The 72,089-nt window shown below is 41.1% G+C and overlaps 4 protein-coding genes and 1 pseudogene across 4 annotated transcripts; 3 read left to right on the forward strand and 2 right to left on the reverse strand.

The window, feature by feature from the left end:
• Positions 1 to 3,541: 3,541 nt before the first annotated feature.
• On the reverse strand, positions 3,542 to 12,378 carry LOC139477415 (sulfotransferase 1B1-like). The gene is made up of 5 exons (XM_071259980.1): positions 12,204 to 12,378; positions 10,093 to 10,413; positions 7,596 to 7,699; positions 4,944 to 5,106; positions 3,542 to 3,657 (listed from the first exon to the last, which is right to left on the reverse strand). Exons 1-5 carry the CDS (start codon positions 12,376 to 12,378, stop codon positions 3,542 to 3,544), a joined length of 879 nt encoding a protein of 292 aa, XP_071116081.1.
• A 6,842-nt stretch (positions 12,379 to 19,220) lies between these two features.
• On the reverse strand, positions 19,221 to 25,538 carry LOC139477315 (sulfotransferase 1C2-like; annotated as a pseudogene).
• Positions 25,539 to 39,735: 14,197 nt separating this feature from the next.
• On the forward strand, positions 39,736 to 40,959 carry LOC139477405 (frizzled-5-like). Its single transcript, XM_071259969.1, has one exon. The coding sequence runs from the start codon at positions 40,037 to 40,039 to the stop codon at positions 40,934 to 40,936; it is 900 nt and encodes a 299-aa protein (XP_071116070.1). The 5' UTR covers positions 39,736 to 40,036; the 3' UTR covers positions 40,937 to 40,959.
• A 3,883-nt stretch (positions 40,960 to 44,842) lies between these two features.
• Positions 44,843 to 45,850, forward strand: LOC139477412 (protein mom-5-like). Its single transcript, XM_071259977.1, has one exon. It carries the CDS (start codon positions 44,954 to 44,956, stop codon positions 45,848 to 45,850), a length of 897 nt encoding a protein of 298 aa, XP_071116078.1. The 5' UTR covers positions 44,843 to 44,953.
• Positions 45,851 to 49,881: 4,031 nt separating this feature from the next.
• LOC139477316 (uncharacterized) lies at positions 49,882 to 50,797 on the forward strand. The gene has a single exon (XM_071259868.1). The coding sequence runs from the start codon at positions 49,889 to 49,891 to the stop codon at positions 50,795 to 50,797; it is 909 nt and encodes a 302-aa protein (XP_071115969.1). The 5' UTR covers positions 49,882 to 49,888.
• Positions 50,798 to 72,089: the final 21,292 nt, after the last annotated feature.

Raw genomic sequence — 72,089 nt, forward strand, 5'->3', positions numbered from 1 at the left:
CACAAAGGTTTATTGCCTATGACAAAATTAATGGGAAATAAAGTGTCGAAACTTGGATTTGACCACAACATTAAAAGAACGTTGAAATCAGTGGCCGAAACACCGCAAACGTAAGGTACAAAACACATCTTTCATACCTATGATCACCATCCAATAACCATCCGTAGCCACCATCAAACATGGATGTATACTTTCTGTTGCCCTGCAGATAATATATCAGTCTTTATTTAAACAGAAGATATTTGATTGAGAAACAACTTTTGAAAATGTGAATGAAATTCTATTATCCAACCGGTTGTTTCTTTATTGCATATTTCAAAATTAATAACAATCACTTAAAAACAAGTATGAATTTGAAAATTGGATTTGACCAAAATGAATACAAACATTATCAAAAGGCTGAAAACGTTCGTCGAAACAATGCAAACTTTAGATCCTAATGACACCCATAATCACCACCCAATAACTCTTTCTTGTTTGATTCAATTTTAGCCACCATCAAACATGGATGTAGTCTTTCTTTGGCCCTGCAGGTAATACATCAGTCTTTATTTAAACAGAGGATGTTTGATTGAGAAACAGGCAAAATAATAACTTGAACGGGAATTGTGAAGTTCATTTCAATTTACTTATTAATACCATATCGTTTTCGAAAAAGAAACAAGAATAACCCTTGATCTGGTTTGTCTGGTTGAATGTCCGCAGAAGTGATATTTGAAAGAGCCGTCCTTCCCATATGACATCTTCTACACGATTAGTTTTTATTATGAACTTTATCATCTGAGAAGTATACAGCTGCGTCGTAGCATTTTAAGTGTGGGATGCCATTCCTGCTATTCCATTATTCCATTCTAAATCTGGCATTGGAATATCGAGCCGCCATTCAATGAGAACAAGCATGGTGCGGTTGGTGTGATGCATTCTGTTCATTGTGTGTGCATGCATCTTCCGTTACTGAAATAATATTGTCACAACACGAAAGTAAGGCTTTGAAAATTTACTATATTTACAATGTCATTCTGTCAAAAGCATAATGGTTAAAGGAATAATAACGGTCACGTGACAAGTACCATGACCAAGCATCTTGTCAACATGACGTTTAAAACAAGCAATGGGGGTTATTAAAATATTATTCAAAATCTAAATATACAGAGGCAGTTGACGTAAACACATCGATTAGCACCTTGAACAATGTTTCACTGTCCATGACTCTCTGCATCTTCCCGAGGCAAGAGAGTTAAGTGACTGTAAAAGTCCAGTTTCCACCCTTGCCGAACTAGGCTGGTATTATGGAGTTACATTTTGGCTGGACTAACGAGTCTATGCATAGTCCAATCAAAATCGCGCACTGATATCGAAATCCGGTTCGTAAAGTGTCATGCAGATTTCTGTCGACTGCAGGATTTGCAAAGCATGTGCACCGTCAACTCGTTGTCAACAGATATTTTCTAAATCTTTTCATGCTTTTAATCAAGGTGCTCACGTGATTTGATGTTTTTCGCGATGTAAGACCCGTTTTATCACAATATATATCTTGATTATCAATCAGATCGTCTTGACTGGGCGCCACCGTTTTGTTTGAAGCAAATGCAAGTGATACGAGAGGTTGAATCTGATTGGTCAGTAGGAGAGGCATAGAAAGGACATAACTCGTAATAGCCACTGGTGGCGCTACGATCGAGCCCAGTAATTCCAGCCTAGTTCGGGAAGGGTGTAAACTGGACTTTTAAAGTCAGTTAACTGCCTTGCCTCGGGAAGATGGACTCTCTGATAAATATGATGGAAATACGCGACATTTAACATGTCAGTCATGAGTGAGTGAATATGCTTTTACGCCGCTTTTTTGCAATATTCCAGCAACATCACGGCGGGAGAGACCAGCACTGGGCTTCACGCATTGTACCCACTTGGGGAATCGAACCCGTGTCTCCGGCGTGACGAGCGAACGCTTTAACCACTAAGCTACCCCACCCGCCCACATGTCGGTCATGACTTCATAAGTGAGTGAGGCAATGATATTTAACTCCGAAGCCTGCTTTATCGCGACGGCCTGTATATAATCGAGTCTCGCCCTGGCAAACAATGGTTGACAGCATGAGCAACAGTGAAACAGTCTGTCGATCCTAGTCACATAATCCTCATTTTGGACGACAATTGCGACAAGCATGTAATGACGGGTACCTCTTGTGGGGACCGCCTCAGTGGTCTAGTGGTAGAGCGTCCGCCCGTAGAGCGGAAGGTCCGGGGTCTGATCCCCAGCCGCGTCATATTAAAAGACGTTAAAAGATGGTACTTGTTGTTACCCTGTCTGGCGCTCGGCACTAAGGGGCTGAAACACAGACTGGTCGTCTCGGAGTCAGTATACTGTGTCTGGATGGGTTATTCATGTTAAACTGCGACATGGTATCTCAGTGAGCTGGCACTATAAATCGGCATCAGTCCGGACTAGTACAAGCAGCCACACAAACACACACACGTACATGCACGTCACTATATAAGTGCAATAAACCCCATTTCACCTCACCTCTTGTGGGACAGGATATATGCTCACCGAAACAGGAACACCTTGATCACAATTTGATAGTGACACATAGACACATATGCTCATCATGTTGTTTAAATCATACAATAGACTGCTTTAAGGAGAGGTGTCCTGCAATTTGGGAAACTGATTGGTCTCTTTCATTTACAAATTAACGCTGCTATGATAGTGCTCAGCAGTATGGAAACACACTAGAATGTTGTATATTTCCTACCACCGATCTTCAAGATATTAAATATTTCGGGCCAAGTGATGTGAGTGTGACGATTTTCAAGAAAACCATAGTAAAACGGACATGACCATATTGGGGAGGTACGTAATATCTTTCATAACTTTTTCAACCAGGGTCATGTATGTGGACATGGAATCAGCCAATATATGAATGTTGTTTTGCGTCACAGTCTTTTTATATGAATATGAGAGCATACCCATTGTATACACACAAGCACCAGATATTCTCACGAACCTAATAATTGGCACAAATCGTAAATTTTGTATTCGAAATAATGTCAAATTGAATCGTAAACAAGATTCAGTCAGTATTCCAATTAAAAAGTATTCCTTCACTTACTAAACTAAAAATCGGTGCTGAAGTAAAGTCAAGTCTCGATAATCCGACAGTCGGCTTTATCCGACACAAATGATGGGAACCGATTAAATCAATGCTATTTAGACCCGTTAATCCGACAGTCTCGCACTCCGACTCCGACACACCTAATTTGCAACGAATTACCGAAATCACTCATTAATCAGTCTCGTTAATCCGACACAGTGATCAGCGTACTCCGTGGTCATCTGCCCGCGAGTACAGAGCCAGTGTTGTGATGCAAGACGAGCCGGCTGGTAGCTGCATATTACAACGGCTGCAGAGATAAACTTGCTTAACAATTAACAACTAAAGTTTAAATAAAGAAAACAGGATTAATCACATGCTCTGTAGTAATTTGTTTCTTGTGCTCGTGAAGATAAATGGGCATTGGACACCTTCGTCTTCGATTCTTACTGCAGCGTGTATCTAAAGTCTATTTCACAATCAGCCATGTTTTCCTTGTATCTTCTGTCAAATATCTCATTCTGAGCCACGGTGAAATAATTTTTCCAGTCGCCAACTTCACCTGAAAGACGCAGAATCGCATTGAATAATAATATGTTTGTATATGAGGGGGGAATAATATATCCCACATATTTGTGCATTTATTTAACTTACTCTTGAGCTGTCCTGTTGCAAAATGCAAACAAAATACGAAACTGAAAACATTTTGCTAATCAAACCGCAGAGTTGCACGTCATCACAGTCTGGCAATTTCCTGATGGCATGTAGCCCATCAGCTACAACCAGCCACGAAAATGGTAAGTTGGTTCTTAAACTCCCTAAAAAACAAACACACATGCATGTTGATGGATTCATGTAATGCATTAAAGCAGAAAAGCAGCTGAATGTTCACATATGACCCACGATACCACAGTTGACACTAGTCCCTGATGTAGACATGCCATGCCCATTGTCAAAGATCAAGGCCATGTACAGAAAGTACCGTATGTGCCCTCACTGGGAGTCAAGATCTCCTGCTCATGAAAGCAATTAGGGAACAATTCAGACCTTAGGGAATCATGACCCACTCGGCCTGAGGTACCAGTGGCATCCAACTCATCCCATAAATGTTCAAATCTAGGGCGGGACTTGTATGTAGTTAGGTATGCTGTAGTGGATTTTGTTCTGTGTGGTGTGGAATTATCGTGCTGGAATGCGGCGTTGGCGTTCTGCATAATTGGAGTGACGTGTGGCCGGGCGACTTTGAGCTTCTTAGTTGCCCCGAACGGGCAAGTTGATCCTGCCTTTGTGCGAGATTATTGCCCGCACCACCACGCTATGATCGAGCCCAGGAATTCCAGCCTAGTTCAGTTAACTCCCTTGCCTCGAGAAGATGTTCGATATGTGGAGTATTTTATCTGTCTTAGACCACTCTCATAGTGCATGACCAAGTTAGTTGGGGTATTCTTAGTGGTTAAGGGGGGCACGGGTGGCCTAGTCGTCTAAGGCGCCGCGAATTCGCTGTGCAGAGTTGCGTCCCTAAGGCACGCCAGAAACCTATGATTGTGGGTTCGAACCCGCTTCGCCCCAATTATGTTTCTAGTTTTGTCAGCACCATACCCGTGCTCGTGGGTTTCACCGAAGTGGTAAACGTCTGAGACTTGCATCGCTTCGGGCTTTCCTCCCACATTAAGCTGACAGGCCGTGATATAACTGGAATACTGTTAAAAGCGTTGTTAAAACCAATTCACTCACTCACTTACTTCCCTTGACAACCAGCTGATAAATGGTAGACACACCTCAGTGCTGTTTTTATCAATAAATACCATTACAGTATTTAGATGTATAAGTGCTGGCAAGTGTACCTACCTTTTCTGTACATCACAGCTGTTCCATCAGGTGCTTGAATGAATTTGCCTTTCGATTCCTTCATTTTGTTGAAACTCGTCAACTCTTTTACTTTAAGGTAGAATTCCTCTGATTTCTCAGCATTCAGAAACTTTGCTAACTTTCTTATACCGGAAAGTGGATCCTGAAATAGATGCAATATTGACTGATAACACAGGCTTCCACCGACCAACTCCCCGCACAAGGGGGCATTGCAGACACCACACCACACCAAAATCCGCAATGCATCGTTGCGTCCCTTCATATATTGGCTGACATTATCATAAGTGTAAAGATATATAGGGGATACCCATAACGCGCTCGGCATTGTTGTCTCGCTTCCACTGGCTCCGTCTCTCTATATTTCAAATTCTACAGAATATAATTCACGAAACATGCGTCTCAAGCGGCAGGGTTAACCAGTCGTCTAAGGTGCCGAAATCCGCATTGCAGAGTTGCTTACCTTTGGTCGTGCCAGGAACCTGTTATCGTGGTGAAGCCTATTTCTGGTGTCCCCGCGGTGATATTGCTGGAATATTGCTAAAAGCGGGGCGAAAAACCATACTCACTTCCAGGTTTGTCAGCACCTAGTGGTATTCACTGGTAAACGCCCCCCCCCCTCCTCACACACACACACACATACACACATCAAGCTGTAAGTGCTGATATATCAGAAATATTGTTCATAGAAGCGTTGAACCAAACTCTCACTCACTCTCACCTCAAATAAATTTTGGGATTAAATGTTATATTTTGGTTACGTCAAATGTCTTGAGGATGGCACTAATAAGGGTTCCTCTTGCAGGTATTTTTTTAATTTAAAAAATACTATATCGTTTGAAGGACAAAGAGGAGAATTGATAATGAGAGAGCATATATGTGCATGTTAGGACAACAAAATTAATAAGATAACAAAAGGTGGAAACAAACAAAAGGTGGAAACAAACAAAAGATGGAAACAAACAAAAGGTGGAAACAAACAAAAGGTGGAAACAAACAAAAGGTGGAAACAAACGAGGGAAGCCAACAGCTAATTGGCGCTGATAGATTCATTTTGTTGTCCTTACATGTACATATATATGCTCTCTGCCTCATGGCATTCATTCACCTGATGAAGGAGTAAGCATATATTCCGAAACGTTGTGTTCCTTAAAATAAAGAAGTTGACATCCATAAATTCTCTTCCTTATGTGTATCACTTCTAAATGCCTTTCAAAGACCCATTTGAAAGACAGTTCCTCTTTTGAATGCAATGAACTATCAACGCTGACGACATGGAGAGAAGACTAAGTTGTCGTGACCATTAAGTTGTGGGTCGCCTTCAAGAGAATAGAGTTAAACATTGCGAGAAATCACGTCGTGTTACCTACTTTAACACATTTAGTCAACAACATAATGTGTTTTCCAGTGTTTGGACACACCATGAGTTGTCATTATAATAAGCCATGTGGGATTAACATGAAGTGCTGATCAGTTATTTCACGGGACATCGTATTTATGTACAGTAAACATAATACTAGTATTCAGCTAACTTTGACATTCGCAATTGTCCGAATATAATAAGGTTCTTAAGGACCGTATCATTGCCGCCGACGCTGACTCTTGGTGGATGGATCTATGGAATGGCAGGGGATTAGCCAATGGGAACAAACTGCGGACCTACAGGCTATTCGAGGCATCCGCGCACGTCGAGTCTTATGTCCGGAATATTCTGAACAGACAACAGCGTAGTGTTCCTGCAAAATTGAGATGTGCGACCTTAAGAAATTGAGCTCGGCAGTAACGGCGACCGATTACCCCAAGACCGTATATGTCAGTTCTGTGATGAACATCAAGTTGAAGACGAGACCCATTTCCTGATCAACTGTACCCTCTTCTCTGATATCCGCTTCGACTTATGGAGGAAAACCTGCATTGCCAATTCACAGTTTCTGAGTTTCCACCCTTGTGATCAACTTAGCTTCCTTATGCAGTGTGTCAGCTTGTGTAAACCTCAGGCCGCAACAGAGACGTCAATGTTTCTCCGGCGACAACGTTCCGGGCAGTGATGCATATATTGTGTATGTTTTTGTGATTGATGGATGCGTATGTGGGCAGTGTTTGTATGTGATGTATGTGCACGTGATATTGAATGGATGTGGTGAACTTCCACGTGTGATTGAAAATGAAATGTGTGTAATATTTATGTGTGTGTGGGTGTGTGTACTTTCGATTATGGTCGTGTATTATTCTTGCCAATTTATATTATTGATAATTTAATGATTTTAAGTGCCTCATAGATCCTTCATGGGTCGGCTGATGTTTTTATATATCATACGTATGTATACTTGTAATGTTTTTTATTGTCTTTAAACATCAGGTGGCACTGTAATAAAATATAAACAAATAATTTCTTCTTCTTCTTCTTCTTCTATAATAACGCCCGACATATCGCCTGCCTACGAATCAAGTGCAACCATATTAAATGCCTCCCTCTCATTAGTGTAGCGAAACGCTGGAATTCTAAAGGTCTTAAACATCTCCTTCATTTGTATAGACAAAATGCATTTCCCATTCACCACCAGATAAGCCCCAATAGACATTTCACAATGCGATTACAAACAGAGCAAGTGGTGCCGTGCAGTTAACTGTTACCTCTTTTAGATCTTCATACACCAAGGTCAAGGTCGGCAAGTCGGGATGGGTTGTCCCAATCGCAGCCCAGTCCTTGAGGTATGTGAAAAACGACCCGAAGTCAACTGAAAAGGGGAAATTGTAGTATTAGAGATTTGTGAAACTTATCTTCTATTGTTGGTTGTATTTTATCTTCATTCTATTTTGAGAAATACCCTGGACCCATTCTCTAACATAGCATCGCATGGCTTAGGTGATACATTTACGTCCTGTTACGATCCCTCCCAAAACATATATACTCAACGACTTTATTGTCGCAACGTTCTGGTTTCTTACATATAGTGAAAATGTTATCCCACTGCTCTCATTAAAGATTATATTTACCGGCTACTAACAGACATAGAATCCTTGCTCGACTCCAATCAAATAACAAACGGTCATAAAAAAACCATTAAAGTAAACGTGACCAAAGGAAGCGATACCAACTATTTTTTTAAAATATTTTTGTTGAAAGTGACTTGTTTCATATGAAAATACTTAAACATATCCCACGTACCAAGCCAAATGTAATCGGTGTGGAAAAGCGGGAAAATTTGACAATTTGTGTAAAAAACGTGCACTTTGCAAAAAAAACGATGTCAGGTGCCGTAGCACGGAATGCACGTGCAGATCTACTGTATAGACTGCTGACCATACATCTTAGTAAACACAACACCTAAAAGCACACCAAAGAAATGGCACATTTAACTGCGATAGAGATGGAGAGAGACGTTGGAATGGTCCAACAGGGAGCAACGAACGCCATCATTGCGAGAACGTTTCGATTCGCCCGTATGACCGTTACAAGGTTGATGTGGGATCTGCTGCGCTGACTTGAAAACGAGGCTCGTGATTATTCATGGTAACATGAATGCACAGCGATTTCGAGATGAAGTTTTGCGAACAATTGTGGAGCCTTTTATCCAGCAACAACCCCTTTGGAATCACTTTCTAGCACGACAATAGGCGCCGCATACGGCATGGTTGACACGGAACTTCCTTAACATTGCGAACATTCAGGTTTTAACATGGCCGTCATGCTCGCCGGACATGAACCCCATTGAACATCTATGGGACAGGCTCGATAGCCACATCAGAAATCGCCCAGAGGCTCCGGTCAACCGCCACCAATTGGAGCAATGCATCCTTGCCGAATGGCAACGCACCACCCCAACGTCATCCGACGTTTGACGTCATTGGCCCGTCGACGTTTTCTGGCGTGAATTAATGCTCAAGGTGGACATACCCGATACATTGACACTGTGATGACTATTCTGACATTTCACACAATTGTGTCATGTGTTATGACTGGGACTTTCATTGTTGACCCATCGCGTCTTTTATGGGACTGCCCGTCTACATCCCAACGTTTGGTTGCAATTGATTTTTGTCCACATTATGTTAAATGATTGTTCTAATGAAATATACCCATATGTATTTGCTATGTGTTTTTTTATTTTGTCCATAAGCTTTCAAACACTTGGTATCGTTTCTTTTGGACTTAAGTGTAGCATTAAAAAAGCAAAATCTGAGAAACCCATTTTATAAATAACCTTCCTGAAAATACACTTACTTTTTAAACTTATGGTTAACTTCTAAAATGAAGCGTACATGTGTCCATTCCCTGAATGTAATGAGACACAGTTGTAATGCATTTATCCAAAAAAACCAAACCTACATGGTGTCATAACGACCATTATAATACAGCCATTTGGATAAATCGTATCACATTGAAATTATACACTGGATATTCGAGGATGTCTTCGACTCAATCTGGTACCGAAATCTCTGGCGAAATCGATCGGTGAAACTATTATTAATTTATATTCCTCAAAGAACATATGGAGATCATTCTCTTACAGATTTCGGGACAGAAAAGGTTCAAAGCCCCTATGCTTGACGTGAGGGCCGATTAATAACGAAGTTAACTGGCAAGTAAAGTGAACATAATAAGTTTGAAGATTTTAAAACTTTCGGTCATCACAAATCCTTGACCAAAATTTAAATAAAAAAATGAAAAAAGCTTAAAACAGAGGACACAAAAAAACGACAGGCAAAGTCGTCCTCCAAACGAAAAGTGTGAGCACTTTCACGTGTACATTTAAATACTTTGTACGAATATTATGAATTTTTATCTCTCGGAAATTGACTAATTTATAAATGTATCTAGGAGAACCGCAACAAAATCCAATCACTTTTTTTCACTTTACTTGTCCGTTAATATTGTATGTCTGGTTGATTGTGTATTATTGTGACCAGGGTCTAGATGTTCGAAACGACTTAAGAATAATCTTAACAACTTACGTTACAATCTACAATTTCCTTACGATAGTTTTAAGACAGTCTTTGGGCTAAGATCGTTTCCAAAATCTAGGCCCAGACAGCGTGTTTGTACTATCAGTCAGCAGTTTGTCTGGAAATTAGCTGACTGCGGCAAAAAACAACATTCGCCCCCTCACTAACTCTAAATAGTTCTAACCTTTCCCATCCAGCAGTAAAGGGAAATAATTTTCCCATTTCCCATGATAGTCATAAACATGGGAAAGTTTCTTGTGGTGGTGGAAGTACGACACTGCCATGTCCTTGGGGTTTCGGAGAATGTAGATGATTTTGCACTTCTTCTCAAACACACCACGCGGCAACTGCTCGACAAGGCAATGTGTGTTTAAAATTCGCGGGGACGGGAACTTCTCTAGGACGTCATTTTCGGTGAATTCTAGCATCAATTTCTCCTTGTTTATAACAGTCTCTGTGTCGCCTGACAGAAGAAGGCGGACCATTTCCCACACCCAGTGAGTACCTGAAATATCACAACAGAGAGAGGGGGATCAGTTCATATTTCGCAGCGATATGGAGTAGCCTTGTGCTTATGGGGCCTTTACACAGGATGGCGACCTTTGGGCCTCCCGTGTGCGACCATAAAATTTGCCAGGTCGTCGCTGGAGGCTCAACGTAGGCAGAATGGCTGCCTAGGTTCCAAGGTGGTACACGGGAGGTTCAGATATCGCGATGGACGCCATGGTCACCGTGAATTTTGTTAACATGTTCAAAACAGTCGCACAAAGGTCGCCGAGGAGGTTGGTTGCTCAAAGGTGGCTCAAAGGAGGCAGAAGGGAGGCACAAGCATTGCCATTGTTGCAGAATGAAGGCACTGTGGTCGCCCAATGGTCGCCAGGTAGAAGATGCGTTCTGCTGCAAATGTATTCCGTTAATCTGGGCGATGCTTCTTCCTCCCTTGTGCCTCCTTTGGGCGGCCAACAGCGTGCATTGAACGATGACTGATGCGACCACGGCGACCCTTGAGACACCATGGTAAGGCTTCTGCCTCTTTTCTGCCTCCTTTGCGCTACCTGTACTGCCTCCCCAGCCTGGCTTTAAATGGAGGGCTTGTACCTGCACTGTTTCATTGTGGTTGCAGACGCTGAACAACTCGAGCAGTTACTGCTGGCTGGATGATTGTCAATCACTACCCTTGTGTATACATAACAGGCTTCTCTACTTCAGTATAACAATATCTACTCTACTGTATAAACATTGCCTCCTACATTGCCTCCTACATTGCCTCCTACTTGTATATATACTTGTCAACCACACTCTGTATATCACTTGCTTGATAACGGTGTCGCTCTTGTAATAAAGAAGTTGTTCATCCATAAATTCTTATACTTATTTATTTCTACGCCACCGTGATATTGATGGAACATTGCGGAAAACAATGTAAAATCACTCACGCACTCACTCTGAATGTTTATATTTGTGGAATAAAAAGTGGAACAGAGGTCGGCTCAGCTTTCGGAATCGGAGAGGAGTGTGTGAGTATACGTCGCTTTTAGCAATATTCCAGCAATATCACAGCGGGGGAAAACCATAACATGGGCGTCAAACATTGTACCCATGAGGGAATCGAACCAGGAACTTCGGAGTGACGAGCGAACGCTTTAACCACTAAACTATCCCATCGCCCCTTGCGGGGGAGGGACAATGTCACAAAGAAGAAGCCTGGTGTGAGATATGCGACCCGGGATCCACAGGTCGGTGGTTCTGACCAAACCTTCTGGAGTCAGCTCCACTTCCCAATGCCTTGGTTTCTCTGGTGGTAAAATGACTTTGACGTGTATTACATCATTATCACATCAAGCCGCTGCAAATAAACTGAAATACTGAAATAGAACCCACTTTCACTAGTGAATACAATTGTTAAGTTCATTACTTAACACTACTGTTGTTTTTTTTCTGTTTGCTTAGTCAAAAGGCTGTAAATCGTTGTGCGAGTCAGTCACGTCATGACTGTAAGACCTATATACCAGCAGTCATACAAGTTAAACAATCATCCAGGTTTCACACACACACACACAGAGAGAGAGAGAGAGAGAGAGAGAGAAAAGAGAGAGAGAGAGAGAGAGAGAGAGAGAGAGAGAGAGAGAGAGAGAGAGAGAGAGAGAGAGAGAGAGAGAGAAAGATGCTCAGAAAGAAGACATTTCAACACTCCCAATTGATTGGCGTTTCCTATCAGAGCAGACAATTGTTTGTGTTGAAGGACTGAAACCATATTCTGCCTCTTAAAGAAAAACTTTAAATGAGACTGCTCACCACATTTAGGATATGCGCAGACAAAGACGTCATCCTCTCTGATGGGGAGGTCGCGGATGCCTTTGATGACGTCAGCGGGGAATTCAAGGTATGCGGACTTGGGGTACAGATGACCATCCACTTCCAGGAAAGTGATGTTGTCTCCGCCAGCATCCTGGATCTTTACGGCTGCCATCCTCAACTGTCACAAGAGAGGGGGTTATTAATGCATGGTAGTGTAGTTTGTCAGAAGTCTAACGATGTCTTATGAAACACTTCATGAAACGTCTCATGAAGAACTGTTTGAGGGCGTATTAGTTATAATCTGGAAAAGAAGCCTGCTCAACGGATTTGTACCAGGCAAACCAGTGAGTGGATGTGTCAGCAACATGTCAAGCCACGCCATCGGTTATTATTTTGGTTTGTTTGTTTGTTGTTCAACGCCGCACCCAGCAATATTCCAGCTGTATGACGGCGGTCTGTAAATAATCGAGTCTGGAACAGACGTTCCTGTGATTAATATCATGAGCATCGATCCACGCAATTGGGATCGCTTACATGCATCAACCAAGTCAGCGAGTCTGACCACCTGATCCCGTTAGTCACCTCTCACGACAAGCATAGTCGCCTTTTACGGCAAGCATGGGTTGCTGAAGACTTACTCTACCCCGGATCTTCACGGCTCACACTCGGCCAAGACACAGGGTCACTTGATCCATTAAGACTACTCAAGCTGAGTAAGACCAGCAATGGGAATTGGTGAATTGTTATATTTCGGGTGACACGTGTCTTTAACTTAAAGTTTGACATAAAGTTTAACCACAAATATCCAACCGTTTATTGACAATTGTTTCACAATACAATTGATTATTGTTGTTTCGAACTCAAAAGGACCTGAGGAGAAATTCGATTTATTGATTGTTCGATACATCCGTTTGTTTGATTTCTGCACTAAGCAATATTACAGCCATAATGCCCAAACAGTGAAATAGAGGTTGCTCAGTATTCAGTATCGGAAGGGGTGAGTGAGTGAGTGAGTGAGTGTAGGCCACTTTTAGAAATATTCCAGCAATATCACGGCGAAGGACACCATAACATTAGCAACATAAATAAACGATATTGTACAAAGGATTACAGTACAAAATAGTTAGGGTTAAACATGCAATACAGCGTAAGGTTAGCTATTAATAATAGGATAAAACAATCCCAATATCTACAGTTTGACATATCAGGGTAATTTTGTACTTGTACTTGTCATGACTACGGAATAAATAACAGCCGATTCAATGCGTCAAAGATTAAATAACTATTGAAGTGAGAACCTGCTGTCTCGCGGTATTTTTTTCGTAAAATAAAATAGAAGAATTAGAATTGAGAATAAAATTAAGTATGACATCAGAGTTGCTAGCGTTCGAGGATTTATTCAGGTGCAGTGTGTTCAATAAACATTTCAATTCAATTAATCATATAAACATATCTAATAATCATAAATTATATCACTACAAATGAATGTCATAACGTTGTGGTTTCTTATGACATAACTACTCACGATTAGCAGAATATAAATCAATAAACATTTCGCTTCAATCTTGTAAACATATCTAATAATCATAAATTATATCACTACAAATGAATGTCATAACGTTGTGGTTTCTAATGACATAACTACTCACGATTAGCAGAATATAGATCAATAAACATTTCGCTTCAATCTTGTAAACATATCTAATAATCATAAATTATATCACTACAAATGAATGTCATAACGTTGTGGTTTCTTATGACATAACTACTCACGATTAGCAGAATATAAATCAATAAACATTTCGCTTCAATCTTAAACATATCAAATAATCACACATTACATTATCAGGATGGAACTTTAAATAACGGTACAATAAATAAGACAACACATATAATTCACAAGGCCAATTTCAGCTTGAAATAATGCAACATTAATGATAGACGTATTTGTAGATGTAGTACGGTAATGCAGTTTCGCGCATTACCGTAGTTCTAGTGTTAGATTTCTTATTTATCAAACGGTTACCAAGATGTTGATCAGGAATAATTAATTTCATATTTTGGTGATCGAAATTACTACAACCTACACAAGTGACACCTATAGTTGGAATAGTGCGCATAACTGAGTGTTGAAAACATTTCTAAAACGTTATAGAAGATTCAAAATACATTAATACATAATACATAATAACTTAACAATGAACCAACGCATTTAGTTGAAAATATACAATGTTCAAGAAATCTAAGACAATAATCATGAAATACATTCAACATATTTGAAAACAACCAATGAAACAATCTGAAGCAATAATCATAACACACATTCAACATATATGAAAACAACCATTGAAACAACGCATGAAAATGTCTTACCTTAAGATAGAATGGAAGAAGTGAGAATAAATGATGAAATCAGAGCTGCTAGCGTTCCAAGATATATTCAGGTGCAGTGTGACTTGGTAGTCAAAGTGCACCTACTTGGTGGAGGGATGCATAGCAATCCCTGATTGGTTAAGTTTTGAAAACATCATTTTAATTTATTGACACCATTACTTCCTTTGTTATTTCATGTGTTGATACAACAATCCCATAGGTTACCTAACTAATGTCTACTTTATTGGTCAGCGTGTCAATCTGTAATTGACACGCAGCCGGGAGCTGTAATGCGAACAGGCATCTATTGTCTAAATTATGTCTCGTGGCATGTTTTTATAACCTATGTGGGTTATTGCCAAATATGAGATGTCCGACGTTTGACTGTAAGGATACGTTAGTGTATTTTATAAATTTTGAATATTATTTTTATATTTTGAAATGAATTATTAAGCATGTTTCCGCACTATGACAGAAGGAACTGACCATCAGTTCGGTACATCTGAGCTGTCGTAACAGTGATGTTTTATCAGAACAACTATTTAGGTTTTGATAAAACTCGTACTGGATAAAATATATCCTTTAATGAAAAGAAATAATCTAGTACTGCCTTAAAAAGATGCAAATGAATACAGCAAATATATACCAATGGAAATGAATAAGGGGAGGCGGGGGGTGGGGGTGGGGTGGGTTTGGGTGGGGTGTTAGAATCCTAACTGGCTCAACGTTACACGGACCAATATGCACCACAAAGAAAGATTTCTACATGCAATGTTGCACAGATATCTAGTGCAGGTGATATCTCTAGCCTAACGTATGATTGGGTTTTATGCCTTCCTCTTCCCACTGACTTGCGAAATTTCGATCGTGATAATGAGGTCGAATATGTGTTGGATATGTCAAACGATGGGACACGTACATAGTTGCCTTTTACCTGAGATCAGTGTAAGATTACATGCCCGGCCCTGCCTGTGAGTTTGTTAAAAAGGATGGTATAGACAGAAGCAGATAGTTATAAAACTTCGTACAGGGGTACCGGTGATCTGACGTTTCGTTCCCTGTGAAAAAACGACAACTCGGTAAACGTGTCCCGCTGATAAATCTGGCAAGGAACACGATCTGATATTGATGGTTGATTTGCTGAATGGAGACAACGTTGACAACGTTGATGTCTGCGTTATGGGGACCACGGGGCCCTGTCGTCAAAGGCGTCGCAATTTGCTGTGCAGCGTTGTGTCCCGTGGGGACACCATAAACCCATCATCGTGGGTGTCCCTGTTGTGTTTCCAGACTAGTCCTTACCAAAGTCCATGCCAAAGTGGTACACATCTGAGACCTGCATCACATGGGGCTTTCCTCACACATGAACCTGACACAATCTCATTAAAATCAGATCTTAGTTCTCGCTACCGCTAAACAAAGATCTGAGGACATCCCATTACGGGTCACGTCAGACCGACCTTTAGCGAACTTTGATCGACCAATGGAATGACTAATCAGAAGGCAGCTTTCTCGTGCTTTACGGGACAAATTTCAAACAGGCGACTACGCTTCGAAACATATTTTGACAAATTCTCGATTAAGAATTTGAAACCTGAACAAAAACATTCTGGAATGGCTAATAGATGGTCTAGATTGTAAGGATTCAGTCGTTAAACCCGTAACTATCGTTCGGAATACCCCATGTTAAAGTTTTCGAGATTTCATGATTAGAAATCACGTTCCGACTCTCACTTTCATAATCCAGAAAGCGATGCACTGATTGGTCGGATGAAAGGTCGTTCTGACGTGACCCCTAATGGGATGTCTTCAGATCTTTGTTTAGCGGTAGCGAGAACTAAGGTCTGATTTTAATGAGATTGGAACCTGACACAGCGACACATTTTGAGGTAACCTCTGTATGTATTCCTATTCTATTCCTAAATAACTACAAGAAACTGCCACAAAGAGATTTAGATTGTATGAAACGCGTCATTTAATGATTTCTCACCTGCAAAACAATTTGGACCAATAAGGTTTGAAAAATCTATTCATATTACCCATATGGGTAGCAATGGTTTGTATTTTAGCGATTATCAATGCTGATTGGTCTGCTGAAGCGACATGACGTCACATTGCTTAATGTTTAAGAAATACAGGTTATGACATTATTTATTGTTACAAATTAATTATAAAACGTCACCTTGAGAATAGTTTGGTGTCAGTGAAAGTTCTCTGTGAAGTTAGCATTTCGTACATTTTCTTTCTTCAAATTATAATGAATAATATAAAAGACAACCTACTCGAAACCCAAATTACTTAATCCCTCGTGAATGAATGCTGTAAGTCCCCTCCAGTGAACCATTAACTCGTTCATTTGTCACGTACATTCCATTCCGTGCAGTTTTTGTTGTTTACGACACAGTCAGCAATATTCAAGCTGTATGACGCTGACCTGTAAACAATAGCGCCTGAACCTGATAAATTAGGGATTGATATGATGAGCCTGACCACCCGATCCATTTAGTTATTGAAAACACAAGCAGAAGCTGCTTGGGACCTCACACAGGGGAATAGTTGTTGTCTAACGCCGCGCTCAGCAATATTCCAGCTATACTGGGGTCTGTAAATAATCGAGTCTGGACCAGACAATCCAGTGATTGATATCATGAGCAACTGGGATCGATGACATGCATCAACCAAGTCAGCGAGCCTGACCACCCGATTCCGTTAGTCGCCTTTTACGACAAGCTTGATCACCTTTTACGGCAAGTATGGGTTGCTGAAGACCTATTCTACCCCGGATCTTCACGGGTCCACAGGGGAAAAGGGGCAGAGGGGTAGCATTGTGGATAAAGCGTTGGCAGCTCGGTTTTGATTCCCTACATTGGTACAAACATCTTCACGAGGGCGTTAACTGACTATAAAAGGTCCAGTTTGCACCCTTGCCGAACTTGGCTGGAATTTCCAGACTCTATCGTAGCGCCACCAGTTGCTATCCAATTGACCAATCAGATTCAATCCCTCAAATCACTTGCATTGCGTCAAACAAAATGGCGGCCCCAAGTCAAGACGATCTGATCGATTTTCAAGATATTTTTTTATTAAACGGGTCTTGTCCTGCGAAGAGCATCAAATTACATGAGCACCTTCATTAAAAACATGAACAGATTTGCAACTATCTGTCTGTCTACGCCTTGTTGGTTGTTTCAGTGGTCGGTCAAAGTTCGCGAAAGGCCGTTCTGACGTGACCCGTAATGGGATGTCCTCAGATCTTTGTTTAGCGGCAGCGAGAACTTAGATTTGATTTTAATGAGATTGATGTGAAAATCTGATGTTCTTCAACTTCTTTTGAGTAATATAAATTCACAACTGAAAATACAACGTGAGGCAACATCAGTTTAACCGCTTGCTTAATGAAATGTCAAAATTAATGTGACCCAATTGATAATCGTGTACTGCTTCCGGTTTGCCAAAGCAATGAGGTGAATGAGTGAGTTGGGTTTAACGCCGCTTTTAGCAATATTCAAGTTATCACGGCGTGTCAGCTTAAGGTGGGAGGAAAGCACGAAGTGAATCAGGTCTCGTTTAGCACTTCGGTGAAACCCATGAGCACGGGTATGGTGCTCACAAACCTAGAAACATAATCGGGGCGAACCGGCATTCCAACCCACAATCATAGGTTTCTGGCGTGCAAAAGGGACGCAACTCCGCACAGCGAATCGCGGCACCTTAGACGAGGCCACCCATGCCCCCTCAAAGCAATGGAACGTTCTTCTGTCACACGCGAGGATCTTACTCTGTAACGAGCTTAAGGCCGTAAGTTTGTTTCACGCTTAACACCGCAGTCAGCAATATTGTAGCTATATGACATGGCTGGCTGTAAAAAATATCGTGTCAGTGATTGATATTTTTAGCAAAGATTCGCGCCGTCACGCCAAGTCACCGAGTCTGACCACCGACCCACTACCTCCATGAAGTCGCCTCCAAAGACAAGTATGGGATGCTGGAGGCCAAGTCCAACAGGGAATCCCCACGGGGACAAGACGCATATACATAAATGCCCCGTACACACGTATGTAGAGCGATGTACATTAAACACTCATCCTTTCTATTGACACTAGCTGTACCATCATCTTCTGATGTGCCGTCAGGATCATGTGGGTTTCACTTGTATATATAAGTATAAAAGCGGGGAACGGATTGTGGGTTCGAATCCCTGTTCGCCCCGATTATGTTTCTAGGTTTGTCAGCACCATACCCGTGCTCGTGGGTTTCACCGAAGTGGTAAACGTCTGAGACCTGCATCACTTCGGGACTTTCCTCCCACATTAAGCTGACACGCCGTGATATAACTGGAATACTGTTAAAAGCGGCGTTACACCCAACTCACTCACTCACTAAGTATGAAAGTATATCCATTGTATACACACAAGCACCAACAACAAAGCATCAGATATTTTCATGAACGTCATAATTGGCACAAATCGAAAATTTTGAAATCGAAAAAATGTAAAACAGAATTGCAAACAAAATTCAGTAAATATTCAAATTTAAATATTCCCTCGCAAAAAAAGGTGAATTATCAGTTCGGTGTAATTTGTTTCTTGTTCTCATGTCGATATATGGGCATTACCCATCTGACACCTTCGTCTTCGTTTCTTACTGCAGCGTGTATCTAAAGTTTATTTCACAATCAGCCATGTTTTCCTTGTATCTTCTGTCAAATATCTCATTCTGGGCCACGGTGAAATAATTTTTCCAGTCGCCAACTTCACCTGAAATAACGGACAAAAGGAACGATAATCTCATTGAATAAATATGTGTTTGTAAATAAGTATATAAATAAGTCGTAGTGTCCTAGCAATTTCAAGATGCCATCAGCAATAACCAGCCACGAAAATGGTTAGTTGGTTTTTACACTCCCTTAAAAAACTAACGCAAATGCACATGTATGGATTCATGTCACGCATCAACGGAAAGCAGCTGAATCTTCACATATGACACACTATACCACAGTTGACACTAGTCGCTTATGTAGACATGTCAAAAATCAAAGGTCAAGACATCTCCTGCTCATGAAAGTTATGAGGGTACGATTCGGACCTTAGGGAATGAAGGCCCACTCGTGCTGAAGTATCCGCTGTGACAGAGTCAGTGGATGACGTTGTCGAACCCGTCTGTCCAACTCATCCCATAAATGTTCGATGATGTTAAAATTTTGTGTTCGAGAGGCCCAGGGCCCACTCGTGCTGAAGTATCCGCTGTGACAGAGTCAGTGGATGACGCTGTCGAACCCGTCTATCCAACTCATCCTATAAATGTTCGATGATGTTAAAATCTGGAGTTCGAGAGGTCCAGGGCAGGACTTGAATGTTGTTAGGTAGGTCGATGTCGGTTGTGCTGTGTGTGTTCTGGCATCGTGCTGGAAGACGGCGTTGGCTTTCTGTATAAATAGAGTAACGTGTGGCTGTAGACTTTCGCCTCCGCGCTGTTGTGCAGCTAAGTTGCCTTGAACGGGAACCAGATTGTCTTGCCATTGTGCGAGACCGCCGCCCACACCACCACGCTACCTCGATCGATCCTGTATGCAGTTAGGTGCCAAAGCTTCAGCTTGAGTCTATACACCCGACATATTCCATCTGCAAAACGGAGGCGACAACATGACAACACTCAACTACACCTTTGCCTTCGTAGTCGACGATGTTGGTTCGTCAGAATAACACCTCGAATGAACCTTGGCACGAAGACCTGTCTCACGGTTCGTAAATGTCTGGGCTGATATGCAACGCAGTGTAGTTGAGGTTGCCGAAGGTGTCGAACGTAGATGTAGCAGTCCTTGGCTATGAAGGTCACACGTGGTCTACCGGAACTGGAAAAGTCATGCGTTGTCTCTTGCTGGTAACGTTTCCAAAGTCTCGTATTTTGGGGGTGGGGAGACATGACACACCCTGGCTTGGCCGACCTGGAACCACCCGTTCTGCCTCACCCCGTCGCGGTTTGTGATTGCTGCTGTGTAATCGTCCAGATAAATAGGACAGGTAAACAAAAACACGGCACTATATATTAATTTATAGACCTTTTCTTCATATTCTTATGCAGATTGGGCAAGTGGCAATGACGAATTTGCACGTTTGTCAACTGCATTTTTCCTTAGCTGCGTTTAGGCCAATGTATCAATGATGATATGATTTGGACCTAAAATTACATGATATTCCTGTATCGTTTTGCATTTCTCGTTTTTGTTGAGTATTATATCTCTCTAAGGACAGTGCGAACACACGGGCATCGTCAAATATCTAAGAAAGCATTTGTGGAAGAGGGACCAGGTCAGAAAAGGCTCCCGAAAGGATCTTAGCGTTATCGTTGTCATAAGTATTAGAACAGGAAAAGTACGAATCTCTATCAGTGGGTACTCCACTTCCCTTGACAACCACCTCATCAGTTAAAGTCATTACATTAACGATCCAAGTGGACCATTAATGGTTCAAGTGCTGGCAAATGTACTCACCTTTTCTGTACATCAGAGCTGAACCGTCAGATGCTTTAAAGAATTTGCCTTTCGATTCCTTCATTTTGTTGAAACTCGTCAACTCTTTTACTTTAAGGTAGAATTCCTCTGATTTCTCAGCATTCAGAAACTTTGCTAACTTTCTAATACCGGGAAGTGGATCCTGGAAAAAGATGAAATATAGGATGACATTAAGACAATAATGAATAGATATATTCATCCCCACCAAACACTCTCGTTGTATATTTCGGGACAGTTATTGCACGGGAGATTATATAAATAAAGGGCAAAAATGGTTTAAGCGTTGGATCGTCACGTCGAAGACTCGGGTTCGACTCCCAACATGCGTACATTGTGTGAAGCCCATTTCTGGGGTCCGCCCGTCCATTGCTGGAATAATGCTAAAAGCGGCGTAAAACCAGACTCACTCACTCACTTGAGTATTTCGGACAGACAAGGGCGATTCAGGACGATGTTGATGTTACAATGTATGCTTGGCTGTCTGAGTTATTGTTGTCTGTGTGATCCTACAAAGGTACAATACCTGTCAAATAACTCTGAAAAAGCTCATTTATGCTGGAGATTGAAAAAGAAGGGTTTTTTTCAAATGACGTCACGGGGATTTTTACGATATCTTAGGGCTACGATAGTTTCGAAAATATGCTTCAGCAGTCTACGATTTCCTTACGTTAGCTTTAGCATAATGTTAGGCTGAAGTCGTTTCGAAAATCTGGCCCCGTACCATCAGTCAGTAATTTGTCTGTCTGGAGAGGAGCTGACTGCGGCATAAAACAACATTCACGTACTCACTCACTCTAAATAGTTCTAACCTTTCTCATTCAGAAGTAAAGGGAAATAATTTTCCCATTTCCCATGATAGTCATAAACATTGGAAAGTTTCTTGTGGTGGTGGAAGAACGACACTGCCATGTCCTTGGGGTTTCGGAGAATGTAGATGATTTTGCACTTCTTCTCAAACACACCACGTGGCAGCTGCTCGGCAAGGCAATGTGTGTTTAAAATTCGCGGGGACGGGAACTTCTCTAGGGCGTCATTTTCGGTGAATTCTCAATTCAATTTCTCCTTGTTTATAACAGTCTCTGTGTCGCCTGACAGAAGAAGGCGGACCATTTCCCACACCCAGTGAGTGCCTGGAATATCACAACAGAGAGAGATCAGTTGATATTTTGAAGGGAGGAGTAGTAGCCAAGTGGTTAAAGCGTTCGCCGAAGCGTTCGTCAAGCCGGAGACCCGGGTTCCATTCCACACTGGGTACAATGAGTGACGTCGCAATATCACGGTGGGAAAGGGGGCACCAAAACCGGCTTCACACATTGAACCTATGTGGGAATCGAACCTGGGCATTCGGTGAGAGGAGCGAACCATTTAACCTCTCATCTTCCCGAGGCAAGTGAGTTTACTGACTATAAAAGTCCAGTTTCCACCCTTGCCGAACTAGGCTGGTATTATGGAGTTACATTTTGGCTGGACTAACGAGTCTATGCATAGTCCAATAAAAATCGTGCACTGAAATTGAAATCCGGTTCGTAAAGTGTCATGCAGATTTCTGTCGACTGCAGGATTTGCAAAGCATGTGCACCGCTAACTCGTTGTAAACAGATATTTTCTAAAAATTGTCATGTTTTTAATCAAGGTGCTCACGTGATTTGATGCACTTCGCGATATAAGACTCGTTTTATCACAATATAGATCTTGATTCTCACAGTCAGATTGTCTTGACTGGGCGCCACCGTTTTGTTTGAAGCAAATGCAAGTGATACGAGAGGTTGAATCTGATTGGTCAATAGGAGAGGCATAGAAAGGACATAACTCGTAATAGCCATTGGTGGCGCTACGATCGAGCCCAGAAATTCCAGCCTAGTTCGGCAAGGGTGGAAACTGGACTTTTAAAGTCAGTTAACTCCCTTGCCTCAAGTCAGTTAACTCCCTTGCCTCGGGAAGATGTTAACCTCTAGGCTACCCCACTGCCCCGTGTACATAGAAGAGAGAAAGGTGTAAGGGTATGTCGGGATCTGCTGCATCGACAGTGGTTTTAGTCCAACCTTCAGCGGTCAGCACCACTGCCCAATGCTAGAATGTTTCGCCAAAGTGGTAAAATACCTTTGTAATGCTTGACGACCGCCTCCGTGGTCTAGTGGTAGAGCGTCCGCCCGGAGACCGGAAGGTCCGGGGTTCGATCTCAGGCCGCATCATACCAAAAGACGTTAAAAGGTGGTACTTGTTGTTACCCTGTCTGGCGATCGGCATTAAGGGGCTAAAACAAGGACTGGTCGGCTCGGAGTCAGTATACTGTGTCTGAGTGGGGTATTCATGTTAAACTGCGGCATGATATCTCAGTGGGCTAGCACTATAAATCGGCATCAGTCCGGACAAGTACAAGCAGCCGCACACACACACACACGTGCATGCACGTCGCTATGGGTCTTGGACGCGACGTTAAACCCAATTTCACCTTCACCTTGTAATGCTTTACCTTCTTATCACATAAAGCCCCTGTAATTGAACTGAAATCCTGAAACATAACCCACCCACTCACCTTTGTGAATATTATCCTACAAATGTTAAGCATATTGGTCAAATACTTTATAATATTTGTTTCTGTTTGAGCGCTCAGGCAAATGGCTGTAAAATCACTATGCGACTTCATTACCGAAAGAATTATATTGTCACATACGTTACAAAATCCTCAAGGTTTCACTCACACACGAGGAACTTGATGGATGTCCTTAAAACCGAAATTTTCACACACAAAATAATTAGATACACCTGTCCTATTTTTCATGAAGAATTCAAACAACCCTGCCTATTCTGCATCTGATAGAAATCATAGCAAAGGAAAATAGAAGTTATTTCTCGAATACTCACCACATTTAGGATACGCGCTGACAAAGATGTCATCCTCTCTGATGGGGAGGTCGCGCATGCCTTTGACAGCAACTTCAACGGGGTGATCAGCGTCATCTTTTTGGTACAGATGACCATCTACTTCCGGGAGAGTGATGTTGTCTCCGCCACCAAAATGCAACGATCTGCATCGGGCTTTGGTGACACGCCATCATCCATTAAACTAACTACCTTCTTACGACCAACTCGCATATTAGACCAATTCAAAAACAGCAATTCACAGAATAATTGAACGATATTGTACAGTACATTATAGTAGAGACAGTTAAGGTTAATCAAGCATTACAATGTTAGGTTAGCTTTTAATAACAGGCGTCCAGGCGCCCGTTCCTCAAAGCGGTGGTAGCGCTAAGGTGATCGTAACTTCGACCAAATTGTGGAACGAGGTCCTGATGTAAGTAAACATTTAGTTCTTAATTTCATAAACTTTCCTCCATGTCACCGTAGCATAAGACAACATTTGCCCCTGCAGTGTTTTATTGTACGATACATGGGATAAGGCAAGCTTCATTAGTCTTCTAATATGCCGAATTTAAGACTAACCTCCGCCCACTGGCGCGTACGATTGTAATGAAAGGAGTATCGGTTGGTCCGCGACATAATTGGTCTATTATGTTTTTAAACCCTTTTGAACGTCTTATTAGTAAATCTTTTAAATAATGAACAGATTTTTCAGTCAGTTTGTAAAATGACTGAAATATTTAGACATGTGAATCACATTTTACACATTGGCAGAAACATATAATAATATAGCTTTTAATGATAGTTTTGGGCGTTATTTTTGTGTTTTTGTTTTTCATGGCCTGGAGCCCACTTAATGAGTCTGAAAGATCGCTTTGGGTTTTTGGCGTTTATTTATTTGATCGCTGTGCAGGGCGGTTACTATCCCCATTAATACGGCTGTGAAAATTGATTGATTATTTGGGAGCCTATAGGATTGTGTTTCTTTTTGGGGTTTGTTGATATGGATGCCGAATCCTGTGCGTTTTGTGCCCGGGTCAAAGGGCCCGTCTGTGTAAATGTGACACCAATTTGGCCATTTTCGTGAATGTATGCTATTGTGGTGGATTTAGCGGTATTCGGATCAGTTTCTTTATTTAGTCTGGTGGAGAGAGATATGTCGATTTGTGGGGGGGGGGGGGGGGAGGGTGGAGTTTGGGTGTGAAGGTGTTACTTGGTGCTGCATGTGTTTAATTGTAAATTATTTAGGTTGTGTGTATTTAGGTAATTCATCATGCATTGAGAGATTGGTGTTAATTGAGGGTTTTTGCGAGCTAGAGCTTGGAGCCTGGGGCTTATGTTAGTTTTAAGGATCTGTTGGATTTGTTGGTTTTGTTGAGTTGAGGCCCAGTAACCTATTGTTGCGGATATGTAGATAATACCTCAAAGTTTATATTCACGCTGTCCTTAAAGGACCAGCTGGTCTCTTAATTGTCACACTCAAGTAGTTGCGTTAGCGAACAAATCGACTCACGGCAGCTAGTGAGGCCTGGGAAGAAGCCAGAGATTAGTGCCACTTTAATAGCCTGTGGTATTGGTGTCATCACTGCACCAAAGTGTGGCCCAAGCCGTAATGTTTACGTTTGAAAGCACGCAGTCGCAGTCTATACAAAACGCCGGCGTGTATTCTTCTCATCCAATCAAGATAGAGCTTTCTTAGCAGCTTCGGCACGTCTGTAATCAACTTCCTGTTTGTAGCTTCAGCTGTTTACGGATTGACTGGACCATCACTTCGTGTGTCACGTTTGCTGATAGTGTGCGGGAGTTTTGCATGTTATTTCTCAAATTAAGTTCCACTCGCCAAACATTATGCCATATCTTGGCGGAAGGAGACCGAAGAAGCGAAAGTTCAGCTCAAATTTGTGTGACGAGGGGCTAGAGAACGAAAGCGCCGACCCGCCGGCCGATGATATGGTCAGCGAAAACAAGTCTGCGAATGTCACACGCGATTATGCCAATGAGAGAGAGGTCCAACCTGGTGTAAACTGCCTGACAGATTCACGTGATAACAACATACCGACAGATTGTGACAACAGTGCACCGACCATTGCGGGTTCCCAGTCTACTGGCGACGGTCTGCACAAGAAAAATGGGCAGAAAAGTGTAACTAGCCGGGACGAAATCAGCGGATTTCGTTACGTGGATGTCAATTTGCTGGTGTCGTTTATAGCCAAGTTTCCATGCCCCTCGTGCGGTAAAGCACACCTAGGATATTCTGACCCCAGACAGATCGGTGTCAAGGAGGAGACTGTTGGACAGGCGACAACACTGCAGTTCACATGTGGAACTTGTGAGTCCAATATGTTATTCACCAACTCAGCCAAAGCAGGGCCTAATTTTGAGGTGAACTCGCGGTTTCCAGCTGCTATGTTTTCTATTGGGAATGATTACGATAAAGCCAAACAATTATGTGCCAAGATGAAGATGCCCAAGCCGCTTCAGTTTAAATCATGGATGAACAAGCCTCACTCTCCACGTCCTCGCTCAATGTCTGACGTCACACAACAAAGTGTTACTAAACATTAAACAGTATCCACACACTCTATAAATAAATTATTTGAAGTACAGTAAACTACTTTTATAACGAACTGACAGATAGTACAAGCTAAATTTTTGGTCCCGGCCATTTGCTGTATAGACGTTGTATATATGCATATAACAAACTATGGTTATAACAAACTAAAACTAGCGGTCCCTTTGAGTTCATTATAACTGTAGTTTACTGTACTATAATTAGAGCCTGTTTAATAAATTACCTTCCAAACTGACTTTGATTTTTGGACCAAAAATCTGTTCAAAGGAATGAAAAAATCTAGCTTAAGACATGTAAGAGAGAGGATACGTGCCTTGAGGATATGGGCCACATTAAGCATGTCAAATGTTATTTATAAGCTATGTCTTAACTAGGGCCAGGCAAGAACACACATGAATATGTTCGTTGCTATCTGAAAGGTCAGTTTACAGAGAAATAGCATGTGTTATGCTGCATACTGCACCTTATCACTGCATTCCTCATTTCCCCTGTAATATAATCAGTTCACGTTCGTTGTTCATGGCGCAGAATTGTAATATTATCTAAGTGTGAGAGATCTTTCTGTTCACAGATATGGCAACCAAACTATTTATTACTGATGTCTTAAAAAATCGAAGATAAGATGTGTATCGCCATGACTCAAGCGAAATAAGATACTCATTATAAACTTCTCTTTCAGTGATTGAGAGAACATATTCACTTGAAAGTATGTGTATAACTATGAAAGTGGGTATGGACAATGCTTGGACGTGAAAGTAGTTTCTGATCAGACTCTGAACATGATTGGTCATTTTCTCTGAAAATATACCTCGGAGGTGACGCACAGCCATTGTAAGCTGGGACTGTATTTGACCCGTTCACCTCGCTTGCACATGACTGTCACGATTTAATAATCCTAGCTTGCAGTTGACGGCAATGAATACCACATCGGATGGAAAAACTGCAGAAAACTGCTTCAATCTGTTTGGATTTGAGTTCAAAGTTCACTCTTTTTTATGGCAAATTCGGGGGCAGGGGGCCCAGTGGTCTAAGGTATTTTGATTTGCTGTGCAGAGTTGTGTCCCTTAGGCATGCCAGAAACCTATGATTTGGGGTTCAAATCTCGGTTCGCCCCGATTATGTTTCTAGGTTTGTCAGCACCATACCCGTGCTCGTGGGTTTCACTGAAGTGGTAAACGTCTGAGACCTGCATCACTTGGGGCTTTCCTCCCACATTAAGCTGACATGCCGTGATATGACTGGAATACTGTTAAAAGCGGCGTAAAACCCAACTCACTCACTCACTATTGCAAATTCAATGACTGTAGTTACTCAGTTGCAGGTACTCACATGGTTTTGTTTACAGCAGCGACAGAAACTGAGATTTTTTTGTCCACTAGTCCTTATAAATGATAACATGTGTAGCATAACCCTTTAAATGGCAAATTTCAACTATGTTAACTATCAGACAGTTTTGTAAGAACTATAGGACTGGTGCCAATTTCTATCGCTGTTACAGTCACCATGCTGGAACTATATTTTTATGAAGTTGTTGTATACATGTATCTTTTGAATATGTTCAGGTAAAAAACTTTTAAATAATTGACTACATATACCGGTATATAAGACTAATGACAATTAAACACAGATGAACAGTTAGTGCCAACAATATGTACATCTGCAAGCATGTTTAGGCAGCAACCTGTTTACTGTATAGAGACAAATTACCCCATTTCCTACACTCACAGCCAAGTCTTCTTTTTTGGTTATGGAAGGGCGAGGTTGGTCATTTGATCTATTCTTTCTCCACATCTCAGATTATCTCCCTTGTTTCAGATCTTGGTGGATCTGTTTTATGTGTGGATGTCTGTCTGTTTGGTTTTGTGTTCAGTGGGCAATTCTCTGTTGTGAATCGGGAGTGATTTATGACATATTTTATGTCAATCAGTCTGGTCCTCCGAAAGTTTTTACCATCTCCAACATCATGTTTATCATTCACTGAAGCAGTGCATCCCAAAATAAACAAAAATATATATATAAGTGCAATAATCTCTGACGTGACGTTAAACCCCATTTCACCTCACTACTGTTTCGTTTCATTTGTTGATAATTTTTATGCGTACCTCAAGTTTGACAGAACTCTCAACAGACAATCTCCAGGCTGTAGTCCGAGATGTTTCAACTCTTTCTGTGTCACAAACTGTGACATGTTAAGCATGTAAAACTGCTGAGGAATCTTTGTTAGAGTACTACATGACTAGACTCACGTTTGTTGACGATACCTGCAGATTCACTGTTGTCTCAGTGCTCCAGATAATTTTTTGAGTCGTTGGGTACTTACTCACACGTTATAATTCACATTGGGTATTATAAATTGTAAATTGTTATTATAGTTTTCTTTATATTCAATATACCATATTCGACGTAATGAGTGCCCTGGGCGCTCTCAAAATTAGAAATAAATATTAGAATATTATTTGGTGAAAAAACCCAGTTGAAAGATAAATTTCGTGGTTTATGCTGAGAGCCTGAAATGTTTATGTACGACAGATATATTTTTCCAGAAGTTCCACATAATTATCAGTGCATATAACACACAAGTGCGTATTACAAATGTATATGCAAATAACTAAGTCTTGTGTACATTGATCAATCGGAAGGGGTGCTAATTGGGATTGTTCACTTGCCAATATATTAGCAAATATTGCAGTGGGCGCTTATTAGAGCTGGGCGCTTATTACGTCAAATACGGTATACCGGGTATGTTAAAGAAGTCATGTGTGTTGCAGTAAAAACAGCCATGACATCTTTAGTCATGTGAACAAATCAGGTGTTCCTTTACTTCTTTTTAGTAGTATTTTTTACTCCCTTAGGTCCAGTTCTTTTGGCGTTTTGAAACCAATTGAGTGATAAGTTATATATAAGTATCTGCTTTAGGCTCTAGTGTTTCTTTGCATCTGTCCATGTGCATTCATGTGTATGTCACATACATGTTTCACACAACCTCACTTCAGTGATTCCTAAGCTAAAAGGCCAGACCTTTTTTAGAACTTGGTTCATGAATCCGCTGACTGAATTCTTTTTGAAAAGTAGTGTGTTTTATTTCACTGACCATAAAAAATCATTTACTGTCATTATAGTCGATATAAACATATTGTTCATAATGATATGATTAATACTTGTAAAAGCTCCCCCCAAAAGTCTGGCTGAAGTGCGACATAGAACTTTTTATATTATTTACTGCAGTTGAATTCTGTAATGAAAGATTTGAAAGGCATACAGGTATGCAAGCTGAAAAGACTACATTGGGTAAATCTGTTGGTTTATTTCAAATGAAATTAAATTGTCGTGAATATACTTAACTATTTGTCTTTGTCTTTGTCGAGTTTGAACGCAGAGCTCGAGATAACTTTTTGAGCAATTTAGTGTTTGCACGAAGGTATTTATTTTAATTGGGTTATTATTATTCATTGGATAACTAGTATTTTTTCACTTATCTATTCATTACTTTATTTTTTACCCAAATGAGTAAGCATTTTGAGATTTAAAAAAAAATGAAATTATGATTTTAGATGTATATAACGGTTCTTTACATGCTTATTTAGGCTTGACTCGGAAAGTAAGTTAGCTTGTAATTGTGTTTTGGAAATTTATAATATCATTGTGTTGCATTTTAATCATTGGATTGTCTGATTGTCTGGCCCAGACTCAATTATTTACAGAATGCCGTATATAGCTTGAATATTGCTGAGTGTTGCGTTAAACAAGAAACAAACAAAACAAATCTAATCAAGTTATCAATGCAACTGAAGCAATCAGAGGGAATATTTGTGTTCTGAGTGGTTTTTCTTTTGTTAAGACAGAAATTTCCAAATCGAGGAATCTTTCACTTACATTGAGTGGAAAGAACAATGAGGACACGATGCTCAAAGTCAATGTTTGCTCAGGGTTTATAATACCTCCCATGGAGAGTTTCAGATTTTCATGCAGCGAGGCACCGTACCACTATCTGAGTAAAAGACTTTGGTTATTTTTGTCCGGGGTCCCAGGGACTCTTAGCCAGTAATTTAAGGAGACCCGGGTTAGAAAATGGGGGTCTCAGAAAAATGTCATAATATATATTTCAAATAAAACAGCAAGTGCTAGCACGTGAAGATTGTAAAACTTTTGACTCTATTGAATTTTTTGAATGATGATGCATAGAAACTTGTTTTTAAAGCGGCATCATATAATGAAGTGGCAGCATTCATTGCTGAACATGTGCTTAAAATGTTTCTGCATTCCAATGGATGCATCACAGCATTTTGAAATCACTGCCTGGTAAATATACTTTTTCACATCTATCAAAATCAACAGATATTACCGTTATTAGCCGTTCTTATCTGATTCAAGTTCTCTGAGTTTGGGAACTGCCTTGTCATCAAACATATTTTTTTTGTAGTATCATTTTTTTTGGTAGCTGATAAACATTACAAAAATTACATTTTTTTGTTAAACTTTTGAATGTATTATCATGGATTGAGAAAAATAGTCATGATCAGATCATGATAGAGAAATTGATTCTTTTAGAATGGCTTGAAGATACAAAACATGAGTATTGTGATTATGATCTGACAATGATTAGTTTTTTGTAGCAAAAACGTGAAGATTATTGAATATTGACATTGTATTAATTAATTCATGGTACATTAAATGATGTATTCAGTGTTTTTGTTTTGACTCTGCTGGTAAGAAATCATAGATTCTGTTTTGTTTTGCTAAGGTCATGTATAATGAGATTATTAGATGAGTCTGTCCATTTCTTGAATGTAATACATATTTGTTCCTAATATTTGATATTTATGATATGGAAACATGAGCATGATGAGGGTAATATTCTCTTTATCATATACTCACCACCAAAAGAAACGCAAATACCATATGAGACTTAGTCATATTCAAGAGACATTAGATTGGTCGATGCACCAACAGACATACTGGTATGTTGTGTGAACTGATGCTCGCGAATGCATCACATGTGATGTCATAGATCCATGACTTGAGATGCACCATTTGTCTCGTGCAGGATTAACGTGCAAAGTTTGGAAATCATGTGCAGCGTATCATGAAAATAATAAAGACACTCTGTGGTAACACTTGACTGATTGTTAGTCTTGTCATAAAGTGGTACTCATTGGAAACATCTCTTCTTGACGTACATACGTCTCTCTATGATTAAGTTTCTTTTGGAGGGTTGGGTAGGCTAGTGGCTAAAGTGTTTGCTTGTCTCATGGGAGACCCGGGTTTGATTCCCGAAATGGGTACAATGTGTGAAGCCCATTTGTGGTGTCTCCTGTCGTGATATTGCTGGAATATTGCTAAAAGCGGCGTAAAACCTCCCTCACTCACTCACTCACAGACATTGGGGGTGAATATATGATGTCATGCTTTAAATAATCGATCTTTAATTTGTAATTTCTCTCAGTGAAGTTACTTTATTAACCGTGTATGAATACAGTGTTTGAGTGTACCGTCCTATTTAATATCATATAGTGTCAGACTTGCAGATGCTTGTCTACAGAATCCACTTCAGCTGATGCCTATCTGAACCTTTTGGGAACGATGGTCAATAGTTAATTGAGCAAGCAGACATTTACTCAATGTATGGAGATTGAAAATTATAAGTTCCTGTTAGGTGCCCATATTTGCATATTTATTGTTTTGGTTTATTGCTTTGACAATTAACATTGTCCATTTATAAATCATATATCAACTTATCCTGATATTTATGATATTGATAAAATCCTGGGTCATTTTTCATGTTCTATGTGTTATTTCAGTTTACGGGGCGGTCGGGTAGCCTAGTGGTTAAAGCGTTCGCTCGTCACGCCGAAGACCCGGGTTCGATTCCCGACATGGGTACAATGTGTGAAGCCCATTTCTGGTGTCCCCAGCCGTGATATTGCTGGAATGTTGCTAAAAGCGGCGTAAAACCATACTCACTCACTCACTATTTCAGTTTACCATGGCTTACACATTGGTTGTCCTTGAGAGAGTTCAGATTTAAAGTCACATTGGCAGGATTTCAGACATGATGTGACTAGAGTGTTGTCCTTGAGGATATCTAGCATTGACTTGCATTGTCTATTATTGGCTTGCATTGTCTAATTTTGTCAAGCATTCCTCCAATAATATTTTGCATTGTCTAGTAACTGCATCGTCTTGGTTTGTCTAGCATTGTCTTGGTTTATCTAGCATTGTCTTGGTTTGTCTAGCATTGTCTTGGTTTGTCTAGAATTGTCTTGGTTTGCTAGCATTCTCTTGGTTTGCCTAGCATCGTCTTGGTTTGTCTAGCATCGTCTTGATTTGCCTAGCATTGTCTTGGTTTGTCTAGCATTGCCTTGGTTTGTCTAGCATTGTCTTGGCTTGCCTAGCATGGTCTTGGTTTGTCTAGCATTGTCTTGATTTGCCTAGCATTGTCTTGGTTTGTCTAGCATTGCCTTGGTTTGTCTAGCATTGTCTTGGTTTGTCTAGCATTGTCTTGGTTTGTCTAGCATTGTCTTGGTTTATCTAGCATTGTCTTGGTTTGCCTAGTATTTTCTTGGTTTGTCTAGCATTGTCTTGGTTTGTCTAGCATCGTCTTGGTTTATCTAGCATTGTCTTGGTTTGCCTAGCATTGTCTTGGTTTGCCTAGCATTGTCTTGGTTTGTCTAGCATTGTCTTGGTTTGTCTAGCATTGTCTTGGTTTATCTAGCATTGTCTTGAAATGTCTAGCATTGTCTTGGTTTTTCTAGCATTGTCTTGGTTTGCCTAGCATTGTCTTGAAATGTCTAGCATTGTCTTGGTTTGTCTAGCATTGTCTTGGTTTGTCTAGCATTGTCTTGGCTTGCCTAGCATTGTCTTGGTTTATCTAGCATTATCTTTGTTTGCCTAGCATTGTCAAACATTGGATGATAGTGTTCAACAGTCTTGTGTCATCTAACAATGTTAAATGTAGTCTAGCAATGTCAGTCAGCATTACCGAGTTTTGTCTTGTATTTTCTGGCATTGTCTTGTAGTATACTCTAGTATGGCCTGGCCTTATCTAGTTATCAGCATGTGTGTAATATATGCAAATGATGCTCATGACAGCCATGGTTAGAGTATTCAGGTTATATTATGTCAGGTTATATGTTCAGTGTTTTGTTTTCTAATAGTGCTATGTTTTTAGCATTTGTTGTGTTTATGTGTTGGGCAGATCTCCATCTGTGCGTCAAGGGTATGGGAGATCAGTTTCTGTAACATCGCTCAGAATCGGTTGTATGTCATGTATATGTTCATCATAAATCAATGTGCATGATTTATACTACTCAAAAGAAGTTTAAGAACATCCACAATTGGAAAGCTGTGTGTTGCAATACCCACCAGCCATGACAGATTAAATAAAGTTATGTGAATGTGAAAAATGTGTGTTCTTTTTCCTCTTGGGTAGTATACAATGGTATATGTTGTATTTGTCTATTTTGATGTTGTACCTTCTGCAATATCATTCAATTTTGCTTTTTGTTTCAAAGTTTTGTTGTTGTTTTTTTATTTTTGTTGCTTTTCCATTTTCTTGTATTACAGTTTTCTTGATAGCTCTGTCAAAGAGACAACATGTGTTCTCAGGTAAAAGACTTCATGAAATACAAGCTTTAGCAAAAATACCCACAAAAAAATGTTTTAAGAGACCTTTTCCGTATTTTTTTCTTTTAAGATCTGTCCACTTGTCACAAAAATAATTTATAAGTAGCCCTTGGGGTTTTGAAATTTTAACTTTTTTCTTGTGTTCCTGTGACCAATTATGACTTAATTTATTTGTAATCAGTACAAAATACTATTTTATTATTTTCAAAACAACTCTTTGCCATCAACCTTGTGGTGAATTGGTACATCTTACTGATGTAACTTAGAATATTTTGCCTTTCATCCTAAAACAACCCCAAAAATTGAAATTGGAATTTCTATTCAATGAAAAGTTAATTTAATCAGAAATCTTAAGACAATACCATGTTTATCCCAGAAACTTTGCTTGAGGATCCTTGTATTCTCCTGTGACTCCTGCAGTGTTGTGAGAATGTGATCAGTTCATTTTGTTGTTACAATCAGAATCATCCTCAGTTATCCAGGGTATGTTCATTCTTATCTTAGGTACCCTGGACCCATCGTTATACCTTTGTTTTGTTTTCAGTCAAATTATACTGTTCTTTCATTGTTGAGTAAGTGAGGTTGGTAGGGAGGAAAATCAAAATATTTATTTATTATGGCCTTAATAGCAGTGTCCTGGATGAGATCACTTCATCTTCCTGAGGCAAGGGAGTTAACTGAAAGTCCAGTTTCCACCCCTGCTGTACTAGGCTGGAATTATGGAGTTATATTTTGACTAACTAGTATTTGAATCAAAATCGCATAATGAAATTGTGCAGATTATGGCCGATTACATGATTTGTAGAGCACGTGCACTGTCATCTAGGCATCGACAGATATTTATTTAAATCTTTTCATGACATTCATCAATGTGCTCAAGTAATATGATGCACTTCCTTATGTTACAATAAAGATCTTGATTATCGATCCGCAATTTTGTTTGATGCAAATGCAAGTGATGTGATGTGGAGTCTGATTGGACAGTAGGAGGGACAGAGAAGGGACATAACTCATAACAGCCACTGGTGTTGCTACGGTCAAGCCGCGAAATTCCAGCCTAGTTCGGCAAGCGTGGAAGCTTGACTTTTACCGTGAGTTTACTCCCTTGTCTCAGGAAGATTGATGTCACATGTGTTGTTAATATATTGTAGCCTTAGGATTAGGAAATGGCTTTGGTGATGACTGATCACAATGTTCACATAAACTGTGATTAGCATGTCATCAACTTATTGAGACTATAATTCAAAGCATGTAATTTAATCCAGGGTTTGATTTAAAGAACTTGATTTTACATGAAAAGCTAGTTGCACGAGACAAAACCTTGTTGCACCCTGGTCCCACATGGTACAGACTCCATTTTTTACAGGCTGTGGTCATATGGTTGAGGGGTGGTCGGGTAGCCTAGTGGTTAAAGCGTTCGCTCGTCACGCCGAAGATCCGGGTTCGATTCCCGACATTGGTACAATGTGTGAAGCCCATTTCTGGTGTCCCCTGCCGTGATATTGCTGGAATATTGCTAAAAGCGGCGTAAAACCATATTCACTCACTCATGTAGTTGAAATATTACTAAATGTGGCATTAAACAACAAACAAGCAAAAGAATTTTTCCATCTGTCCAATTTTTATTACTTATGTGTGATGTTTACAATACAAAAACACACACTCATAAACATGCTAATAATCTTTATTTATTTGAATGTTGTTGTCAGTCTGAGATTTATTTATGGAACTGTGTTGAGATAGGACATATTTTGTTACTGTCAATGAATAATTTTATTATACTTGGCAGCAAACATCCTACAATATAGCTTATTTACAATGTTCGCTTACTTTTGTCCATCAGTATATATATATATATGTCGTATTTATTCAGTTCAGTGAGCATGGTCAGAAATTAGGTATGGCTGCCAATGAACATGATGAACATGATGAAGGACTTTGTTGTATATTTTGCAATACTTGTGACAGTGATGAAGAGCACCTACAGTAGATACATGTGATATGGATTTGTATTGTGGATTATTAAATGTTATTGTTCATGAGGTAGTATACAGTGGTATAATAAATTGTTATGAACATTGATTTTTTTTTGTTATTTTGAACTGTTTCAGCTCACAATAGAATCAGAAATGTTTTAAAAATTATTACACCATAGCCAGAGTAAATTTGAACTTTGAAAGCCCCCATTCGGCACATCATTAATCCAATTTTAATATTGTTTTAATCATATAATGTACACAGAATTGAGGACCTCTGTTGATGGGTATTTTTAAAACTTTTGGGTACATGGTTTTGTCCTTGCCATAAAAGGCAACTAGGCTAGTCGTAAAAGGCGACTAACGGGATCGGGTGGTCAGGCTCGCTGACTTGGTTGATGCATGTCATCGATCCCAATTGCGTAGATCGATGCTCATGATATTAATCACTGGATTGTCTGGTCCAGATTCGATTATTTACAGACCACTGTCATATAGCTGGAATATTGCTGAGTGCGGCGTTAAACAACTAACCAACCAACCAACAACATGTTTTTGTCATTAAATGCAAGGCTTCTGGCATAACATTATTTTCATTTTCTGTGAACGCAGCAGTGTCTTGTGGTCAGAAGATACTTAATGCCATTGATGTGGTTCTGGGTCACTGAACCCCTGAAGACCCAGGTTAGACTTGGCCTTCAGGAATCCATGTTTGTCACCTCTTAGGGATCGGATGATCAGGCTCAGGCTCGCTAACTTGGTTGGTGCATGTCATTGTATTCCAATTGCGTGGATCGATGCTCATGCTCTCAATGACTGGATTGTCTGGTCCATGTTCATACGGCCGTCATATGGTGGGAATATTGCGGAGTGCGGCCTTAAAGAACAAACAAGAAGACTTCGTATATGAGGGGGGCACAGGTGGCCCAGTCGTCTAAGGCGCCGCAATTCACTGTGCAGAGTTGCGTCCCTTGGGCACGCCAGAAACCTATGATTGTGGGTCCGAATCCCGGTTCGCCCCAATTATGTTTCTAGGTTTGTCAGCACCATACCCGTGCTCGTGGGTTTCACCGAAGTGGTGGGCTTTCCTCCCACATTAAGCTGACACGCCGTGATATAACTGGAATACTGTTAAAAGCTGCGTTAAACCCAACTCACTCACACTCACTCGTATATGAGGATTATACTAGCGCTTCAAAACCTTGGGTTCTTAGGTCATGCTTGTCTCCATCTCATTAAAATCAGATTTAGTTCTCGCTATCGCCATACAAAGATCTTGTTTAGTGGCAGCGAGAACTCAGATCTTATTTTAATGAGACTGGCTGCCAGTCTGACTGCTCACCTGGTTTGGACTTCACTTACAAGCAATAGAGTGCTGTGGACCAGTCCAACCTGGCCCCCAACAAGTGACATAAAGTGTCCCTATAAATTCAACCTTGAATATCCTGTGTCATGTTGTTTGTTTGTTTGTTGTTTAACACCGCACTCGGCAATATTTAAAGCTATATGAAGGCGGTCTGTAAATAATCGAGTCTGGACCAGACAATCCAGTGATTGACATCATGAGCATCGATCCACACAATTTGGATACGATGACAAACAATTCTCAGTTCACATAACCAGAGGGTACCTACAACCTGTACTACCCCGAACCAACAATTGCAAAAATCACATCAAAGTATCATTGTTAGACAGTGTTACACAAATTAATTATCAACATTCACCATGAGACCCCCTCCTCCATGGACTTGTGGTAGAGAAAGCGGAGGGTCGGGGGTTCGATCACTGGCCGCTTCATACCAAAAGACGTTAAAAGATGGTACTTGTTGTTACCTTGTCTGGCGATCGGCATTAAGGTGCTGAAACAAGGACTGGTCGGCTCGGAGTCAGTATACTGTGTCTGAGTGGGGTATTCGTGTTTAACTGCGGCATGGTATCTCAGTGGGCTAGCACTATAAATCGGCATCAGTCCGGACTAGTACAAGCAGCCACACAAACACACACACGTACATGCACGTCGCTATATAAGTGCAATAATCTTGGACGCGATGTTAAACCCAATTTCAGCTCACCTTACCTCAGAGACCTGTACTTTAATATCAATGAATTTAACATGGACTTATTGAAGATGGAGCCAGATTTTCAACTTCTACATCACGTCTACATCAGGGATAAGGAAAAGAAGCAACGGTAAGTGCACATTTTATTTACCACATTAGCAGACCCGTGAAGATCCGGGGTAGAATAGGTGACGAACCCATGCGGAGTCCGTATACTGTGGGTAATTCGTGTGAAACTGCGGCATGGTATCTCAGTGGGCTTGCACTATATCGGCATCAGTCCGGACTGGTTTGTTTGTTGCTTAACGCCGCACTCAGCAATATTAAAACTATATAACGGCGGTCAGTGAAAAATCGAATCTGGACTATACAATTCAGTGATTGACATCCTGAGCATCGATCTACGCAACTGAGACACTAAGATATGCATCAACCAAGTAAGCGAGTCTGACCACCCGATCCCGTTAGTCGCCTCTTACGACAAGCATAGTCGCCTTTTAAGACCTATTCTACCCAAGATCTTCAAGGGTCAGTCCGGACTACGCGATTGTAGTTCCCCTCCTGTTCTGCGGTCTACAGCCTGCCGTTGTTTTATCAATGATGGGCACTCAGCGTGGTAGCCCCGGTACGATCTCACTCCACCATTTTCTTTATGACACCTCTTTGACGCCATTCTATTGTTCGAACGCTCCATTACTTTTCAGGAATGGAGAGTTGTTTGTCAACTGTACATCATTTTGAACCAAGATTGGAATAATTTCCACTTGGAATAGACGGAGCTATTTTTTACATTTATTGACAAATAAATAATTTCAATTACTTTCCGAAAACATGTGTCACCAGCGGGTTCGAACCCGTATCGTTTGATTTGAAAACGTGTAATTGTCAACCTCAGCTTCGGCAGAATCTTTGAAATAAACTTTTGAATAATTTCATAATTTTGTATAATGCTTAAAAGCTCAAAATAATATGTGTATATTAATGTGTCCGAGCAGGTTACCTACAACAATGTTCATATTTACAGCAATGAGATAAACCCTTGACGAGAAATACAAATCAGGTAATATAAATATCCTTGTTCGGGGCTCTATATTTCCTAATATTCCTGTCAGCATGTATTGACAATATGCAAGCGATTGATAAATACTAGTTTTGGACCCAACGAAATTATAAGCTGTGTGCCATTGTAAATGTCAGCTCGCGACGGAGCTTGGCGCACGTGCAACAGCGACAGAGAACGCACTCCTCGTGCATCACGCAAGGGCGACTCACACTGTATAAATACAGACAACAAAGAGTCCTGGTTTATTTTTCAAATATTTTCCACAACAGAATATTTTGTCAAAGTGTAAAAGTATGGATGAGTTTTAGGTAGGGTAGTAACTCTCCATTCCTTTAAAATAATGGGCCTCTGATCCATTAATATTAAGGAATGGAGAGTTACTCGGACATTCTCCTCTACTTTTAAAGGCCGGCGTCACACAGTAGTGTTGTTGTCTCTCGCGCAGGGGCTTTGTGTGAATGGGCGTCCTTCAGTTGAGCCGAGCGCAGTGAGCGAGTACAACGTTCAACCTTGTCCATTGATAGCGTAATACCAGGAAGACGCACCGACCCAACGAGAGTGTGGTTTGTAGGTGTCCGGTGTTGACATTAGGGTCGCAAGGTAAAACCTCACAATCCGTTTGTCTTGGATAGAAATAGCGACCGGGTGAGAATAAACGACCAGCGAACGATGACCTGTTAACGTAGTGAATTTGCGGACACCGTCATCTGTTGAATTAGAATTTGCAGTCCTGACTGTTTCTCCCGTGCACTGATTGTAGACCTCGTCCACACGGATAATACGCTTCATGTTTAAATCCAAGATGGCGCCGTGTTTTCTCGTCGCTGTGACCTGTCTGACTGTGGTGTTGGTGGTTTGCCCCTGTGCGTGTCAGACAGTGGACCTGTGTTCATCCTTGCAACCCCTGGCGCCTCTATGCGCCAATATGACGTACAATATCTCGTCATTCCCTAACGCCTTTGGTCACAGGAATGCAGAAGAAGCGTCCATAGCTATTCATCAGTTCTACCCATTGGTGAAAATACAGTGTTCAGACGTGATGGTTGACCTGTTGTGTTCAGTGCACTTTCCTAAATGTGACCCCGTGTTTGGCAGGATTCCCCCATGTCGGGAGATATGTGCCTCGGCTCGACTCGGGTGTGAAAGTTTGATGAAAAGGTTCGGATTTGAATGGCCGATTGGTTTAAATTGCAATAATTTCCCTCGTAAAGCGAACAACGTTAATTGTATGAATGTCGAGTCCCGCATGACAACTACAACTACAACAACCACAACTACGACTACGACTACGACTACAACGACTATGGCACCGATGTCAAACATTCCCGACTTCTGTCGGAACCTACCATACGGGAGGCCGTCACTTCCGAACGTTCTCGGACATTGGACATTCGTTGACGCTCGGAGAAACATAGAAAGGTTCATATCAATGATAGCCAGCGGATGTTCGGATAGACTGTCACAGTACATGTGTGTGCTTCACTATCCGACCCACGAGCCAACGACACAGAAGCCAATTCCGCCATGTTGGGAGTTCTGCCTGGCGGTGAGAACACAATGCCTGTCCCATCTCCCAATTCCCAGGCCACGTAGCTTTTATTGCGAGCGTCTCCCAAGTAAAATCACCCCCGGTTCCAAGTGCTGGGGATATGATATGAAAATGTACAGCGCACCCAAGTTCCCATGAATTTAATTATTTATAAATTGATAATCCAGTTGCATGTGACAAGTCATTTTAAACTTGATAAAGTCGCATTTTGTTTTGTTGTTTGTTGTTGGTTTGTTATTTAACGCCGCTCTCAACAATATTCCAGCTATATGACGGCAGTCTGTGAAAAATCGAGTCTGGACCAGACAATCAAGTGATTGACACGAGCATCGATCCACGCAACTAAGACACGATGACATGCATCAACCAAGTCAGCGAGCCTGACCACCCGATCCCGTTAGTCGCCTCTTACGACAAGCACAGTCGCCTTTTAAGGCAAGCATGGGTTGGTGAAGACATTCTATCCCGGATCTTCACGGGACAGTTCGGGCTAGTACAAGCAGTCAGACGCACACGCACACGCACACACACACACACACACACGTTAATGCACGTCGCTATACAAGTGAAATAATGAACGCGACGTTAAACGCCATTTCACCTCTTACACGCACCATGACGTCATTTGCAATAGAAATGACTATGAAAACGAGTGAGCGAGTTGGATTAAACGCGGCTTTTAACAGTATTCCAGTTATATCACGGCGTGTCAGCTTAAGGTGGGAGGAAAGCCCGAAGTGATGCAGGTCTCAGACGTTTACCACTTCGGTGAAACCCACGAGCACGGGTATGGTGCTGACAAACCTAGAAACATAATCGGAGCGAACCGGGATTCGAACCCACAATCATAGGTTTCTGGCGTACGCAGGGGACGCAACTCTGCACAGCGAATAACGGCGGCTTAGACGACTGGGCCATTTAAAATGAAAAGGAGACCAAATAAGATGGGCGATTCCACCTGAAAACTTGAAAATCTAGACTCGCGGGAAGAGTAGAAATATTAATAAACTGCTGTCCACGTTATGCAGGCAATTAAGGATTAAGGGATTGGGGTATAGTCTATTAAACTCTGTGATACATTTCTTTATTGGCTTTTCTGGACACAGACTGTGGCATATGAAAAATCATGCAATTTATATTTAGATTATTTACAATTTACAACAAAATATTCAGCAATACAGTGTAGATATTATTTTTACCCAGAAGACTTATACGTCTGCATGATGATTGACCAAGACTTAATTTATTTTACACACCTTTTTGTACTATTAAACAATGCAGAAGCTTAACACACGTTTGGCTTCTCTTGGTAGCAAATCAATGCTGTAGCTTTTAAAATATATACAATTGACGTGGATGAAATTCATCACCAACGTCACTGCTATCACATGAATTACATTTTTGTACTTGTTTCCAGCGACCCACTATGACAGGATGTTCTGAACTGAATTAGTGAGAACAAGTTTTTTTAACATAATTTATTGAAATATTTTTTCAGCTACAAGTTTTAACCCTCTGACGCACATTTTCCTAAGATCGGAAAAGTGAAGGTTGTGCGAGAATTGCGCTCACGCGGCACTGGATCTACCTCTGGCTCTAAAAAAACGCAGCGGTTACATTTTCTATTTGATGGTGTAAATTTAACTGCAAATATTAAACCGGTGTTAAAAAAAGACACTTCTTAGTGTTTTCCGAGAATTTATTTTGCGTTGAAAAACAGTAAGTAAATTTCTCCGCTTTTTATCGTACACCGACTGTGCACCAACTGTGCGACGATTTTTATATTTCGAAGCTTTACGGAAACTGTGAGCGAACAAAATACTGCTACTGTACCTGAAACGTGATTTTGTAAACACTATCCAATATGGCGGAAAGTTCACTTCGGCGTTCGTGTTTGCGTATTTTCCAAAACATTCGAAACGATTCTAGGGTTATCGGAGACATTTTGGAATGATCATTGGTGATCTGATAAAAGACAGATACCCGTGATCACTAATATGCTATCTTTGAAATTCGTTTCTCCGGATAAATATCCGAAATTTAGATTTCAAAACATGCTGTAAATAACGCCGTGAGTGGTGATTTAGTAACGTGTAAAAATGGCGACATTTACTATGTACCTAATTTTCAGGTCACTTTCAGTTCTTTTGCTTGGCCTAAAATGCCAGTGGATAATATCACAGAATAGGGAATTTTCCACTTTATCAAAAACTGTGAAGTGTATCTGTGTGCGTGATGTATTTTGAATTTCATTCGACTTTAAAGTGAGGGTTGAAGAGGAGGGACATATATGTCCCTCTGGTATCCAGGAGGTTAAAGATATATTCTATCCGTGATCCGGGATAGAATAGATCTTCGGCAACCCATGCTTGCTGTAAAAGGTGACTATGCTTGTCGTAGGCGACTAACGGGATCGGGCGGTCAGACTCGCTGACTTGTTTGATGCATGTCATCGTATCGCAATTGTGTGGACCGATGCTTATGATGACAATCACTGGATTGTCTGGTCCAGACTCGATTATTTACAGGCCGCCGTCATATAGCTGGAATATTGCTGAGTGCTGCGTTAAACAACAAACAAACAAACAAATAAATAAAGATAGATTTAATTGACAATAACCAAATATTCGTGTTACTTTTTAGCACGCTTGTCATCTGATAACAGTTATACAATACACAAGAGACTTTAATTGCATTTCCTAACACGATACGGGCACAAAATGACACCATACGTGCATGGTTTTGGATATTAAGGGATTTTCTGTCAAGCTCCCCGTACATCATATTTGATGTCGTGTTCTTTTTTAATTAAGTTTAACTGATAAAAGTTCAGCAACTTTTACAGGAATATATTTCACACGACTATAATTTCAACTCATCAATTATTGCTTGCGATCACGGTGGGCATCGTCACCAGAAACTGACTATAACTAGTTCCCCTTCTGTTCTGCGGTCTACTACTTGCCGTTGTTTTATCAATGATGGGCACTCAGCGTGGTAGCCCCGGTACGATCTCACTCCACCATTTTCTTTATGACACCTCTGTGACGCCATTCTATTGTTTGAACGCTCCATTACTTTCCACTTGGAATGGACAGAACTATTTTGTACATTTATTGACAAATAAATAATTTCAATTACTTTCCGAAAACATGTGTCACCAGCGGGTTCGAACCCGTATCGTTTGATTTGAAAACGTGTAAATGTCAACCTCAGCTTCGGCGGAATCTTTGAAATAAACTATTGAATAATTTCATAATTTTGTATAATGCTTAAAAGCTCAAAATAATATGTGTATATTAATGTGTCCGAGCAGGTTACCTACAACAATGTTCATATTTACAGCAATGAGATAAACCCTTGACGAGAAATACAAATCAGGTAATATAAATATCCTTGTTCGGGGCTCTATATTTCCTAATATTCTTGTCAGCATGTATTGACAATATGCAAGCGATTGATAAATACTAGACCCAACGAAATTATAAGCCGTGTGCCATTGTAAATGTCAGCTCGCGACGGAGCTTGGCGCATGCGCAACAGCGACAGAGAACGCACTCCTCGTGCATCACGCAAGGGCGACTCACACTGTATAAATACAGACAACAAAGAGTCCTGGTTTATTTTTCAAATATTTTCCACAACAGAATATTTTGTCAAAGTGTAAAAGTAGGGATGAGTTTTAAGTATGGGAGTACCTCTCCATTCCTTTAAAATAATGGGCCTCTGATCCATTAATTTTAAGGAATGGAGAGTTACTCGGACATTCTCCTCTACTTGTAAAGGCCGGCGTCACACAGTAGTGTTGTTGTCTCTCGCGCAGGGGCTTTGTGTGAATGGGCGTCCTTCAGGTGAGCCGAGCGCAGTGAGCGAGTACAACGTTCCACCTTGTCCATTGATAGCGTAATACCAGGAAGACGCACTGACCCAACGAGAGTGTGGTTTGTAGGTGTCCGGTGTTGACATTAGAGTCGCAAGGTAAAACCTCGCATTCCGTTTGTCTTGGGTAGAAATAGCGAACGATGACATGCTGACGAAGTGAATTTGCGGACACCGTCATCTGTTGAATTAGAATTTGCAGTCCTGACTGTCTCTCCCGTGCACTGACTGTAGACCTCGTCCACACGGATAATACGCTTCACGTTAAAATCCAAGATGGCGCCGTGTTTTCTCGTCGCTGTGACCTGTCTGACTGTGGTGTTGGTGGTTTGCCCCTGTGCGTGTCAGACAGTGGACCTGTGTTCATCCTTACAACCCCTGGGGCCTCTATGCGCCAATATGACGTACAATGTCTCGTCATTCCCTAACGCCTTTGGTCACAGGAATGCAGAAGAAGCGTCCATAGCTATTCATCAGTTCTACCCATTGGTGAAAATACAGTGTTCAGACGTGATGGTTGACCTGTTGTGTTCAGTGCACTTCCCTAAATGCGACCCCGAGTTTGGCAGGATTCCCCCATGTCGGGAGATGTGTGCCTCGGCCCGACTCGGGTGTGAAAGTTTGATGAAAAGGTTCGGATTTGAATGGCCGATTGGTTTAAATTGCAATCATTTCCCTAGTAAAGCGAACAACGTTAATTGTATGAATGTCGAGTCCCGCATGACAACTACAACTACAACTACGACTACAACTACAACAACCACAACTACGACTACGACTACAACGACTATGGCACCGATGTCAAACATTCCCGACTTCTGCCGGAACCTACCATACGGGAGGCCGTCACTTCCGAACGTTCTCGGACATTGGACATTCGTTGACGCTCGGAGAAACATCGAAAGGTTCATATCAATGATAGCCAGCGGATGTTCGGATAGACTGTTACAGTACATGTGTGTGCTTCACTATCCGACCCACGAGCCAACGACACAGAAGCCAATTCCGCCATGTTGGGAGTTCTGCCTGGCGGTGAGAACACAATGCCTCTCCCATCTCCCAATTCCCAGGCCGCGTAGCTTTTATTGCGAGCGTCTCCCAAGTAAAATCACCCCCGGTTCCAAGTGCTGTAGATATGATATGAAAATGTACAGCGCACCCAAGTTCCCATGAATTTAATTATTTATAAATTGATAATCCAGTTGCATGTGACAAGTCATTTTAAACTTGATAAAGTCGCATTTTGTTTTGTTGGTTGTTGTTGGTTTGTTGTTTAACGCCGCTCTCAACAATATTCCAGCTATATGACGGCGGTCTGTGAAAAATCGAGTCTGGACCAGACAATCAAGTGATTGACACGAGCCACGCAACTAAGACACGATGACATGCATCAACCAAGTCAGCGAGCCTGACCACCCGATCCCGTTAGTCGCCTCTTACGACAAGCACAGTCGCCTTTTAAGGCAAGCATGGGTTGGTGAAGACATTCTATCCCGGATCTTCACGGGACAGTTCGGGCTAGTACAAGCAGTCAGACGCACACGCACACGCACACACACACACACACACACACGTTAATGCACGTCGCTATACAAGTGAAATAATGAACGCGACGTTAAACGCCATTTCACCTCTTACACGCACCATGACGTCATTTGCAATAGAAATGACTATGAAAACGAGTGAGCGAGTTGGATTAAACGCGGCTTTTAACAGTATTCCAGTTATATCACGGCGTGTCAGCTTAAGGTGGGAGGAAAGCCCGAAGTGATGCAGGTCTCGGACATTTACCACTTCGGTGAAACCCACGAGCACGGGTATGGTGCTGACAAACCTAGAAACATAATCGGCGCGAACCGGGATTCGAACCCACAACCATAGGTTTCTGGCGTACGCAGGGGACGCAACTCTGCACAGCGAATAGCGGCGGCTTGGACGACTGGGCCATTTAAATTGAAAAGGAGCCCAAGTAAGATGGGCGATTCCACCTGAAAACTGGAAAATCTAGACTCGCGGGAAGAGTAGAAATATTAATAAACTGCTGTCCACGTTATGCAGGCAATTAAGGATTAAGGGATTGGGGTATAGTCTTTTAAACTCTGTGATACATTTCTTTATTGGCTTTTCTGGACACAGACTGTGGCATATGAAAAATCATGCAATTTATATTTAGATTATTTACAATTTACAACAAAATATTCAGCAATACAGTGTAGATATTATTTTTACCCAGAAGACTTACACGTCTGCATGATGATTGACCAAGACTTAATTTATTTAACACACCTTTTTGTACTATTAAACAATGTGGAAGCTTAACACGTTTGGCTTCTCTTGGTAGCAAATCAATGCTGTAGCTTTTAAAATATATACAATTGACGTGGATGAGATTCATCACCAACGTCACTGCTATCACATAAATTACATTTTTGTACTTGTCTCCAGCGACCCACTATGACAGGATGTTCTGAACTGAATTAGTGAGAACCAGTGTTTTATAACATAATTTATTGAAATATTTTTCAGCTACAAGTTTTAACCCTCTGGATGCCGAGTTTTTTTCTGACGCACATTTTCCTAAGATCGGAAAAGTGAAGGTTGTGCGAGAATTGCGCTCACGCGGCACTGGATCTACCTCTGGCTCTAAAATTACGCAGCGGTTACATTTTCTATTTGATGGTGTAAATTTAACTGCAAATATTAAACCGGTGTTAGAAAAAGACACTTCTAAGTGTTTTCCGAGAATTTATTCTGCGTTGAAAAACAGTAAGTAAATTTCTCCGCTTTTTATCGTACACCGATGAAATAACTGTGCGACGATTTTTATATTTCGAAGCTTTACGGAAACTGTGTGCGAACAAAATACTGCTACTGTACCTGAAACGTGATTTTGTAAACACTATCCAATATGGCGGAAAGTTCACTTCGGCGTTCGTGTTTGCGTATTTTCCAAAACATTCGAAACGATTCTAGGGTTATCGGAGACATTTTGGAATGATCATTGGTGATCTGATAAAAGACAGATACCCGTGATCACTAATATGCTATCTTTGAAATTCGTTTCTCCGGATAAATATCCGAAATTTAGATTTCAAAACATGCTGTAAATAACGCCGTGAGTGGTGATTTAGTAACGTGTAAAAATGGCGACATTTACTATGTACCTAATTTTCAGGTCACTGTCAGTACTTTTGCTTGGCCTATAATGCCAGTGGATAATATCACAGAATAGGGAATTTTCCACTTTATCAAAAACTGTGAAGTGTATCTGTGTGCGTGATGTATTTTGAATTTTATTCGACTTTAAAGTGAGGGTTGAAGAGGAGGGACATATATGTCCCTCTGGCATCCAGGGGGTTAAAGATAGATTCTACCCGTGAAGATCCGGGATAGAATAGATCTTCAGCAACCCATGCTTGCTGTAAAAGGTGACTATGCTTGTCGTAGGCGACTAACGGGATCGGGTGGTCAGACTCACTGACTTGTTTGATGCATGTCATCGTATCCAACTTGTGTGGACCGATGCTTATGATGACAATCACTGGATTGTCTGGTCCAGACTCGATTATTTACAGACCGTCATATAGCTGGAATATTGCTGAGTGCTGCGTTAAACAACAAACAAACAAACAAACAAATAAATAAAGATAGATTTAATTGACAATAACCAAATATTCATGTTACTTTTTAGCACGCTTGTCATCTGATAACAGTTATACAATACACAAGAAACTTTAATTGCATTTCCTAACACGATACGGGCACAAAATGACACCATACGTGCATGGTTTTGGATATTAAGGGATTTTCTGTCAAGCTCCCCGTACATCATATTTGATGTCGTGTTCTTTTTTAATTAAGTTTAACTGATAAAAGTTCAGCAACTTTTACAGGAATATATTTCACACGACTATGATTTCAACTCATCAATTATTGCTTGCGATCACGGTGGGCATCGTCACCAGAAACTGACTATAACTAGTTCCCCTTCTGTTCTGCGGTCTACTACTTGCCGTTGTTTTATCAATGATGGGCACTCAGCGTGGTAGCCCCGGTACGATCTCACTCCACCATTTTCTTTATGACACCTCTGTGACGCCATTCTATTGTTTGAACGCTCCATTACTTTCCACTTGGAATGGACAGAACTATTTTGTACATTTATTGACAAATACATAATTTCAATTACTTTCCGAAAACATGTGTCACCAGCGGGTTCGAACCCGTATCGTTTGATTTGAAAACGTGTAATTGTCAACCTCAGCTTCGGCGGAATCTTTGAAATAAACTATTGAATAATTTCATAATTTTGTATAATGCTTAAAAGCTCAAAATAATATGTGTATATTAATGTGTCCGAGCAGGTTACCTACAACAATGTTCATATTTACAGCAATGAGATAAACCCTTGACGAGAAATACAAATCAGGTGATATAAATATCCTTGTTCGGGGCTCTATATTTCCTAATATTCCTGTCAGCATGTATTGACAATATGCAAGCGATTGATAAATACTAGACCCAACGAAATTATAAGCCGTGTGCCATTGTAAATGTCAGCTCGCGACGGAGCTTGGCGCATGCGCAACAGCGACAGAGAACGCACTCCTCGTGCATCACGCAAGGGCGACTCACACTGTATAAATACAGACAACAAAGAGTCCTGGTTTATTTTTCAAATATTTTCCACAACAGAATATTTTGTCAAAGTGTAAAAGTAGGGATGAGTTTTAAGTAGGGGAGTAACTCTCCATTCCTTTAAAATAATGGGCCTCTGATCCATTAATATTAAGGAATGGAGAGTTACTCGGACATTCTCCTCTACTTTTAAAGGCCAGCGTCACACAGTAGTATTGTTGTCTCTCGCGCAGGGGCTTTGTGTGAATGGGCGTCCTTCAGGTGAGCCGAGCGCAGTGAGCGAGTACAACGTTCAACCTTGTCCATTGATAGCGTAATACCAGGAAGACGCACTGACCCAACGAGAGTGTGGTTTGTAGGTGTCCGGTGTTGACATTAGAGTCGCAAGGTAAAACCTCGCATTCCGTTTGTCTTGGGTAGAAATAGCGAACGATGACATGTTGACGAAGTGAATTTGCGGACACCGTCATCTGTTGAATTAGAATTTGTAGTCCTGACTGTCTCTCCCGTGCACTGACTGTAGACCTCGTCCACATGGATAATACGCTTCACTGCTTCACGTTAAAATCCAAGATGGCGCCGTGTTTTCTCGTCGCTGTGACCTGTCTGACTGTGGTGTTGGTGGTTTGCCCCTGTGCGTGTCAGACAGTGGACCTGTGTTCATCCTTACAACCCCTGGGGCCTCTATGCGCCAATATGACGTACAATGTCTCGTCATTCCCTAACGCCTTTGGTCACAGGAATGCAGAAGAAGCGTCCATAGCTATTCATCAGTTCTACCCATTTGGGAAAATACAGTGTTCAGACGTGATGGTTGACCTGTTGTGTTCAGTGCACTTCCCTAAATGCGACCCCGAGTTTGGCAGGATTCCCCCATGTCGGGAGATGTGTGCCTCGGCCCGACTCGGGTGTGAAAGTTTGATGAAAAGGTTCGGATTTGAATGGCCGATTGGTTTAAATTGCAATCATTTCCCTAGTAAAGCGAACAACGTTAATTGTATGAATGTCGAGTCCCGCATGACAACTACAACTACAACTACGACTACAACTACAACTACAACAACCACAACTACGACTACGACTACAACGACTATGGCACCGATGTCAAACATTCCCGACTTCTGTCGGAACCTACCATACGGGAGGCCGTCACTTCCGAACGTTCTCGGACATTGGACATTCGTTGACGCTCGGAGAAACATAGAAAGGTTCATGTCAATGATAGCCAGCGGATGTTCGGATAGACTGTCACAGTACATGTGTGTGCTTCACTATCCGACCCACGAGCCAACGACACAGAAGCCAGTTCCGCCATGTTGGGAGTTCTGCCTGGCGGTGAGAACACAATGCCTGTTCCATCTCCCAATTCCCTGGCCGCGTAGCTTTTATTGCGAGCGTCTCCCAAGTAAAATCACCCCCGGTTCCAAGTGCTGGGGATATGATATGAAAATGTACAGAGCACCCAAGTTCCCATGGATTTAATTATTTATAAATTGATAATCCAGTTGCATTTTAATGTCATTTTAAACTTGATAAAGTCTTATTATGTGAATAATTAGTTTGTGTTTCACATGATACTTTGATGTGGGTTTTCCTTTGACTTCGCATTGGTTCGGAGCAGAACAGGTTGTAGGTACCCCATGGTTATTGTGAACTGAGAATCGAGTTTTCACAAAATGTCATCTGGAACTACTGTGTGTCATCTAACCCGTTGACGCAGTATATATTGTCGGAAATGCTATGAAACGACAACTTATCATCGATTATTATTTTTTGGGGGTCGCTGTGATATACTGTAGCTTCTATATTATTTACTGCAACGTAAAACGACATCACCAATTCACACACTGGCAAAATGAGGATGTCTCTTCTTCTGAATCTCAAGGTGCGGTCGGGTAGCCTAGTGGTTAAAGCGTTCGCTCGTCACGCCGAAGACCCAGGTTCGATTCCCGACATGGGTACAGTATGTGAAGCTAATTTCTGGTGTTCCCCGCCGTGATATTGCTGGAATATGCCTAAAAGCGGCGTAAAAACATACTCACTCATCTGAAACGTTCTCGAAAGTCTTTTGTGATGAAATATGAGTGAGTTGGGTTTAACGCCGCTTTTAACAATATTGCAGTTATATCGCGGCGTGTCAGCTTAATGTGGGAGAGAAGACCGAAGTGATGCAGGTCTCAGACGCTTACCACTTCGGTGAAACCCACGACAACGGGTATGGTGCTGACAAACCTAGAAACATAATCGGGGCGGACCGGGATTCGAACCCACAATCATAGGTCTCTGGCGTGTCCAAGGGACGCAACTCTGCACAGCGAATCGAGGCGCCTTAGACGACTTGGCCACTATCAAATTTCATGATGGTTTTAGGACCGCCTCCGTGGTCTAGTGGTAGAGCGTCCGCCCGGAGAGCGTAAGGTTCATACCAAAAGACTTTAAAAGATGGTACTTGTTGTTACCCTGTCTGGCGCTCGGCTTTAAGGGGCTAAAACAATGACTGATCGACTCGGAGTCAGTATACTGTCTGCGTGGGGTATTCATGTTAAACTGCGGCATGGTATTAAAGTCAAAGTCAAAGATATTTATTTCATGTAAGGCCTCCGGCCCTTATACAAGAGAGTTACAAATAGGTAGTTTACATATTTGGATATATACTCATGTTCAACAATTTGTTTCTGAGGGAAATTGCATTTTTAACACATATGGCCAGTTTTAATATGACAACATCATCTTTTGAAGAAAGAAGAGAAATAAAAGCAGGTACAGGATAATTTGACAGATATCGTTCTGGTATAAACTTTCTTCTTGGGTCACAATAATAAGGACAGACAAAAGTAAAATGAATTTCATTTTCGATAGATGAATGACATAATGGGCACAGCCTTTTCAGTGGACATTTTTCTTCCTTCATTTATCATGAGACCTAACAATCCGAACCTAAATTGAATAAATGGACCTCGAAGGGTTCTTGATGTTAATGTTGATAAGTATTTTTCTGGTTGAATAAGACTCTTAAACGTTCTGTAAAAGTCATACCTTGAACTGTTTTCTAGAGTGGAATGCCATTCCTGATAAAACAAATTTATAGATTGTTCACGAAATTGTTTCAAAAAGAGTTTAACATCACCAACTGTTTGGTTCAACCATACAAAGCCGTAGCCATGAGAAAACAAAGGGTTTGTAATATGTGATGCCCATGTTACTTTGCCCATGTCGTCTAAATGTACAAGCATATTATAAGCAAGTTTGGGGATTCGGCGTTCATGCATTCGAAGAATATTAAACCAGTATTTCAAGCATCTAATTTGGAAGTTGATATATACTCTTCAAAAAAAGAAACTGACATAGATGTAAAACGACTTTTTGCCAAATATCTAAAATAATTACATTAAATGAGAACCAAATAAGTCAAACAGAAAGATGATGTGTCTGTAATTCGCGAAAACACATGCAAAGGGCATAGACGTAGCGTTTGGGGATCAATTTTACAGCTTCACCCAAACGCAACCGCCTGTAAAAAAAAAGTGCAGCACAGGATCCTGCATTTAGTGATCCTGCGGTGACAGAATGCCAAGACTGAATGCAGCTCAACGGAACAACGCCATTGGGAGATTACAAGCTGGAGCAACTCAGCAAGAAGTGGCCAGGCATTTTGGCGTATCCAGACAGACAATCTCCGCACTGTGGACGCGATACAACAACACCAACAGAGTTGACGACAGACCAAGGTCAGAAAGACCAAGGGTGACAACCCAAGCACAAGATCGATACATCCGGCTGCGACACCTCCGAGACCGCACTACCACAGCCACATCTACAACCACACAGATTCCTGGGGTACGCAGAATATCAGATCAAACGGTACGCAACAGACTGAGGGAGGCTGGAATTTTTGCACGAAGACCTGTTCGACGTCATGTATTGACCCCACGTGTTTCCAGTTTTAGTAATATTGCTGTAATATCGCGGTTCAGGTACTACAAAATATGGGTACACACTCCTAAACCACTGTGAGTCTGGACGCAACGCAACTCATTAAGAGTATGTTCACAAACTGCACGGCAAAATGATGTAATGCTTTCAAAAAAATATAAAACCGTATCAAAATCACAAACCTCCAACACAGTATGTTTCTATGTATAGGCAAGGTTTGTTTGTTATTTGTTTCCCGCTACACTCACCAATATCGCTGCTATATGGCAGCGCAATGTTTGGCCGTGGAATCGAATCTGCACCACACCCCCCGTTGATACACATACTGAACATAACTCTATGCTCACCCAAGTCAACGAGCCGAACAACACATCCCGTTAGTTACTTCTTACGACAAGCATAGTCGCCTATTAGAGTAAGCGTGGGCTGCTCAACACTACCCGTGTCTTCGTGGGTCCTGAGTGTAAGTTGGTTGGTTGGTTGTTTTACGCCGCACTCAACAATATTCCAGCTATATGACGGCGATCTGTAAATAATCGAGTTTGGACCAGACAATCCAGTGACTGACATCCTGAGCATCGATCCACGCAATTTGGATCGATGACATGCATCAACCAAGTCAGCGAGTCTTACCACCCGACCCCCTCAGTCGCATCTTACGACAAGCATAGTCGCCGTTTACGGCAAGCATGGGTTGCTGAAGACCTATTCTACCCCGGATCTTCACGGTTCGATTGTAAGTGCATATGTTACCTACTACATATGTCTACTGTGCATGCCACTGCATATTGTCCTGATGTAAAGCAGCGTAGCCACACAATGAAATAAACGCATTTAAACAGGCTGTAAGCAGCTGTGTATGTACGTGTGCATGCATGCATGCGTGCTTATAGTACCGTACACTTCTGTCTGGTGTATATAAAACCTTTTTCCCCATTGCGCCCTTTTGAAAGCAAAAAGAAATACTAAAAAATTAAATAAGCACACAAAACATTACATGTTTGAGAAATTTTATTAAATCAAGCAGTACGTGACACCCCAACTACCCTTCTTCGTCGGACTCAATCCCCGGGTTGCATATAAAGCAGGTTTTCACGTTTTCAACTGACTGGTGATCTTGATCACAATATCAGATTACACGTGGGTAATTGGGCTCCCGGTGGGCTGGTGAAGGTTCTGCATCTTCAGTTATCATAAAGTCCCCAACATCATCACTGTCGCTGTCATCTCTTATCACTCCCCGGCGTTTCTTTACCGGGGTCACTAGGGCTGCTGTCCGCTTTCTTCTGCAGGTGCGGGGCGGTGTTGCGGGTGGGGTGTCTTGCTCCTTCGGTGGTGGCACAGGGGGTACTGCATCAGTAGGGGTGTTTTGCTCCTTCGGGGGCGTCACAGGGGGAGTTGTAGGGTAGGGTTCTTTTCCAGCCTTCGGTGACGCCTGGTGTTCTTCTGTGTCACTTGGCCGCTCTGCGCAATAACGGGCCTGATGGCCTTGTATCAACATCTTACACCATCGACACGGTAGCACACAACCGCCGGCAAAATGCCCCATATTACCGCATTTATAGCAGTCATAGTTGGCTAAGTTGGGTGGTGGACCCCCACGTTTCTGTCTGGCTATGCGCATGGGACATGTGTATGATGTGTGGTCGATACTACCGCATCCTCTTTCACCGCACGGTTTCTTAAACTCCCCAGCCGCGTGTCCCAGCTCTTTACAGTTATAGCACATCAGGTTGTTAGCTCCTGTAGGTTTAGTGCCGCGACTCATACACCTTGGTGCTGCGTGCCCGCTTTCCCCGCATTTGCTGCACGGCTCGGGGCAGCGCCAGAACCAGTGTCCCATGGGGGTTGCACACTTGTTTTCGCAGCTGGCATTGGGGCACACGGTATAATGATGGTCGTCAGATTGGCAGCGGCGACATAAGAAGGTAGTGAAAGGCATGGTTACACGGCTACGTCAGCAAGCTGGTCCAAAGTATGTCAGGCAGGCGTAGCAAGGCTGTTTGCAAATATAGCAGTCAGCTATTACTTACTTATATTGGAGATTTGACGTGGGCTTTCCGAGTGTAGCGTATTTCGCACACGGCTATCGGCTTACTTACTTACTTACTTTGGAGATTTAACGTGCGCTTTCCGACTGATGCGTATTTCGCACACGGCTATCGGCTACCAGGCCAGCTCTATATACCCTGGTGCAACCCGAGGCCCCGCCTTCTCATTATGCTGATTGTTATTCAAACCTCCCACCATACATAATCAGACCGCAACTCCGCCCCCAACACCTATTCTGCATACCATTAAACGCCTATGTCGCCAAACCTACCTACCCGTGTACACTTACATTGTTAGGCGGGGGTGCCGCCTGCAGAGTGACACACAGCGCCTTTACCTTTGCGCTGTATGAATGAAAAATATTTCCTACCTACACAGGTAATAATGTGTTTTATTACACACTGTTTTCAACAGCTGAAAATCAATATCATGTGGGCAATACACAACCTATTTCTACGACCCTGACCCGCATATGTGCGGCCGAAAAGGCACATGTCCTTAAATGGTATGAGGAAAATAAGAATCAAAGCTTAGGTATTGCCGAAGCGATGTTGACATCCTGGGGCAGGGGCGTGGTAAACTCCGAGAAATGTTTACCGAGGTCAATGGTGTGGATGCTCTTATGTATGACTGTGTTCAGAACAAATTTCTTGAAGGAACGTCAAATCGCCATTCAACCACCATCTTCCCGAGGCAAGGGAGTTAACTGACTTTAAAAGTCCAGTTTCACCCTGATAGGAATCAGCCAGCTGTGGCTTTACAATGGTTGTCATGGTTACAGCACAGCAACCCTAGCATGCGTCGTTTGTGCCACGCTCGCGCCCTAGGGGGTGAATTCAAGCGTAAATGCCGGAGTCACAATTTCGCTGTTGACGGGTATGATATCCACAACCATGTTGTTTGTCCATTCTTGGGCTGCTATTTTCACAGGTGCCGTAAATGTTTTTGGGGCTGTAAGGGCGTGAGTTTCTCTTTAGGTACAACACCAAGGGAACGTCATGACTTGACAATGTATCGGCTGAATCTCATACGCCAACACCGCATGTTCGAGACGTTGTTGCACAGTGAGTGAGTGAGTGAGTGAGTGAGGTTTTACGCCGCTTTTAGCAATACTCCAGCAATATCACGGCGGGGGACACCAGAAATGAGCTTCAAACATTGTCGGGAATCGAACCTGGGTCTGCGGCGTGACGAGTGCACGCTTTAACCACAAGGCTACCCGACCGCCCCTTTGTTGCATTGTGGGAGTGCGACTTTAAGAAAATGCAGATGCAAAGTGATGCAAAGTTAGGGGAGTTTGTCAAAAACATGACCCGGCAAAGCAGCGGTGCTGTTGATGAAGGTTCATTCACACCCTCTCGACCCTTCGGAGGTCGGACAAATGGCGTGTCTTTGCACAGAAAGTGCGCCGAAGGGGAAAAGATCAAATATGTTGATGTATGTTCTCTATACCCGTATATATGCAAGTATGGCCGTTTCTAACAGGCCACCCCACTGTACAGTAGGCGCCGCCCCCTCCCCCCCACCACACACACACACACCAGCCCCACACCCCAGAAAGGCGGGTGTCATGCTTGACGCCTCTCAAATTATACCCAATCCCGGAAAAAGAGCCATCAGCAAGCCCTTTTAAATTATTTGTGGGGAAAATTATCTCAGCGCAATAACATGGACACGGACGTATTTGTTTCAGAGCTTCCGTAGCTTCCGGAGCTTCCGGATTTCTACAACATTCCCCGGAATGCTGATATCAGAGACCATATAATTGATCTATTATATGATCTCTGCTGACATTGAGGTGAAAGACATCAGTTTAATGAACGAGGATGTGCTGCTCATCACCTTCACTGCCTGTCTGTCAAACCCAACGGTGCCAGCAACGTTGCCACAGCAAGCTGGGACACGGCTCAAGCCCGATTAAAACTGTATAGCGGCATACAGCCTTTGGGAGACCGCTGCCTGTACTTTGACACAGAAATCTGGGGTAGAATAGGTCTTCAGCAACCCATGCTTGCCGTAAAAGGCGACTATGCTTGTCGTAAGAGGCGACAAACGGGATCGGGTGGCCAGGCTCGCTGACTTGGTTGATACATGTCATCGATCCCAATTGCGTGGAGTGATGCTCACGATGTCTGTCACTGGAGTATCTGGTCCAAACTCGATTATTTACAGACCGCCGTCATATAGCTGGAATATTGCTGAATGCGGCGTTAAACAACAAACCAACCAAAACAAACTGTTCCTGAGTACTTTTTCTATGTGGGTTTGAGATCAATGATTGTACGTGTAAGATCATATGGATTGACCATCTAATGTATGTGTATATTCACACAGTTGCGTAAATAAATCTAGGCCGCGTAACACACAATATGTCCAACTTTTAATGTGTTGTTATGATGTAGCGTAACAGTTGGACGTAGGCGAATGAGACGTAGGGCGTAGGAGAGTGAGACGTAGGACGTAGGAGAGTGAGACGTAGGAGAGTGAGACGTAGGACACAGGAGAGTGAGACGTAGGACGTAGGAGAGTGAGACGTAGGACGTAGGAGAGTGAGACGTAGGAGAGTGAGACGTAGGACGTAGGAGAGTGAGACGTAGGACGCAGGAGAGTGAGACGTAGGACGTAGGAGAGTGAGACGTAGGAGAGTGAGACGTAGGACACAGGAGAGTGAGACGTAGGACGTAGGAGAGTGAGACGTAGAACGTAGGAGAGTGAGACGTAGGAGAGTGAGACGTAGGATGGCTTCTCACATGGCTTCTCACATGTTGGTCAAATTATGCAAGTTTTGATGTGCTGACTTACTTAGTTAATTGTTTATTGGCTGGTCAGCTGTGTCGATATCTGGTCAGCCGGGTCTAGAATTTCTATAGCGCTAGCCGATTAGCATCTGCCAGCTCGTTTGACTGGTTTCGACAGCTTGCATCTCCATGCGTTACGTATTATGATAGGCGTCCTGTAAACTATGTAGCGTTTACTGGTTTGGGAATGTGAAACTTAAAGTAGAAGAACATATTTGATTTTGATAAAACTTGAAGAAAAATTTGATGATTTTCGCACTGTTATAAAACTATGGAAGCCTAATTCAGTCATTCATCATCATATTTCGTATTTCTGATTTCCACACGTGAAATCAAGAGACTATGAATATGGTGGCGGTTAACTTTTGTGCATGTGTATATTAACTGGGTTTCAAAGTTGAAATTATTAATATATAAAATGGGATATGAATTTGTCTGGGAAGATCAGTCTATTGGAAGTACAGATTCTTTTGTTTCTGAGTTTATAACGAGATCACATTATATGTACCAGCAGGATATGTATGCCTCCATCTCTAGGCTCTAAAACGTTCTCGCACTCCTTATCTAAACCCAGTTTTGGCGTTGAACAATATATTGGCTGTCTCACTATAAACAAGTTTCGTGTGGATCTTGCTAGGTTAAGATGTGGCTCACATCGTCTAAAAATAGAAACTGGTAGTCACGTGAGCATGCCAAGAAACCAAAGAGTGTGTGAGATGTGTAGCTGCGGTTATGTTGAAAGTTAATACCATTTTATATTGATATATAATGCATATGAACACCTACGGCAACTGCATGCCCCTAACAAGTATTATATATTTCCTAGTTTACACAAATTTAACATGTTAATGTCTGAAAACAATTCGAATACTTTACAAAATATGGGAATATTTATTTTTTATGCTAATAATTTGAAAAAAGAAATGTTACAAATTGGCTGTAGCACCGTTGCAACATGTAATGGGCCGATGGCCTATACTTCGTGGATAAATAATCCCGAATGCGACGTTATATCCTATATCATCCCCATTTCTCCCACTGTTCAAAGCTACGTTAAACCCAACTCACGCACTCATTTTCATTGTATGGGCGGCACCATGTAAAGAACAGCCACCTTCAAGCTATTCCAGTGACAAACCTTGCACCCTTCAGTGTTTTGATGAGCATTGTCTGCACCCCTTCCAGCGTGGCAAAATAAAAATAAGTATCATTACGACCAGTACACTTAATAAAAACCTGACTGTCCCAAACTCCAACTCGAGGGACACGAAGTGATTGAAATGGACACTTTACGATGGCTTTCTTTGTGTTGCTTGCTATGTCATATAGATACACAGTGTCCTTTTCATATTGTATGGCTAGATTATCGGGCGAGATGACAGCAACGAAGAATAGCCAACAGTAGACCCCCAACACTTTTCTTGGCACCAATTCGTAAATACTTTTGTAGTTAAGAGTATACAATGTGTATTGCGTAAATCCTATGCTTCCCGTTCTCATACATATAACTAAAGTTTGTGAAGCGGCATGGCCAGCAAAGCACCTGCAATCTAGACGTCTTCGAGTTTCGAAAATATCGCTGATGTTTTTTGCATCGCTGAAAACCCTGACAACAGAAGATCTGTTTCGGTAACCGACAAAGAAATGAAGCCGTCGAATATGGTCATAGAATATACAACTCGCTTCCCCTTCAAGTATCTTCTTTCTTTCCTTGCCATCAAAACACATGGAGCTGTATGTTTTTTTCCGGAGTGATCTGTTCATCCAAATGAAAGTGCATTGGCTCATGTCGGCATAAATATCACGAATTACCCCCGAAAAATCTAAGGTTACTTTATGCATTGTTTTAATGTTATGGCCTTCATAGAAGAAAAGCCCCCTTGTGTTGTACACAAATAGAAGAGAAGTTTCATTGCTGAACTCTTTTCCATATCCTGCTATTTGGCAGGAACATGTGTTCATCTCCATCTTCTTCTGTTCAATCCCACCTTGTGTATCTTTCATCAGCTGGAATAGAATTGATCCACGGGAATTCAAACGATACACGGTCCATTGTCCTTGATAATATTTTAATAAAACAGTTCAGCATAGAAGCAGATGGTGGACGGTTACGAACAAGTCTACGAGTGTGCTGTCAAGCCATAGGTCATAATCCTGGTGAATCTAGTTTCGAACTCACAATCATAGGATCCTCGCAAGACAAACAGAGGCAACTCTACACGCAGCCCCTGTCCGTTGGTAAAGAGAGATGGTTACTATGCTCATAACACAACATCCAAAACATAATCATAACTTGCGAAGAATGAGTGAGTGAGTTAAAACTTAACGTCGCATCGGCATTATTTCAGCCATATAGCGACAAGACCAAGTTAATATATTCACAATTGAGTTATAAAAGCAAAGTTACATTTAAAGCACATTTTATCAAATACATTTGGGCATAACAACATCATTCATACAGTTTAAAACACGGGCTTCAGGCTACCAATGCTGGGGATCGTGGGGACTTACGGGACCCCAGCTTCCTGTATGACACCCCAGCAGGATTTACATCATCACTTCAGCTACTGGTGGTCGTGGAAATTCGTTCTCATCTGTTTGAAGCAGATATTCGTGGGTAAACCGACTGTGGCCAATACGATATCGTCGTAAAACGACCTCATCATGTCTTGACTGACAACCCAAGTAGGTATGACCGATTGTTGGTTTAAATTCGTGCAGTTTATTGAATCCGACCTATGTGTCCCACCTCTTTTGCATGAGACTCCGAGGATAACTCTTGATAGTTGGTTTGAAATCACTGTACGGGATAAGTAGTGGAGATAATGGTTTGTCAAGAGTTGTTTGAGCTGCAGCATCGGCTTTTGAGTTACCTGCTATGCCTACATGACTTGGTAACAAGCAAAAGACGATGCCACATTGTCCAGTAGAAAGATCATTATAAAGTTCTAATATGTCTAGAATTATAGGGAGATTCGAGGAGACACTTTTAAGCGCCTGGAGGCAAGACAAGGAATATGAGAAGATGATGAAAGTTTTAGATTGGGTTAATATAGGTCAAAGCTGTTAAGATAGCTTTGTCATCAGCAGTGAAGTCTGAACTATTTTCTAGGATTTTGGAGGAGACAGTTCTAGAATCTTGATGGTGTATTGTTTTTAATTTATCTCAATTGCTTTTGCAAGCTCCACCCTAGACAATTGTACCATAGTCCAGTTTAATGCGTATTAATCATCTGTACAAGTGAAGGAGGGTTGTCTCATCCCCTCCCCACTTGCAATTTAAAATTTGTAACAAGTCGAGAGCCTTCAGGCACTTTGCCTTAAGATATTTGATGTGTGGTTAGAATGTGAGATGACGGTCAAATATGAGGTCCAGGAATAGGATACTCCGGGACAGGAGTACCATCAAAAAATAAATCTGGATTCTTGTGAGGGTTGTGTACTGAACAACAAAAGTTCCTGTGACATTGAATAAGATTTATTGGAAAGTTATGCTTTTTACCAGGTCTGAAACAATTTCGGTTTGCAACAGATAAAAGACTCCTGTAAGTGTTCAAATGGTTGAATTTGCCATACTGACTTCAGAAAATGCGTGATTTCATAAAAAAAACATGCACATGCCAAAATGTCAATTTACAAATCAAAAGCGCGTGTATCCACCTCTGGTTGCGATGCAAGCAACACATCTTCGTCTCATGGAATGGACCAGGCGTCGCACAAAGTCCTGTTGGATATCTGTCCATATCTGTTGGAGCATGTTTCGAGGTTCCTGGAGTGTATGTGGAACACGTGGTTGACGTTGAAGGCGCCGATCCATCTCATCCCACATGTGCTCGATTGGTTAGATATCAGGGGACCGAGCCGGCGAGTGGATGACATTCACGTTGTTTTGTTGAAGAGAATCCTGAACAAGTCGAGCAATATGAGGCCGGGCGTTGTCATGTTGAAAGGTAATGCCTGGGCCATGACGACGCAAAAACGGTAGAACAACAGGGCCGATGATCCCGTCGCGGTAGCACTGTCCATTGAGATTTCCCTCTACCACTATCAAACGTTCCCTCTGTCTTGCTGTAATCCCACCTCATACCATAACGCTGCCGCCTCCGAACCGATCTTCTTCCATGACACAGTGATTGACGTAACGTTCACCTCGACGTCGGTACAGTCGAATCCGTCCATCGCTGTGGCTGAGGTGAAAACGAGACTCGTCATTGAATAGAACTTGTCCCCTCTGCATGGCCGTCCAGCGTAGACGCTGTCTGCACCTCTGTAGACGTGCTTGACGGTGGTTTCCTGTCAAAATGGGACGTCTGGCGGGTCTTCTGGCGACAATCCCTGCACATCTGAGGCGGCGACGTACGGTTTGTGAAGATATTCGTCGAAGGCTAGGGATGCTTCTGGCAGTCACTGTTGCTGGCTGGAATCGATTTCGTAAGTGTGTTGCTCGAATCCAGTTGTCTTGTCGATTATTGGTTACAGGTGGCCTTCCACTCCGAGGATGATCACTGACTGCATTCGTCTGTTGCCAACGTTGCCATAAACACCAAATGGTGTTTCTGTGGACGTGAAATTGTCTTGCAACATCACGTTGACTCGATCCTGCTTCCAGCATACCAGTGGCTCGCAGACGCTCATTTTCGGACAGGCGTGGCATTTCGTAATGTTGAATAATTGCGTAATTTTGTTGTTTTTCTGAGTGGTTGTTATCAGCACGATGCTTAACAATGCATATGGAATCCTGTTAACGCACATGTTTTTATACCCATTCTTGGGTAGTGAAATGCATGGGGCTTGCATAAAAGTCAACTTTTGCATGGAATGCGAGCTTTTCTGTAGCACTTGCGTTTTTGTGACTACAATATTGAAAACCAAACTTTACTTGTTTGAAAAATACACTAAAATATTGGTGTCACAGGAACTTCTGTTGTTGAGTATATGTATAATGAAATAAATGTGAAACTATTATTGTCACAAAGACGCAAATTTCAATCGTTATTTCTATTCTACCAATGGCAAATCATTTAGCACCAGTTTATCTCTGCAACCTTATCCCAGACCAAGTTAACCCCGCAGTGATTACAGTCTTAAAAGCTCCCCAGACCCCCACACAATAAGATGCAAGACTAAACATTTGGCCAAATCATTTATACCTGATTCTGAAAAATTATGGATTCATCTGTCCGACGAAATTTACATCTACCTGCTCATATTCAGATTTTCGAAATGTATTATCATGCAATTACAATCACAATTGTTTCTTTAATACATGTTTAGGAACCAGATTCTGTCCAATTATCCTATGCCGCCCAGACGAGGATGCAGCGACCTAAAAACGCATATAAATTCAACAGATTTATAACTGACAGCCCAAGTAGTCTTCGTGGTCGTTACGTTACAGACCTACTACACTACTTCTTTGTTTGTTGCAATTATGATAAAATTAGAAGTAATTTATTTTATTACACAAAAGACTATGATATTATTACAGTACTGTACGGATGTGAAGGCCTATCATCTGAAATAAATAAATAAATTCTTTCATCTATCAATACTTTCATCACAAATAATGGTAGATTTAAAACTTATTTAGTACTCTGAAAACACACATGTAATATATATGTACCTTGTGCACATTATGTTAATGATTAATATTACGTATAACCCCATCATTCTGACAATCACTGTTGATTATGCTTCATCTCTGACCACCAAGGTATAGCTTGTGAAATTATTATGTATACACCTTGACCATCTTTTGTTACTTGATTTTAGATTGTTTACCGATCCCAATTTCAGTTGAAATACAAATATGTTTAAACCAAACAAAGAATGAAATGGTTGTTATCCATAAACAAGTATTCATCATCTGTCGTGTTCCGGTTCAAAGATACATGCTGGAAGAGTTGTCCGGGGAGACAAATCTCGGCGGCGGGTTTTCGTGGTAAAGTCAAGTTTCTCTCTTATTCATTTTCAGGGGCTAAGGTTTTTTGTTTCATCTGAAAAGTGAGCTGAGAATTTTTTAATTTTTTTACGGCGCATTTCAAATTCAACCAATGGAGAGAATGTTAAAATGTTCTCACTGTTCACTAAAACATAATAACTGTACAGATGTAGGTGTTTTTGAAACAGAAAAACATTCTTTAAAATAATTAATAAAAGATCATTTGTTGCAAAACCCAGTCAACTTGACATGTTCTAACACACATCTACTGGAGGAATGTACTTTTCAATTACTATGATTGTGGAGGGTGGACATAAATAACATAACATTTGATGTAACCTGACGAGTGAGTGAGTGAGTGAGTTGGGTTTAACGCCGCTTTTAACAGTATTACAGTTATATCGCGGCGTGTCAGCTTAATGTGGGAGGAAAGCCCGAAGTGATGCAGGTCTCAGACGTTTACCACTTCGGTGAAACCCACGAGCACGGGTATGGTGCTGACAAACCTAGAAACATAATCGGGACGAACCGGGATTCGAACCCACAATCATAGGTTTCTGGCGTGCCCAAGGGACGCAACTCTGCACTGCCTTAGACGACTGGGCCACCCGTTCCCCATGTAACCTGACGAAAAAAGGAAACGCTACCAACTGAAAGTTGGACACGTTGGGTCCAAACCCGAATAGTGTTACAAAATGGTTGAACAATTCGATAACAGTCAAACATTTTAATGCAGTGTTACGCATGTACCATGTTTTAATGCGTCGTCACTCTCAAACTTAACATGAAAATCTCAATCAATTACATGTACATCATTGTCATTTCTCACATGTCTGCCAACAAAATTGGAAATCATTATAGGGACGCGCTCTCAGAACCTAAAAGGCATTGAATTTCAAAAGATTAGTTTCTTATTGAAATTAGAACAACTATCTGTCAGTTAAGCAAATGGGACATGAAGCACGTTGGCCAAAGGTTTGCTACCTGAACTTAATGGATTAGATGCAGCTGGGATTAAATACAGAATTGACAACGTCTACTGTACTTTGGACACTGTATACTTCGCCTTGGATTATATTTTCATTTTCTCTTGAAGATTCTCGAACAGGTTTATTACAAGATTGCAGAACTTGAAAGCTGTTCGTAAGTTATTACCACATTTCAAGTTGTGTAACTTTGCAAGTAGCTATATTTGCATTATGCAGAGCAAACTTCCACGGTGGGGAGTTCTTCAATTGATTGGCGCCGTCAATATTGCCGGGTGCGGCGATAAACAACGAAAAAGCAATTAATTCTAACACTTCTAGACCGCCTCCGTGGTCTAGTGGTAGAGCGTCCGCCCGGAGAGCGGAAGGTCCGGGGTTCGATCCCCGGCCGCGTCATAAGACGTTAAAAGATGGTACTTGTTGTTACCCTGTCTGGCGCTCGGCTTTAAGGGGCTAAAACAAGGACTGGTCGGCTCGGAGTCAGTATACTGTGTCTGAGTGGGATATTCATGTTAAACTGCGGCATGGTATCTCAGTGAGCTAGCACTATAAATCGGCATCAGTGCGGACTAGTACAAGCAGCCACACAAACACACACACGTACATGCACGTCGCTATATAAGTGCAATAATCTTGGACGCGACGTTAAACGCCATTTCACCTCACCTCACCTAACACTTCTAAGTGTTGTCTGAGAATGTATTCTGCGTTTAAAAACAGTAAATTTCTCCGCTTTTTATCGTACACCAATAAAAGTACTGTGCGACGATTATTTTTATTTAGAAGCTTTACGGAAACTGTGAGCAAAATACTGCCTAATATCTGAGCGATATAACTATATATCAAATGGAGTTATATGCGTATGTATAACGACATACATTCAATGCCAAAAATAGCATGCCGTAAATGACGAAAACTGATTTTTCTCTATGACGTCTAAAGGCGACAGAGAGGTTACACACGTACAAAAAGAAAAGGGGGCATAACTCCGTCATGGCTGGTTTTATGTCTTTGATAACGTCGGAGAAAGACGACACTGGTATTTTGATTATTATATATCTCCCCTAATATTCGTTCATGGTATGGAAAATCTCGATGTGTAAAACGGAATTTGACGCTTTTTCGACACTGCTTTCACCAAGTAAATAATGTCTTGAATATGTAAACAATTAGATTGTGTTTCGTGTATCTTAATTGGACAGGACACGCACCTGTTTGCCATTAATGTACGTAATGAAAAACCCAAAAGAATATTTCAAAACAACCAAAATTATATTCAATATTGGACATATATTTGTTCATTATTATGTTATTATTTCTCTTCATCTCGTCTCAGAATTACACAATAAAAGATGCGAAGAAAGCTCTATTGGTATAGAATTATCAGGATAATCGTATAAGGTTGAACCAATTGGGTACCTGGCATGGATTTTATTTCTATATATTTTACAATTCCTGGAGAGATAAAGTAAACAGTGTAATATCCTGTGATCACAATATTGAAAAAAGAATGAACCCTTTGAATATATAATGCAAAACGAGAGGAATAATTCGTAAATTCTTATTGACTAACGCGCACCTGGCGAATCGTTAGATATCACTGTTCTGTGTATCAAACGACATAAAAACAATTCCAAGACCAAGACAATTTTTTCAGAAATGTGTGCATATATTTTAACGAAAAATATTATCCATTTTGTTAAAGTAATATATTCAGTTTTAGTTTAAAAAAAAAATGAAATGGCTATCCATGTACATCGGTTATATGAACTTATGATATTGACTATTACACATCCCATGTACAGCTGCAGTTACATCTACACTTCATCTTGTAAAACTTGTCCGAAGGATTAAATATCGTATTCAACACTAAAAACCTATCAATTGTTATGTAAACAATGTTCAAACAAACAGGAGATTATCAAAGGTTCGTTCATATATGTTGTGGCCGATATTTGCGTATGATATCATTTTGAACATTGACAAATATCCAAAGTGAAATTAATTGTGTGAAAAAATGGATAAAAGATATGCAAAATCTACATCATAACTAAAACTGTTAACAGCATGATACAATGATCGTGTGCACGCTCGTTCAAGGACCTTCACCTCAAAGAAATTACCAAATATGTACAATGTTGACGTATGACATCACTACCTAAGACCGACTTTTACAAAATCGTGTGTTCACTGTCAACAGTAGGCGGGATTTTACGAGAGGACTTCCGTTGATTCAGGGATCGTATATACATAAATGTGACATGTAAGTAATCAGAAACATTCTCACAATCTATGTACTGTTATTTGTTATTATAATTCTCATTGAAACAAACCAAAAAAGTCAGAAATTCCGATAAAAACCGTTGTCGTTGTGCGTGATTTTGCGTCAGTCATGGCGTCACACAGGGCGGTAACTTTGACAATTTTCTGAAAGTTGTATGGTTGTATGAGGACATTTCCAAATTTGACGCACCAGTGAGACAAATGATGTCTGATGCAATTCCCTATCTTTACTTGTACCTTATGTTCATTGTTTTAATAGCTGAACAATTGGCACCTAGTTTCATCACTATTTGATAGTGAGTCATTAACACCTGTGATTATGATATAGTCGAAATCGTAGGATGGACTCCACTTTAGGAAAGGTTTTCTGGGAACTATTTACAAGTAGAGAAGAGTTCAATATCGTTATATTATACTTATTCTACTTATGACAAAATCAACTTAGATCATCAACAAACATAACAGGAAAAACAAATTTATACATTACCTGAAAGATATGTAAGATTTTCATGATCAAAGACATTCTATGCGCCCTGTACCCTTATAAATTCATGAACAGAGGAGTTAGTGAGTAAAAAACATATCTTTGCAAAACATCAAATCCTTTTTCAACATATAAATGATGCATTGCTTACCGTCAGTGTCCAGCATCGAGGAATGAAACCAGCCGACTTACATCCTCTTCGCAGAGAGTTATCAGGAGGAGAAACTGTTTGTGTTGCTCATTCTGGATCGTATTAATATTAATGGACAGTGTTGAACACGAAATATGCTATAAAATATTCTTCTCGCTATATTGGTCTGAGGTATTTTTCGGGAATGTATTATGGTTAACTCGTGAGAAATTGTTTCGCGAATGTAATGTGATAATATTTCTTGAAATGTCGTAATGAACGCTCGATAGGCAAACTAAAGGCCAATTCATCATTTATACAAATTGTCTCGTATTTTATTGACATTTAATACAAATCGAAATGTTTTTACCTCATGTTTCATTGCTATGTTTCTCCAGGTGCTAAGTTATTCATGATCAATTCCAACAACAAAGGGTTTCTGACATGGAATCTGTTTTGGTAGATATTGGAGATGTTGATAAAAAAAAAAAAAATTCCCAGAAAACACTTGAAAAAAATAATTACTCTTTAGACTCTTGACATAAAAAGAAGAAATTGCATTGTTTCATATTTATATTGTGGCTCATAGTTAAGTATCTGGCTTTTCAGCCAAGTTGACAAAGTATCTAGTCTCCATTGTGAAGATTCCACGAGGAATAAAAGGCAAAATGGTGATGAAATCAGATGAATCGGTCACTGATGACAGCAAGTATTCGCAAAAAGTGTAACCATTTTGTGTTCAATGACTAACATTATTTTCATTTGAAAAGGTGCCAGTGAGTAATTATAATAATACTGTAAACTGTATACACAGAACAGTGATATCTAACGATTTGACAGGTGCACGTTAGTCTCGTCTCGTTTTGCATTATATAATCAATGGGTTCATTCTTTTTCAATATTGTGATCATAGTATATTTAACTGTTTACTTTATTTCTCCTTGAATTGAAAAATGTATAAAACCCATGCCAGGTACCCCGTTGGTTCAACGATTATCCTGATAATTCTATACCAATAGAGTTTTCTTCGCATCTTTTATTGTGTAATTATGAGACGAGATGAAGAGAGATAAGAACATAATAATGAACAAATATATGTCTAATATTGAATATAATTTTGGTTGTTTTGAAATATTCTTGAGATGAAGAGTGAGTGAGTGAGTTTGGTTGAACGCCGCTTTTAACAGTATTCCAATTATATCGCGACGTGTCAGCTTAATGTGGGAGGAAACCCACTTCGGTGAAATCCACGAGCACGGGTATGGTGCTGACAAACCTAGAAACATAATCGGGGCGAACCGGGATTCGAATCCACAATCATAGGTTTCTGTCATGCCCAAGGGACGCAACCTTGCACAGCGAATTGCGGCGCCTAAGACGACTGGGACACCCGAGCCCCCCGAGATGAAGAGAAATAATAACATAATAATGAACAAATATATGTCCAATGCTGAATATAATTTTGGTTGTTTTGAATTTTTTTTGTGTGTATTATATGACGTAAATTGATGGCAAACAGGTCCTTGTCCAATTAAGATGCACGATAAACTATCTCATTGTTTACATATTCAAGACATTATTTACTTGGTGAAAGCAGTCATTTTTTGTTGTGTCGAAAAAGCCTCAATTTCCGTTTTACACATCGAGATTTCCCTTTCCTTGAACGAACGAAAATTAGGGGAGATATATATTAATCAAAATACCAGGGTCGTCTTTCTCCGACGTTATCAAAGACGTAAAATCAGCCATGACGTCAAATAGAATGGTGTTATTCTTATGGTATTACATTGTATTTGATGATAAGGCTAGTGCTCCATTAATACTGGTGCAGCATTAGTCAAATTACACTTACACATTCAGGAGAATGTTGGAATCTAAGTTATAGGTTAGAAAGGGAAATCAATTTCTCTATTACCTCTTTTTATGAAGTACGATTTCATAATTTCTTATGTTTTTTTTTAACCCCTTTTCTTTGTACGTGTGTAACCTCTCTGTCGCCTTTTGACGTCATAGAGAAGAATCAGTTTTCGTCATTTACGGCATGCTATTTTTGGCATTGAATGTATGTCGTTATACATACGCATATAACTCCATTTGATATATAGTTATATCGTTCAGATATTAGAAGTATTTTGTTCGCTCACATATTTCGTAAAGCTTCTAAATAAAAACAGTACTTTTATTGGTGTACGATAAAAAGCGGAGAAATATACTGTTTTTCAACGCAGAATAAATTCTCGGTTAACGTCAGTCAACTGTCACAGCACTCGGCACACTGGAGCGAGTGGTTAACGTCAGTCAACTGTCACAGCACTCGGAACACTGGAACGGACGGTTAACATCAATCCACTTTCTCAACACTCGACACACAGGAGCGGACGGTTAACGTCAATCAGCTATCACAACGCCCGGCACACACGAGTGGATTGTTAGCGTCAATCAGCTGTCACAGCACTCAAACCACGGGAGCGGATGGTTATCGTCAATCAACTATCTCAAAACTCGACCAAGAGGAGCGGATGGTTAACGTCAGTCAACGGTCCACAGCACTAGTCACACGGAATCGGATGGTATGAGTCAATCAACTACCACAATACTCGGTACACTGGAACGGATGGTAAACAGTAGTATAGGCAATGGGGGTTCTACTGCAACTCCACTGGGAAGAAGCAAGAGGTCAGCCTGATGAACTTCATTCGTTGTTAAAATATCAAACCTTCTTCCTCGGTATATAACGCGTGGCTGGTAAATATATTTGCCACATTGCTTGTTTCTTTAACCAATCCTTGGCTACATCTTTAGATACCTAACCCACAGTGGCTAATTTTTGCATTGCTCCTATACCTTTCCAATATCCTCGTAGGCTATAGTAAATTGTATCCATTATTAATTAATATTGATGTTTCTTTTAATACGAGTCATGACGATCGTCGAATCGCATCGTCGTTTTTGCATAAAAAATAACTCTGTAGTATAGGTATTGGGGTCTGGCTCCAGTGGACCACTTGGTGGTCAGGCTCGCTGACTTGGTTGATGCATGTCATCGATCCCAATTACGTGGATCCATGCTCATGATGTCAATCACTGGATTGTCTGGTCCAGACTCGATTATTTACAGACCGCCGTCACATAGCTGTAATATTCCGGAGTGCGGCGTTAAACAATCAACCAACAAACTTAATTGCATTCCTATAACTGTGTGATGTGATCCAGGCATCGCCCTGATCCTTGGTCTGTTGGCACCATTATCGCAGCCGGGCACGGGTCGATGTGCAAAATTGCGTCCCCTGGCCTCATCAGAAACCTATCATCATGTGTTCGAATCCCAGTTCCCCACGTTTATGTTTTTGGTTTGTCAACACAATACCCGTGCTCGTGGATTTCACCAAATTGGTAAACGCCCGAGACATGCATCATTTCGGACTTTACTCCCCATTAAGATGACATGATATATATGTAGTTTGACACGGGTGGGGCACACTAAAATGGGCAGTGAGGCCGTGTTATTGTTCATAGTCATTTTGGAGATATAAATGCGAAATTTCATGACTATCAAGCGGCAAACTTTGACTTTCACTTACCCCCTAATTCCCCAATGTCACTGCATTTTCGACATTTCCCATGAAATTACAAGGCTTATAAAGCTGAAATTTTGAAAGAATGATCTTTGTGATGGTATCGTATTGCTCACATGCTTTTGTATCCGATGCTAAACATGGCCACCATGGCAGCCATATTGAGGAACCTATTTCTGGCTACTAACTGGCTTTCTTTCTTGTAAATTCATTGACATTTGACAAAGGTGCAGTGGGGCCTAACACATGTTTCATTTTTTTGACCGATGTTATGCGTTGTGAACTTGATTCCGCCATTATCTCGTTTACACCAATGTGTTAAAACTATTCATACAATCAAATATAACAAAACGTTTAAAACTCTTATTCTTAAGCACTACAAACCACAGAGCTTAAACGTTTGAAACGTTTAAAAGTTTGTTAACGGCATCACTATATGCACTCAGCATTACAACAGTACTGTGTTTTTCCTAGGATCGTATAACTATTGTTCTTTCAACGCATAATAGATATTTTGGTCAAAATAAGGATATTTTTTTCATTTATTGACGAAAAATCAAAGTAATTTCAAATCGTGAAACTTCCTTCACTA

This window comes from Haliotis cracherodii, unplaced genomic scaffold (assembly GCF_022045235.1).
Source record: "Haliotis cracherodii isolate W230 unplaced genomic scaffold, xgHalCrac1.p SCAF_33, whole genome shotgun sequence".
In the NCBI taxonomy this organism is placed as follows: Eukaryota; Metazoa; Mollusca; class Gastropoda; order Lepetellida; family Haliotidae; genus Haliotis; species Haliotis cracherodii.

Excerpts from the sequence above, each read along its gene's own strand:
- LOC139477415 (XM_071259980.1), bottom strand. The coding sequence starts at position 12,378 with ATGGCAGCCGTAAAGATCCAGGATGCTGGCGGAGACAACATCACTTTC. Across the intron at positions 7,700-10,092 it reads TTTACTGCTGGATGGGAAAG|TTGACTTCGGGTCGTTTTTC; the intron begins GTTAGAACTATT and ends TCCCCTTTTCAG. Across the intron at positions 3,658-4,943 it reads AGCTGTGATGTACAGAAAAG|GTGAAGTTGGCGACTGGAAA; the intron begins GTAGGTACACTT and ends TGCGTCTTTCAG.
- LOC139477316 (XM_071259868.1), top strand. The coding sequence starts at position 49,889 with ATGGCGCCGTGTTTTCTCGTCGCTGTGACCTGTCTGACTGTGGTGTTG.
- LOC139477405 (XM_071259969.1), top strand. The coding sequence starts at position 40,037 with ATGTTTAAATCCAAGATGGCGCCGTGTTTTCTCGTCGCTGTGACCTGT.
- LOC139477412 (XM_071259977.1), top strand. The coding sequence starts at position 44,954 with ATGGCGCCGTGTTTTCTCGTCGCTGTGACCTGTCTGACTGTGGTGTTG.